The 72,089-nt window shown below is 38.9% G+C and overlaps 2 protein-coding genes across 5 annotated transcripts; both read left to right on the forward strand.

Moving 5' to 3' along the window:
* The first annotated feature begins 745 nt into the window (after positions 1 to 745).
* JOSD2 (Josephin domain containing 2) lies at positions 746 to 7,486 on the forward strand. Its single transcript, XM_039357851.1, has 5 exons — positions 746 to 874; positions 2,499 to 2,684; positions 4,658 to 4,783; positions 5,234 to 5,428; positions 5,755 to 7,486. Exons 2-5 carry the CDS (start codon positions 2,542 to 2,544, stop codon positions 5,855 to 5,857), a joined length of 567 nt encoding a protein of 188 aa, XP_039213785.1. The 5' UTR covers positions 746 to 874; positions 2,499 to 2,541; the 3' UTR covers positions 5,858 to 7,486.
* LOC120314588 (RNA binding protein fox-1 homolog 1-like) lies at positions 5,308 to 50,176 on the forward strand. 4 transcript variants are annotated; one of them, XM_039357850.1, is made up of 12 exons: positions 5,308 to 5,428; positions 28,797 to 29,018; positions 38,435 to 38,578; positions 38,977 to 39,030; positions 40,332 to 40,424; positions 40,718 to 40,778; positions 42,721 to 42,774; positions 43,674 to 43,809; positions 44,326 to 44,365; positions 46,097 to 46,179; positions 47,224 to 47,296; positions 48,729 to 50,176. In XM_039357850.1, exons 2-12 carry the CDS (start codon positions 28,833 to 28,835, stop codon positions 48,771 to 48,773), a joined length of 969 nt encoding a protein of 322 aa, XP_039213784.1. In that variant the 5' UTR covers positions 5,308 to 5,428; positions 28,797 to 28,832; the 3' UTR covers positions 48,774 to 50,176. The 4 variants fall into 4 exon arrangements, with proteins under 4 accessions (XP_039213784.1, XP_039213782.1, XP_039213781.1 ...); XM_039357847.1 differs by lacking the exon at positions 5,308 to 5,428 and adding an exon at positions 9,111 to 13,537; XM_039357849.1 differs by lacking the exon at positions 5,308 to 5,428 and adding an exon at positions 27,899 to 28,046.
* The last annotated feature ends 21,913 nt before the right edge of the window (positions 50,177 to 72,089 follow it).

Here is a 72,089-nt window from a genome sequence, read left to right on the forward strand (position 1 = left end):
AACTTCCTGACAGTGAGAACAATTAATCAGTGGAACAGCTTGCCTCCAGAAGCAGTAAATGCTCCAACACTGGAAGTTTTTAAGAAGAGACTGGACAGCCACTTGTCCGAAATGGTGTAGGGTTTCCTGCCCGAGCAGGGGGTTGGACTAGATGACCTCCAAGGTCCCTTCCAACTTTACTAATATGAACATATGAACGTAATAATAAACATATAATAACAAAAGAGTAATAAAACCTGGCTTTTAGAAGTCCTGGGAGTAGTTTTGCTGTCAATATAGATACTTCACTAAGGGTCTGTGTTCTGCATCTGGTATAGTAATTGCTTATAGTATATATAAGCAATTAATATAATAATATGATACATAATAGTATATAAAGACAATTTAAATCTTGGAATGAACTGCCCTTCTTAAACTTTGTATAGTTGGGTTAACTTACAACAGTTAAAATCCTACACTTTTGCAAAGCAACTGTCCAGAGTGTTTTGAACGAAATATTGTATCAAGATTACAAATCCACTTACTTTCCAGTTACAATATTTCTCATCGGCCGGTTGGGAACTATACTATAATCTTTATCTTAATTATAAGGAACGCCGAATTTCTTGAATTCGCGATCAATACACTCCCTCCCGTGGTCTCTTTCAGGGAAACAATTGCCTCTCCTTTTGTTGCATTCTGGGAAATGTGGTTTCCTACCTTCTTCCGTTTAAACGCGTGAGACCTGCCGGGAATTGTAGTTCTATCGTTACGCCCAGGGCTTGCTGGGAGCAGTAGTTTCTCCATCTCTGCACAGTCAGCCTGGCCTTTAACAGCCGTTTCTGGGGAAGTCATGGTGGGGGGACTCGTTTATTGGACTTTCGCTTTTTCCCGGGTAAGTTGATTTTTTCTGGTAGTGGTTTTCCTACCCCCCCCCCATCCTGGTACGAGTTGGTAATTGGTAATTGCTCATGTTGATGAGTTTCTGTTTCTCCTGTTGGTGGAAAAAATAGGAAACATGCAGCAGGGTATGGAAGTTAAATTTGCATCCGAGGATGATTTTCAGCGCAGTGTTAATCACTCCTGAAGAGCGGTATCTTCGAGCGTGCACAGAATTCAGCTTTGTTATAATAAGGACCTTTGCATCCGTCGCACCAGTTTATGGGACAAAATTTACAGTTTATAGGAATATCTATTTTAGTCTGTCTTTAGCTACCTCATTTTGATTTACGAGTTTGAAAGTTGTAATGACTACTGTACGTTACCTTGTAATAAGTCCAGTACCTGTCATTTTGGCATGATGTGATACTTAGTGTACATTTTAACTCATATACAATGATATCATAAAATGAAATATTAATGTTTTACTGCTGTAATATTGCTTGTCTTGGGAACTTAGCAATGCAGTACCAACAGGAGTTTTTATGTGATGATCAATGCCACAACATTGCTGATATTTAAATATATATAATTTCTTGACTGTTGTGGATAATTATTTCCTTTGTATATGATGCTTCAGAAAATTTTGAGTGAATAATCTTCCAAGGAAGGATTGTTTTGCCATGCCATAGATAGCCTTCCCCATCTGCTGTCCAACAGATTTATTGGATTCAACTTTCTATAATTTTGAGAAAGTGAAATTTATCACATCTGAAATGAAGTTGGCTCAGAAAAGCTGGCTTGCCTTCATATTATTTTGCAATGGATAACTATAGCACACAATTTCTTAACATAAAGATCTGTATGTACATCTCAACAAAGTGGCTGTGTTCATTCTGATCAGTCTAAATTAAGAGAAAACAATTTGATGCTGTCCATTCATTCAGGATTTAAATCCCAAACAATAATATCCAAATACTGTATATGAAGGGCATCATGTTTCTCTCCCTGCCCCTCTCCCTCAGGATGCATTAAGCCACTTGTTTAGCACTGTGGTGATTAAAATAAAGAGACATTTGACTTCTGGGTCTTTTAATACTTTGACTTTTTTGTTTTTTGTTTTCTTTTCAATCCTGTGGTACTTAAGAATTTCCATAATTTGCTTGGGCTTCTGGGAAACATTTAATATTGTGATGTACTCAGGGCATTTGTAATGAACATAAAAGTTAAAGCTTTGGTCAACAATTGGCTGGGATTCCCTAGCATCTGACAAGGGTGGGGCAGCCAGGAGAATCTATTGGATGAGCTGCTATGATCCTAGAGAGAGCTTAGCAGGCATATGAGCTAGAGAAAAAAGAGACAGAGAAAACAAAAAAGCAGAGAGGTTGAGAAGACATTAGGTCTATCTAATGAAAGTGGACTTTGAGAACTAAGGAGGTCTAAACGAAAGGCTTTGAGAACAAGAATTGCTGAGAAACAAACTACACAAAGGGAGGATCTACGAGTGCCTAGAAGGGTCAGAGGGGAAGCTAGTGTTGTTTATGCTGCTGCCAAATATCATCTTGTTGTCTGCTACTGGGATTGTACTGATTGGATGTGTTCTCTATTCCATGCTTTTCTTACTGGTTTTTTTCCTCTAGGGTTGATCTCCTGGGAACGGCCTTTTAGGCCAGTTTGGATGTGATGTCTGGGAATCTAGGCCAAACTGAGACACCTGCAGTTTATCATGAGAGACAGCGCCTGGAACTGTGTGCCGTCCACGCCCTCAACAATGTCCTGCAGGAACGACTCTTTACCCAAGAGATAGCTGATGAAATCTGTAAAAGGTAGGTGGTTTGCCTCTCTTTGGGACTGCTCTTTCCCATATTAGGATATTTACGGGAGCATCTCTACAAGAGTTAATTGCTCTAACTTTCTTATACCAACCTTAAAAACATTACACCTCTGACAAGCATCTGTTTATGGTTCCAGGTAGGAACTAAAATAAGTGAGTCAAAATGAAGAGGGGAAAAAAATCTTAAGGGTTTAAATCTTTGGTGTAAAATTAATTATGTAACATTTATGCAAGTGAGTTGGTATATATATCATCTGTTTTCATGATGTAAATCTAATAGTTGAAAATTTATTCATAAAGATGATTGGAGCTCTGTTCAGTGAGGTGAAGTGTTTAACGTTGCTTCAGCTTCTGAATACCCCAGAATCTTTTTAAGAAAGTAGAGAAGGATGGAATTTGAAATGTTGATTTTATTTTATTTAAATATTTTGTCTATATTCAGTCTTAGAATTCCATCTTTTCCTTAGGAAGAAGGGTGGTGATTTGTTGGTTTTGGTTTCTGTGGAACACTCTGATTGACGAGAGAGGTGGAGTGAAACTGTTTCATGCCCTTTTTCCATTTGAGAATCATGAAGGCTATGAACTCTAAGTTCCATGTGAAATTGTGTTTGCAATGAATTATATATAAGCTTTATCTTAGAGAACTCCCATAAAATATTCTAATGCAGGATCCAAATCTCCTTATGCTCTTCCAAGCCTCCTGGCTTATTTAATGTAAACTCTGCAGGTCTCCTGGTAGTAGGGAATGACTATTGGGCTTGTCAAATCTTCTTCAGTAATGTAAAGTGGCTATTTAGAAATAACAAAAAAAAGGCTCCATCTCTTTTTGCTTTTGTTTGCATTTGCAAGCCACTGAATGGGACACCGCCTTCTTTTGTTTCTTTGGAATCTGACTAATTGTGCTCAGGGCAAAGCAAGTGTGATGAAGAAGGGAGATTTTACCCTGGATAAATATAATAGACTATTCCAGCATCTTCCACATAAGTGGCTGTGAATTCTTTCATGTATTCATTTAAAACTATTAGTAATTGTGGCACATTGTTTAGTACAATTAAGATAATATCTTAGCTCCAGCAATATTTCAATGGAAGCAGGTGTAAGCTACAAGTAGGCCTCTTAAATACTGAATCTGCTGCAGTCTTGGTTGATTTATTGTTCATTTATACAATTTTATTCTGGGGCAAGTAGAAGTCTCTGAGGCTTCCCTAGAGTATCATAAGTCTATGGAAAAGGCAAGGCACCAGCTGTACATAAAGAAGTGTACATCCTTTATTTTCAATATATTTCCAGGAGTAGCTCTCTGGAGTATAGGATTTTGCCAGCTTGAAATAAACAAAAAGTTAATACATGGAATGCATGCTTTAAAAACCCACACATCTTATTTTGGACAGCTGGAGATAAGAAAAGAAAAATAATAGCACAATACTGTCAACGGGCTTGGCATATTATAACTTCAGGAAAAAAAGGTCTTTCCCTTAAGGGAAGGCAAGAAAAGAAAATGGAAGTGAGGTATAGTGGCCTCCCCTCTGTCTTATTTTTGGACTCTCCAGTGTGATGTTCATGGCAACTCAGGAACATTCTCTACTATTCCAGGCAATATGCTGTGATGTATCAGCTCCAGCATCAACTGTATTTCCGAAAATGGCCCTTGGAGTCTCATGTATGCACTCTGAGAAAATAAAGATGACAGGTCTTTGCAACTCAATACTTTTTTTGAGAAAGAGCCTGCTTCTACAGAAAATGAAAAAGCTAAAATAATTTAAGGAATGTAATAGGGTTTCCATGGGATATAAAAAAAAGACATTCCCCAGCAAATGGATCAGCCAAGCTTACTGTGGAAACCATTTTTGAGAGCACCCCTATCATACTCTTAAGTATTCCAAATGCGCCCCTGACACTTAGGGGAGGCCCTTCCTCTTTTTCCAAACCTTCTCTGGTGATGTCTGTCATCTTTTTTTCCCACAGACTGGCTCCCGATGCTAGGTGGAATCCACACCGTAGTTTTTTGGGAACAGGGAACTATGATGTCAATGTCATCATGGCAGCTCTTCAGAGTGTGGGGCTGGAAGCCGTTTGGTGGGATAAACGAAGGTAAGGAAGGTCCTATCCCTTTACTTTTTTAGCTAAGCTACTTTTTCTGAACAGGCAAAAATCAGCCAACTACAAATTTGTCATTGTATTTTTTTTAAGAATAAGCTTCTGTCATTCTCTACTTCTGTGTTCGCCTTCACCTTCTCTTCCTAACTATCTTTACTGATTCATCCCTCAGCTTCATGCCTCATTACTTAAGGCAGCTTGCAATTTAAAAATGACAAAGTTCAATCAAGGCCACATCATGCTGTAGCATTTTGAGGCATGATTGCTAATCTTTTCTATATGGCTGTCTTTGGAACTTCCTTACTGATAGATTGACTAAGTTGGGAGCTGCTTACCATGATGTGAGACCATCCTGTTCTCCTGGCCATTTCAGAATTGTTTTTTCGTCTTCCTCCCACATTATTCTAGTTTCTCTGCCAAGCTCCTTTTTCTCTTTGTGTATAGACCCCTCGAGCAATTGACCCTGGCAGGACTAGTTGGCTTCATCATTAATGTCCCTTCCAATGTGTGCCTGGGTTTCCTATCTCTTCCTGTGAGGCGTCGCCACTGGATTGCTGTGCGTCAGCTTGATGGCATCTATTATAATCTTGACTCCAAACTGAAGGCACCAGCACCAATTGGTGGTGAAGCTGACCTCAGGTAATAATTGCAAGGATGTAGTAGCCTTCTTTTTTGTTTTTATTTCCATATTCTGAATTCTCTAAAGATATCATATCATACATAAATAATACCAAATATCATATAATGAAAACCCAAATGACTTTGGAAGTTAAAGTTGCTAAAAGGAGCAAAACTGACTGATTGCTCTGAATAGCCACATCTCTACTGACTTTTGAACAGCACTCTACAATGCTGTAGAAAGCTGAGGTCCTTGGAGAAGAGTGCTAGGATGGTGAGAATGGTGGTTGGAGACTCACTCAGCAGGACACCCTGCTGGTTCGTAACATGTTATTTTGTCCCCACAGGGTATTTCTCCAGGAAGTGCTTTCCCAGGGTGCTTGTGAGTTGCTGTTGGTTGTGCCCCATGAGGCAGGCGAAGCCAGGCCTTGGCTGAACACTGTGAGGTGATCCCAGGCCTCCCATAAGAAACTGCCTGGTCTAAAGATCTTTTTTCTCTCTGCTGCATTCCTTTGCACCACCTGCTGCATGTGACAAAGGGAAGAAGGCAGCACTCCATTCCTGTGTATACTGCCACTCTGGGTGCCGATGACAGAATCCATCTTCTCTAAGAAATGATCCTGACTTCCCTCTATCTCTGCTTGCTTTTTAAAGGCTTGGCTTCTTCTGGGATGATATGGAATAAAGGACATGGCACCTAATGGTGAAGGGTCCCCACCATAGCCTATTACATGATACCCAGGCCTATATAGGATCTTCCTTGTAGACAAGTAGATCAAAGTTGGAAGTTAGTTTATGCGCAGGGCTTAATAGGATGCCCATTTCTTATTTTCATCCTCAACCTATGATATAAATGCAACAGTAGAACAACAGTAGACCCAGCAGACCTTGATGTTGTGTTTTCAGGATTCTTCTATAAAAGCCATTCCACTAATATATCCAAGAGTTCTTGGGTGAAACAATTTGTTGACCATACCTTAAAGAATTCACATTTAATTTTGGAAAAGGCTGTTCTGGAAAATTGAAGAAGTCAGGAGAGTCATTTGAAGAGCTAGTTGGGAGAATGTGGAGATACTTAAGAACTATTAAAATGTGAGAAAAGAAGGGTAACTTTAGTTTGAGAGACTATGCAGAAAAACTTGCTTTCTATCTCAGGTTTCCTTGTGAAACTATTTGAAGGAAAATGAGAAGTTTAAGAATTCTGGGATAGTTGTGATTGATGTTGAGAAGGCAGAAATTGAGAGGGGGAGAATAATATTTTGCTAGAATTATGGTTTAGAAGAGAGTAATAATTTGGCTACTACATTGTAGCTTCTAAGGTGCTGCTTGCCTTTAATTCCTGGCTAACAGAAATTCAATAGGAAGATTTTCCCAAAAATGATCTCTTAAAATAATGGCTTTCCTAAGTCTCTGTTTCCAGCATCCTTCCTCATTGGATGGTGCTGCTGGAATTGTAGTTCAGCACTATCGGGAAGGTACTAGGAGTACTTGTGCCTATTGAATGTTTAGCTACCATATAATGATTAAAAGACAAGAATCTGGCACAGTGAACAAAGAAGTGATGGTCATCTCCCAGAAAGTGAAAATATTTGCTTCTTTTTCTTCATTTCTTTTATTTCTAAAGGGAAAAAAATCCTCCTTGTGCCAGAGAACAGAGTATATGGTGAATAGTTCAAATATTAATATGGGACAAAACAGTGGTCAGGACATGGGAGGATAATGCACTACCCAGTTCATTATCCAGTTTTATGTGTTTTTATCCTTTTCTAGGCTGCATTGCCTATTTTGTGATGTAGAATAAATATAAACCTTCCTAGTGTTACGTTTTTACCAAAAGAAAAAAATCCTGAAAGAGTAGAAATGAAATGGTGCAATACAAATAAATGTATTCTTGAATTTATAATTTTTTTTTCTGGTAGAATGTGATTTTGGTGTAGGAGAAGATTATACCTCATTTATGTAGAAAGTTGCACTGACCACCAGGAGGCCACTGTCACCACTGTTTCTACAGAAAGTTGATGAGACGATATTAAACGTTAAGTGAGCCCAATAAAATGCTTTGTTTCAGACATATGAAAACAATGGGCAACTGGACTGATTTGAAGGTTGAGGGGAAAGGATGGGAAAAGTTTTTCTCATTTACCATTTCACAAATGAATAAAGCATTTGCATAAATGTCTCATATCACCATAAAGAACTGCTGTTTCAATCATCTCCCTTGACATTCTACAGCATCCTGAATTATCCCCTGGCTGCTGAATCATGTATGCATAAACTGTCAATCACAATTTTCTCTTTAAAAAATATATTGCAGTGTTTCATATTTGGAAAGGATTTATTAATAATCTCTGGGCAACTTGAATAGTCAGAAAATTTATTTATTAAATTTCTACACTGCCGATCTCACCTAAATGATTCTGGATGATTTATGCAGCATAAGAAACCATATAAATACATGAATAAAAACATACATTAAAAAGAGAATTAAAAACAAGTTAAAATTCCAAGTAAAAATAAAAATCAATGTACAAAATTCAAAAGGCTATGAGGTTAACAAAACAGCAGAAGTGTCTTCAAGCCACCATTTCCAAAGTTGCACTGTACTTCTAGACCCCCATAATAATTGGCAAAGCCAGGTCTTAACACTCTTCTTGTGCCATATCCATTATCAGACGTTAGCGATCATGTTGGCGATCCTATTTTTATCAGCAGCCACACGAAAAAGTGCTGCTGAGTTTTGTCCAAACCAGTCCCTTAGATTTTGAAGCCATGATGTTCTTCTGCCTGGACCTCGTTTGCCTTCAACCTTTCCCTGGAGGATTAAATGGAATATGTCATATTTTTCTGGGTGTTGCATTACATGTCCAAAATATTCTGACTTTCATTTTTTAATTGTTTTGATGATTTCCCTTGGCTTTCCCAGGCAGCTTATCACCACCTCATTTCTGATCTTGTCAACCCAGCTTATACATAAATCCACATTTCAAATGCTTCTAGTCTCTTCAGATGGCCTTCTGTCAGAAATCAACTCTCTATTCCATAGAGCAGGATAGAAAAAAAATATAACTTCTGACAAGCCTGATTTTCAATTTTAGCCTTATGTCGTGATTGTAGAAGACCTTTTTCATTTTGAAGAATGCTGTTTGAGCTTTCTCTATCCTTCTGTTTACTTCAATGTTCATGTCCCAGCTTTCATGTAAATTAGAACCAAGGTGTGTGATCCTTTCAACTTTTTCTAATGGTATTACTTCCAAATTTATTGGTGGTAAATTAACGGGTTGTTTGCTGACAACCATGATCTTGGTTTTCAAGGTGTTAAGCTTCACGCCGTATTTTTCAGATATTTCTGTGGACTCTGTTGATGAGGAGCTGAAGGTCTTCATGATTACTGGCAGGCAGAACTGTATCATCAGCATCTCTTAAATTGTTGATCCAAAAACTGTTTATTTTGATGCCAGCATCAATGTTCTCCACTGCCTCATTGAAGATTGACTCAGAGTAGATATTGAACAACAGTGGAGACAGAATACATCCCTGTCTGACCCCTCTTCGTATTTCTGCATCAGCTGAAACTTTTTGACCTAGTTTCACATTTGCTACCTGATGCCAATATAGATTCTTTATGATTTGGATGTCTTTGTCATCTAGTCTCACTTGTTTCAGGATTTCTAATAGTTTGTTATGTCTCAAATGCTTTTTCAAAATCAATGAAGCACATGTAAACACTGTGATTGATATCTCTACAATGCTGTACAAGAACTTGAATGCTGAATAGCGCATCTCGTGTACCAAGATTGTTTCTTCGTTGTGTGTTACCTATGCTCCTCAATTTTGTTGTATATTGTGAGAATTATTTTCAGGAATATTTTCAGGGCATGACTCATTAAGCGTATTGTTCTGTATTTGGTACACTTCTTTGCATTTATTTTGGGATTGTCACAAAGGTTGATTTTAGCCACTCATTTGGTATCTTTCCTCTTTCATATATTCAACTGAAGAGCTGCAGAATTTGTCTTCTAATTATTTTCTGCAATTCATTGTATTTTTCTTTGTTCTTATTTTTATAAGGTCTTCTTTCATCCACGAGATGAAGAATTTCCTCCGTCATCCACTGTTGTTCCTCGTGGTATCCCTCTCTCTGTTTTGAATTTGTTACCTCTACTATTGCATTTTAAATTTATTCCAGTTCACTTCTACATCTTCATCATTCAGGTTGTTGGTTTCTCTTAAATGAATTTCTAGTTCTTTTATCTTACCTCCATGTTTAATGATGAAGTCTCTGTCAATTCTTGATTTAGCAATATTCGGGTTTTTCATCCTTTTTAGTTTTAGGTGGATTTTTAGATTATGATTGGATAGTACATCTGCACCTGGGTATGTTTTTACTGATTTTTACTGAATTTCTAAATCTTTTGTTTATTGTAAAACACTCTTGGGAAACCAGAAGGGGGAGTTACCTCATCTTTGGGGATAAGATGTTCCATAGATTGGGGGTAGCAGCTGAGAAGGGCCTCCTAGAATACACTAGTCAAAACTCTTTGACTGACAGGACATGTAGCATATCCTCTCTGCTTGATCAGGTGGAATGGGTTGATATAATTGGGACAAGAAGTATCCTTATAGCTCCCAAATTAAACACCCTTCCTCCGAAAAAGATGATTTAGGATAAAGCTACCAAGAATTCATTTGTTGCTGCTCTTCGGTAATCAAGAATCCTTGATCATCTTTTACTCATCACAATTAAAGAAATAGGTGAAGTGTTTAAAATATGGACAAGATGTGGCTTTCAAGTTTCAGCAAGAACATTGATTAAATATTTCTACAAATCTCTTCAGAGGCTGGAAGCAAAAAAAAGAGAGGGGGGGGGAAGAGAGAAATGGATTATTTTTTTAAGGGGAGATTATTTTTTGCTTTTCTCCAGAAATCCGTAGAGCCAGTCTGTCATATTTTCCATCCTGAGGGTTTGAGCTACTAACTGATAAGGGCCACTTTACAGGTAAATCCTGGTTTACAAGTTGGCAGTGATTTCTCAGAACAAAAGTACTTGCTCAGCTTTTAGAAAAGGGAGATAAATTCACCAGGGAACCCTAGTGGGGCACATAAATAAGCAGGTAGCATAAGTGGACACATACTATTCGTATTAAATTTTTTGAATTTTTTGCTTTGTTTCTTTAAGTTACAACTTCTTGCTTTAAAGTATAATCTTTGCAATTATTTTTGTTTTTTGTCAGTATTGGCAATTTGGTTACCTACAAGAAACACTATTTTTCAGCCTTTTTTTTTTTTCAAACTGTGGAACCCACTAAGTGCATCCGTTCCCAAGAAATTGGAAAAAAGAATGAGGTGGTGGCACAGAAATGGAGTGGGAGAAATTATTAAAATTATTGTACTGTACTCAGATGCAAAAAAGTCCTAATAATGCCAGGGTGAAAAAACAAATTTCCACATGCAATGCAGCTGTAAGATAATCATGGCAGTTTCCTTGTCAATTCCCAATGTATTCTGAATGTTTTGAAAAATACTATTCTTCTTGCATTAAATAGTAATGTATTCCTAATAGCTTAGCTGTGAGACCATAGCTAGTTCAGCATTGGGACCATGCTAGGTAGAAAATCTAGGTTTATTCCCCACCACCTCCAGATTACATGTCTTAAATTAAGGAGCCCTCCTGTGCTGCTGCGAAATTCCAAAAAGCCTTTGGGCCTGAATCCCTTTAGCTCTACTTATCTTAAGTCAATGCTGACAATTCTTTGGCCAATGATTTGATTTGTAAAGCTTTATATTTTCCTAGTACAACCAGGTGATTGCCAACCTTTAAAATTAAATCTTTAGATCCTGGTGTGGCTTACTGCACAAGGCCCCTGGATAAATAAAAACTCTTACAGATACAATCTAATAACAGAAAAAAGCACAATGGTGAGTGTTGTATTTATTAATTCTAATAAATATGCACATGCACTTGAGATATATTAAAATTTGCACTCTGATCTTTTTGCCTGGTTAATGATAACCTTATTAGTTTGCTAGTTTATAATTAGTTATCGGCGACTGCAATTTTTCTGGGACATCCCTAATTTTACATAATTTGCAACTTAAATTCACAAACCCTTTGGCTTAATTTTAAAAATCCTCCTCAGCAGGTATATTTCTGATAAGAAATACCCAACCATTTTACAGGTTTTGATCATAATGAAGGCTATTCATTACAGCCATAAGTCATGATAGTTATAAATATATTTATAAATATAGATAAAATATAAATAAATTATAGGCAGTTATAAAACCCACATAACCAACCTAATTTTATGGCCTTTTTTGCAGCAGCCCTTAAGCAAACCAATGGTTTGCAGTGGGCCAGTTTTGTTGAAAACTGGATGTAAAAGCCAATTTGGGGGGAAACCATCATAAAACAATCATGTGACCATGAAATGCTGCAAATGGCTATAAATGCAGGCTGATTACTGAGCACCCAAAGTGCAGTCACAAGACTGCGGCATACAGGTGGCTACCAGAACTTTGAATCTGGGTATATAAATGCTCCAGGGAAGTCCACTGTACCTTTGAATGGCCACTAAACAACTGGTCATAATGAAAAGAAAAAAAAAAACCCTAAAGCAAAGGTCTCAGCCACTCTCCTAATTCTGCCTACAATGTGGGTCTTAATTATGCTCAAGAAATTTGGCCTTCAGAACAATGGTTTCTGTTGCTGTTGCTCTTAACAATTACTTAACCAGGTAAAGTTTATCATACATAGATATTTTATTAAATTTGATCCAAAGATCCCATAATATTTTTTTTCTTTTTACTTCTCCAGAATTCTTCCTCGGATGAGGTGAATGTTCACATCTTTGCTTCAAAGCAGTTTTGAACATATGTGGGATTTGCACCTTTAGCATGAAACCACTTTTCCCTTTCTTCTACATTCATGCTTTAATTACAAAAAAAAAAAGCTAATGCAAAATATAAAGTTGCATTCCCATTTATTTCATACATTTGTATCTAGATATTTTTATATTTGTAATATGAGTTTTGTAATAATCATATTAGACTTGAGGAGGAAGCAGGAAGCCTTTATTTGTACCTTCCAACTAGATCAAATATCTGAAGCATAGAAATAGAAAAGATTAGACAGCCTCATCATTAAAAAAATTAGTGGAGGGCAAAATCTATTTCTGTGGTAGTGTTAGCCATTTTGTAAAAACAAACAAACAAACAAAAAATGGTTCGGCTTCTTTTCAATCAGAAGGTTTGCAGTATGAGAGCCAGAAAAAAAATCCAATGACACAAATAATATCCAAACAACAATTGCAGTGTTGAACCAAAAACATGATGCCAGCACTAAAAAAGAAAGATTTTCATCACTGCATCTTAAACAGTGGAAACATGTATATTTATTAAGGAATGGGCTTTAAATAATTTAAAAAGCAGGAAATGTTAGACAGACACATTCAGGAACCGTATTTATTAGGCATGAGAAATACATTTGACCTGTTTTTAAGTTAGCAAGTATAATCCATGGGTGAATTAAAATCAGTTGGGTTTATCAAACCTCTTAAACTACAGTTTTCCAATCAAAATAAATGGGCAAGAATGCATATATAAGTATTTTTGTAAAAATAATATACAAAACTAGAATTGCTTTCAAATGCATGTATTAGGCAATATGATATAATGATTTATCCAAGAAATGATTGATAAATATGTGTTTACATGGAAAAAGATCATGTATCTTCACTGCTCCACCCAGAGTTGCTTTAGATAATGATATGGGCAGCATATAAATTTAATAAATAAATATGTATATAAAATAAGAATATTTAGGACGGTATACAATTCAGTATAATAGCATATGATACTACTAGGATGGTCTAAGTAAAGAGTTTGCGACAGACGCTTGTGTTTTTGACAGCTGTTGGCATCCTTCAATGGCACTGTCCCATCTGCCACTCAACACTCCCTCAGCTGGTGCCAAAGCTGCTTGAACAGAGGCACTTTTGACTCCTTTTGGGACTTAGTAGTAGGGCCCTTCCTTTATTATGTGCCATGTTGTCCCCTCCAGCTGTGGTTCTGCACCCCTACAGCCTGCCTGTCTATCCTCCGGCACCCCAATGCTACTCTGGGCTGGTTCAGGTATGATCATTTGTAATTATGTATACATTTATACATGTGTTTGTGTCTGTTTGTGTGAGATAGAAGAAACGTTTCAGTGTCATTGACAAAGCCCAGCTGTGCCTGTCTTGGTGGTCTTGGGACAGCTGATAAAACTTCCCCCATTGATAAATCTCTTCATTCCTGAGTTATTTTTACAGAATTGCTCAGACAGGGAAAGTCTTCTCCTTATATGGAAAGGGATATTTACAGCTTCTTCAGGAACTAGGAGATCGATCCATTCTGTCCTTTGTACTATGGATTTCCTTTAGTTTGTACATCAGCTGGAACCTGTCCACTGAAAGACCTTAGGAATATAATGGATGGAACTTCTGTTGTACATTTTTTTGCTCTCTACCAGTTTTAAAGTTTAAATTATAATCTTAAAAAGCAAATTTGACTTTGTTGGATAGCATAATAGATTTGATGAGAGGAAAAGTTTACACCTTCAGATTCCACTCTATTTAGGAGTTGGCTTTCTTCTAACTTTTCAGAGATGCCACACCATTCATAATCTTTTAATCAGCCAAAACTGTTAGTGGTTTTGAAATGAAATAGAAACAAATACCACCCTATACTTCAATGTATGGAGGGCTATTCCTGATATTATAAGCATTTTATAATTAATAGAGCACAGCCTATCTTCACTTATGTTACAAGTTTAAATTATGCTCAGCACTGTAGAAGAAAAAAATGGTAGAATGCATGAATAACATGGATGAGCAAAAAAAAAAAAAAAGTCCTAATGATTTTGCAATATAGGTAAAGCATCCTAAAATCCCTTGCAAGTGTGAAATGATGAAAGCTGGGAGATGTGTTGATTTGATGATATCCTGAGGAACAAAGGCATAGTTTTGTTTACTTTTGGACCAACACTAAATACTTACACAATGATTGAATTGACATAATTAGCTTTCAGATTGCCTAAGTATCTTCATCTATTCATTTTCTAGCTTGGGTTGTGCAATAATACTCTGGACTAGGCTAGGCTAAAATTGGATTGGGTCTAACATATTTTAGGAGAGCCAGTTTGATATAGTGGTTAAACCACCAAGCTAGAAACTGGGAGGCCATGAGTTTTAATCCTGCCTTAAGCACAAAGCCAACTGATGAGCTTGGGCCAGTCATTCTGTCTGAACCCTAGGAAGGAGGACATATCTGAAATCTTACCAAGAAAGAAGAGACTAGTCCAGGAAGTTGCAATGAGTCAACACTGACTTAAACGTATTAAAAAATGTTTAAGGAACCCAGTGATTGTCATGGTATAGTGTATGAACCAAGCCATCATATAAAACTCATAATATGATTTATGTTTTTGGATAAAGTATGCCATGTAAACAGAGCAATTGCATTTTGTTAATTTGGACCCTGTGGGATTCATTTTTGTGAGCTAAGTGCACACCAATATATGATAATCAACAACCTATTGAATGATATGCTTTTGAAATAATTTAGAATTCTGACAACCATTTGTTAAAATGTATATCAATTATGCATTAAGGCTGCAGTAATTATTTTATTTTTGCGTGGAAACCCCACATATTTTGTTCTATCTTTATCACGGGGAGACAGTTGTGTCTCACTAAATAATAAGAGGAATCTTAAACACTGCAGAGTCACTGATTAAAATGCAACAAGAAAACATAAGCAACATAATAACAAAAGCAGAACAATAATGTCTGCCAAGAACCAATGTTCATAACAAACCAAGGTAGACCCCAGAGATAATATAAAATGTTTTGTGACCTCAGGCAGAAATTTGAATCTAATAATATAATTAAAATTATAAATGATTTGTTATTTGTGTTGAGAGGATTACATTGTATAGTTCAATTGTGCCTGAACACTTTTACTGCTTAAAAATGTACAGTGCAGAAATAGATAACCTTATGCTCTTCAGCATCCAATTGGTATCAACTAGCATGTCGAATAACAAGGCGCTGTGGATATTATTGTCCAGACATCTTGTAAGCATCAACTTGCTTATTCCTATTTTAAACAGTTGTGAATTATCAGCTTCCTTTGTTTTTGTAATTCAAAAGAGAAGCACCAATGAGATTTTATTTCTGCTTCTTTCATCACAGTATTACTAATAGTATTAACATTAGCGAAAACATCTGACAAAGCAGAATATTTTTGAAAACTTTCCAAAATGGGTCTGCCTTACCTTAGACAGAATAAGGCAGGTATTACCCATGCTCACCTGGTTATTTTCTTAAACTCCTGAACTTTCCTCTGTTGGAAGCACATATGCCATTGTTCTGCAATTTTTAAAAATTGTAGAGGTGTACCTAGTAATGATATCCTAAAAGGCACCCCTCTGCTGAGACATTGCTAATTATTATGTGTGGCATTAGCAATAAATAACCCAACTTATTCATTTGAAAGCGTAGGCTCATTCCTGGGCAAGACTCTGATCTTACAATTACATCTAATGAGCCAACTATGACCATTCCTGAGCTAATTGAATTTGGCAGTTCTCCACACCTTAGAAATATCATAATTTAATGCATTAATGCAATGTGCTATATGTGGAACCATACTTGAAAATTGTTCAGAAACCTCAAATGATGCAATATGAAGAAGCTAAAATGAGGCCATTGGTTACTAATAAGTGCAATTAAATCTGAGTCATATAATGTCCCTATTTAATTCCAGGCACAGTTCAAGATAATCTTTCAACCCTTAAAGGTTAGGGCCTGGTTGTCTGAAGAACTGTGTATCCTTTTATAAATTTACTTGAATATTAAGATCTGCAGGAAAATCCATTGCAGGGATGACCTGTGCTTTTGAACCTTAGCAATCATCAAGAACCTCCTTTCACATGGCTTCTAAACTATGGAATGCTTCTCCTCTAGGCTCTCCTGCTAGCCTCATAAAAATGCCTTACTAACCCATTTTTGAGGGATGGGTCTTCATGATTTTATCTTCAACTTATCCTTGGCCTAGATCTACCTTTAATTTCAAGCTGAAAGGGATATTTTCCTTCTTCTCCCAAAACAAAGCTTCCTGTACAGGCAATTTATTATGCTTTGGGGATAAACTGGGATGTGATGGTCTCAGAATGGAATTTGTTCTAGAATCTAGAAACATTTTCTTCTTATTTGATTGCTTGATGCTGGTGATTTTTTTACTTTCTCTACAAGAAGAGTGAATATCTATCTTTTTTTGTTTTTACAAAATAATATTAAACTGTCAAGAGATTAATAGGCCTGACAGGATTCCTGCTATTTGAGATGTGTGTATGTATGTGCTGGAGAGATCATATAGGAAAGTAGATGGTCTATGCACACACATACACACAAATGTGGAATGGAAAAGGCTCTTGACCAAACATTTTGAGAGTGAAATTGGTTTCCTGAAGGAGATAGAAAAATTCAGAGGCACAATTGCATTGAGAGTTTTCTGGGTCAAACTTCACATTTTTGTATTTTAAATCAATTCTTCCTATTACTCAGACAAATCTTGGAAGTGATGGGCTGTTTGACATGGGTGTATTGATTTTTTGTTTTTCTGAGAAGACTGTCAATCTCCTGGGAGAAGCAGCCACTATAAATAATTAAAAATAAAGTCAAATAATAAAAAGGAATGGTTGAACCCCCCAATGTATTTGGTGGTTGATTTTTCAACCAGTAGGTGACACTGAGTGCAAGAGGACTCTGTATTAAATTATGAAAGTGCAACAAAGTTGTCCCTTATTGTTGAAATGCAGCAAATTTGGGGGAGGGAGCTCAATTTCAATTTATGTTAATATATTTTTGTCCTGAATCAAATATGCATCAATTGTCTTATTTTTATGGGTTTTTTAATCTTTACTGTGATTCCTGGAGTTATTGTTATAACAACACAAAAAAAGCAGGATGTGCATTAAATCAAAAAGCAAATCTACTTGAAATTTGACAACAGTCTTTGCTGTCAAAATGGACCTGCTGCTGCCACCACACTGGTTATAAATTTAAAAGAAGTTATATTTATTTCCAAAACCTCTAAAAAGATAGAGGCAAAGGTAGTTTAAGAGATTGCAAATAGTGTTTGTCCTTGGAACAATGGCAACTTTGAAATGGATACACAGCAGGTGCTGGTCATGGCCTACAGCATGCTTCCTCTATTTGGTGCCCTCCAAATGTATTGCACTTCAATATCACAGTCAGTTTGCTGGTCTACATCTTCTTGTGCTGTCTAGTACAAAGGAAACATTAGGCTTCTTGAAAGGATCTTCATCTTGAAGGAATATATAGGAATATATATTGACAGCTCCCCCCTCCCGGATCAACAACAGATTAACTCTAGCAGGCAACTGCGGCTGGGTGCGCCACGATCCGTAGGGAACGGATCACCGGTGGGATGGAATGGAGACGGAGTGGAGCCCGAGGAACCGAAAGAAAAACGGAATACAACTAAGTCCAACCAAGACGATGAGACCGAGGACGAATCCCCCTCTGAGGATATTACCACGCACACCATGACAACCCGGTCACAGTCGAGTAGAAGAATGCACCCCCCTCGGATACTCTCAACACAAAGTTGCGAGATGAAACAGCGACTGCAATTAAAGGGGAAGAGCACCGTACGGAGTGGGAGCGGAGAATTGGGGATGAACGGCAATGGTGCTCATCGACAATGGATGGAACAACGAGGCACTGACAGCGGAACAACGGCAAGAAACATCGTGACTGTGCGCAAGAGAGAGAGCGTGGAAACGAACAGCAGACCGCTCAGGAGAACCTACGGGAAGAAGGAGGGGAGGAGGAATAGTATGGGTGGGGACTATGAGCCCGTGTTACAATCCCGAGGGATAGGAAAACAAGATCAAAGCAGCCTTGGGGCTTGCAGGGATATTGAAAGCAGTGCAGATAATTGCCCACCCCCGCTCACAAAGGGAAATTGTGTGTGGGATGGTGGAGGGGTTATGAGCAGGGAAGGTAAAAGGATCTGGACCCCCAACCCGGTAACAGCTAACGAAGCAACATATAATCGAACGCAAACCAGCAATGGAACGGGGACAGATGCTGATGTGGGGCGTATGCTTAGGACTCAACCCGATCAGCTGGGGCCTATGACGCGCTCCAGGAGCCGGAAACAGGCATTAAACAACTGTATATAAGACTCCCCCCCGGCGTTTGCCTTTTAACCCTGACGATGTCAAGTGTATTTGACGAAAGCTCGGTGGATTAAATTCTATTTTTGATAGATATTCTCTTGGTGATCATTATTATTTGGACAATATGAATATTCCCAAGAGTCGCATTTTTGTTTTTATTTCTAATTACTATAACAGAGCAGTTTTGCTCATGGCAAGGCGCTGGGAAAAGTCTGCCTGTCGTATCTCGGCTTGCTATCGTAAGCTAGCCTTCCTGCACGCTTGTATGCGCGAAGAACTCCCACCTAAGTCATTGATGAGGAGACCCGCGGTGAATTCTGCTGAATGCCAGCTAGCGGTGAGACAATTTCAACGTCGTACGGTACGGGCACTCATCAATGAGCAACACCGTCGGGTGGGAATCCTGAAGATGGGAGCTGGCTGCCTTCGTGAACAATGTAGCAAGGATTTATCAGAGCAACACTTCCAAATGCTCGACCAGCACATTCAGTTAATGGCGGAGAGAACCAACCAACAGACTGCCACACGCCTCCAACGTAAGATAGACACCTTACGGGGATTAAAGGGTAATGGGTACATGGATAACTTAGTGCATAACTTGTCCTCAAAGGCCCTTACCCGCCCCCAACTTACGCTGCTGCAGCGCGACGCAGGACATAATCTGATGGATGCAAATCTGTTGGATTTCATCGCCGCGTTGGAACCCGCCATACACCACGAGGATATGGGGGAGAATTCTGTGAGCTTAATCAGGCAGCAGGTCACGGGGTTGCTTATGCGTCATAGGCACCACCAAGTGTTAACTAGGGATGAAATAGAGGCCCTGGAGCATCTCAAGAGGGACGCCACCATTGTGATACTCCCCGCTGACAAGGGGAGGGCCACAGTGGTGATGGACAGGGCACTCTATGTGGCCAAAGCACTGCAGTTACTAAGTGACAGGACTGCTTACAGAATTGTTAAGAAAGACCCCATGGTGACCTTGAAAAATAAAATCAACAAGTTACTTGACGGTCTTAAACGATCAAAGAAACTTGACGAAGATACTTTAAGGAGAATACGGCCCAATGACTCGGCGCTCCCAAGGTTTTATGGGCTGCCAAAGATCCATAAGGAGGATATCCCACGTCGCCCCATCGTGTCGTTTAGAGGCACTCCCATTTCGGGGTTGGCGAAGTGGCTTAGTGATCGCATATCCTACCTGGTCGATGGCAGCCCTACTACAGTTAGATCCGCGGAGGAGTTCCTGGAGAGGATCAGGACCCTTAGGGTGGAGGAGGATGAGGTGATGGTCTCTTTTGACGTCACCTCACTCTTCACCTCCATCCCCCAAGACCTGGCCCTGAGAGTCCTAAGGGATAGATTAGAAAAACTAGGAAAAACCGGACACCGGGATTCCCTGCAACCGGGGGATCTAGCGCAACTCATTGAGCTATGCCTTACAACTTACTTCTCCTTTCAAGACAGTATATACGAACAAGTCAAGGGCACACCAATGGGCTCCCCAATATCCAGCGTGGTGGCGGAAGCGGTTCTACAACAATTGGAACACGAGGCCATGACCCGTGAACAGCCCAAGTTTTGGGCACGGTATGTTGACGACACTTTTGCTGTCGTCAAACGATGCCATCTAGCTGGCTTTATGGGAGTATTAAATTCAATATACCCGGACATTAAATTTACGATGGAGGAGGAGATCCGGGGCTCGATAGCCTTCTTGGACGTATTGGTCCAACGTTCCTTAGATGGAACCCTGAACACCAAGGTCTATCGGAAGCCCACCCACACGGATCGAATCCTCCATTTTTATAGCAACCATCCGGCCTCCCATAAGGCCAGCTGCATTAAGACCTTGTTTAAACGGGTGCAATCACACTGTAGCACCATGGAGTCTAAGGCAGAAGAAAGAAAACATCTGTTCCGCATATGCCGGATGAATGGGTACCCCCCAAGGTTTATTAAGCGACACAGTATGGCATCAGGACCTCGAAATGGACAACAAAGAGAGGAACCCCGGACACGAACCGTACGAGTGTCGCTACCGTACATCAGCAATGTGTCAGAAGCCACTGCCAGGCTCCTGGCACCCCACAACATACAGGTAGCTCACAAACCTACCCAGACCCTACGGGCTAAAGTGATGCGCCCCAAGGACCAGCTCCCTACCGCCGAGAGGTCAGCCGTAGTTTATAGAATCAATTGCACAGACTGCCAGAGTAATTATATAGGCGAGACCTCGAAAAGACTTAAGACTCGTTTACACGAGCATAAGCTGGCTATTAGACGAGGCGAGCAACATTCGCAGATCTGGGCCCATGTAGCAGAATACGATCATCGCTTCGATTTTGAGAACGCCCAAATCTTGGCCAATGATACGACAAAAAGAGGTCGCCTATTGAAAGAGGCATGGTTCTCAGGAACGGAATCCATTAATCGGCGTGTAGACTTGTGTGCAGCGCACCAAGCTCTAAAAATATGGAGTGCCGGTAATTGTACTAATGTGGGGAGGGGACCCAATCAAAAAACTTATAATCAAAAGAACATCGCCCGGCCCCCCTCCCTACGCAATTACAGCAATGGAGTCTCCATTGACAGCTCCCCCCTCCCGGATCAACAACAGATTAACTCTAGCAGGCAACTGCGGCTGGGTGCGCCACGATCCGTAGGGAACGGATCACCGGTGGGATGGAATGGAGACGGAGTGGAGCCCGAGGAACCGAAAGAAAAACGGAATACAACTAAGTCCAACCAAGACGATGAGACCGAGGACGAATCCCCCTCTGAGGATATTACCACGCACACCATGACAACCCGATCACAGTCGAGTAGAAGAATGCACCCCCCTCGGATACTCTCAACACAAAGTTGCGAGATGAAACAGCGACTGCAATTAAAGGGGAAGAGCACCGTACGGAGTGGGAGCGGAGAATTGGGGATGAACGGCAATGGTGCTCATCGACAATGGATGGAACAACGAGGCACTGACAGCGGAACAACGGCAAGAAACATCGTGACTGTGCGCAAGAGAGAGAGCGTGGAAACGAACAGCAGACCGCTCAGGAGAACCTACGGGAAGAAGGAGGGGAGGAGGAATAGTATGGGTGGGGACTATGAGCCCGTGTTACAATCCCGAGGGATAGGAAAACAAGATCAAAGCAGCCTTGGGGCTTGCAGGGATATTGAAAGCAGTGCAGATAATTGCCCACCCCCGCTCACAAAGGGAAATTGTGTGTGGGATGGTGGAGGGGTTATGAGCAGGGAAGGTAAAAGGATCTGGACCCCCAACCCGGTAACAGCTAACGAAGCAACATATAATCGAACGCAAACCAGCAATGGAACGGGGACAGATGCTGATGTGGGGCGTATGCTTAGGACTCAACCCGATCAGCTGGGGCCTATGACGCGCTCCAGGAGCCGGAAACAGGCATTAAACAACTGTATATAAGACTCCCCCCCGGCGTTTGCCTTTTAACCCTGACGATGTCAAGTGTATTTGACGAAAGCTCGGTGGATTAAATTCTATTTTTGATAGATATTCTCTTGGTGATCATTATTATTTGGACAATATGAATATTCCCAAGAGTCGCATTTTTGTTTTTATTTCTAATATATATATATATATATATATATATATATATATATATATATATATATATATATATATATATAAAATAGGATATTACCAGTGTCACACCTGTGTGCCTGAAAGCATGCTGAAAAGCTTGAGTCTTAATATTAACATCATTCAAAACAAAGCAAACACTGAGCATTAACAGTGAATAAATATTATTTTTTTTAAGTTTTGCAAGATATTGGAAAATCTCTTCCTAGAAAAAGAGGAACTAAATTAGTCTCATATAAAGCATCCTGCTATGCAAAGAAAAGACATCAAAAGAGTATTTTCCCAGTCCATAATGGTGCAACAATAGATTTTATGATATAATATTATTCCAAACATTAGAGCTTTGTGAAGTGGGATTGCATAGTGCTTATGACTGGTATTCTGCAAAAGATTCCAAAAGAGAAGTCCACTTAACAAGTCTTATTCCAGTTTCCTGCCAAAGGCCCCTCATCAAACTTTCCCCCAAACCTCCAGAAGATTCCTTGATATAGGTTCTATTTACAAATGTGTTGCCTTCCCCAACCCCTGCCCTTTTGAGCAGTGAGTGACAAGAAAGTGCCATAGTCAAATAGAGCTATTTATAAGTGCTGAAAGTGGAGCCAACTATGATAAGAAAAAGTGTTGGAGGGCTGGTTTTCAAACTACCTGGTGATACTGTTTGCAAGAGAGAGATTTTGTCTTGATGGGGTGAGAGAAAGTACATCAGTCTCTGAACAAGTGATGGCTGGCAAATGTCATCCATATCTATATTCTCCCTTTGTTTCCCCATGGGATGGATAAAGATATTTTTAGAAAACAGGTGGTACAAAGTACCCCTCCTATCACACTAAGCTTCTCTTCAGCTTCTGTCTGTGTGAGAGTTTCTTGATTACACATAAACACACACATATTTAATTATAAGCAGATCACATTTCTAACTCCAAAATGAAGGTGGATTTAGACAGAAGACTTTAGTGAAACTATTTTTGTGGGTCAGATACCTGGTATGTGGGCAGTAGTCTTCCAAAACACAATTCCTGCTCAAATAAGTACACAGCAACCGGTATGACATAGTATCTATTTTGTTTATAATATGGTTTACAGTTTGTAACTCTGGCAAAGAAACAAACACTTGTTTTGGACAACCGACAGCTCTGCAGTTGGCTACTACCAGCTGCTAAGCATTTGCTTTTTAATCCAATAGACCGTCGATCATCATCATTTCAAACCATCTTTCATTTATTCCTGAGGACTTAAGATAATTTTTCTCTTTTAATAAATCAAAACCTCCTTAATCACTATTTCTTTGAAGAAAGCAGAGTTTTCCATGATCCTGCTGTCCCTACTTGACATTTTGTCCAAGCTGCAGTCAATTTCACAACTAGAGCTTATAAAATCATCTTACAAAAAAAGAATTCTCTCAAATCTTGAAGCCATGATTTTATCTGTCAATTTAAGTAGAAGAATCTTCCTGTAGCAGTGATCTGCTTCTAATGTTGCACAATATGTAGAAGGCTTAATTACACAAAAGTCCCCATCGTGAAAGCATCTAGGGAACACAGTTTTGAGGGATAATAGCATGCAGACAGGTTTGGATATGTACTGTGTGTGCTGTGCTTGAAACAATTGTCACACTGACAGAGTAAAACACTCATGTAGATCACTCAACACAGCTGTTTCTAGAGTTTATGGACTGAGTTTCCATATGCTCATTCAGACACAAGAGAAATGGAAATGAAAAATACTTACATTGCTCTTCCATTTTTTTCCACAGTAAGACTACGATTTAGTGAGCATTCTCTGGAGATTTGCAATGTGCTGCTAATATTTAAAAATCTCCCTAAAGCAAATGAGACTGAAGCTTAAAAAAGAAAAGAAAAGCGATACCACAGTTGATCTTTTGCTGAAACTTACTTTCAGCTTCAACTATTCATCACTTGTAAATTAAAAATATTGATTATATTGAATATTAATCAGTTGCTTTGACAAAAGCTTTGTACATCTCTTGGCCAGTTTGAATTTTATGTCAGAATGTCTGTTTCATAGCATTTGTTACTTTCTGTAGATTTAAAAATATTATTACATATTAACAGAGAGTAAAACTGAAGTCATCTCTTTCTCAAGCAGGGACATCTGCAGGGAAGGTTAAGAAAAGACAAGATGGCAGTTGCAAATATGCAATGCAAGCTCCACCTTCTTTTGTGATAAACATATCTTGATTTTGCTTACTCACCCACTGTCGACATCCCTTATCATAAGTTATGGATTTTCTGAGACACTCTTTTGCACTAGTTACATTCCTATTCTGCTCAGTATGGCATTAGGTAAATGAAATTGTAAAGTATTTGTCCAGGTTAGAAAACTAACAAAGTTGTGCTTGCAAATTGGTATGTTTTCATATTACGCTTTTTTTTTGAGTGGAGAGGAATATATTAGTTTTAACTCTTATTCATGTGGAATAGAAAACTGCGAGTGAATGTAAATTCTGGCTAACGTAGGTCAAAGGACAAATGTGGAAACAAAGTAAGCTCTTGTGCTTCTGCAGTTACAGAAATAGATGAAGACTGATGTGGGGGGTGGAAAGTGGGTACTTCTAAGAGAGATATTATAAAGTGGTCCCACTAAGCAGGCATGTGAGTCATTTACTAGAAACTTACTGGTTTACTACTCTAAAACAACTTTCAGCTTATCTTGTTTCATTGCAAGTATTTTTCTAAAAAGTAAAATAAAATAAAAGCATCAAGGCAGGGGCAGAAAATCAAAGCAAGATGGTCAAATCATCTCTGTGTCCAAACCCTTCCCATTTTGTATGTGCATATTTATTTATTTTATTTTATTTTTAAAATTTATAAGCCGCCCCACTCCCGAAGGACTCTGGGCGGCTAACAATAAAAAACACATAAAACATAACAAACAACAATACAAAAACAATCATCCAGGGGTAAGGTTTTATAAACCCCAGGCCTGCCGGAAAAGCCAGGTCTTAAGTAGCTTACGGAAGACCAACAGGGTGGGAGCGGTCCTAATCTCCGGGGGGAGCTGATTCCAAAGCATGGGCGCCATCACAGAGAAGGCCCTCCTCCGCGGCCCCGCCAAATGGCACTGCTTGGCCGACGGGGCCCGAAGGAGGCCCAGCCTGTGGGATCTAACCGGACGTAGGGAACTATGAGGTAGTAGGCGGTCTCGCAAATAGCCTGGCCCTGAGCCATATAGGGCTTTAAAGGTAATGCCCATTTCTTTTTGTTTTGGTCCACTTTGAACAGTACGGAATAAAATCTGTATATAACACTGGACTATTTCTGTAAAACAATTCTTTGATCCTATGAAATTACCATGTTCAAAAAAATAGCAATATCTATTTATATGTTATAGTACCAAAACAAAAATGCATTTTCTTTCAAACAGTATCAATTAATGATTGAGCTCATACATTATTTAAACTAAAGTTTGCCTATGATTTGTTCACTTAGTGACAATTGGCTAGATTTGCAGTGTCATACATGGTGCTAAGTCATAAATACTGACATAAACCTTAATGTCTGGTTTCACACATTACAGTAAATTATATGACTTCATTACAAGTTTACACTTTGAGGCCTCTGTCTTTGATTCTGGAGGCCAAGTTAATAGGTATTTAATTACCTATGAAACAAGTAAAAATGGATCCTATTTACAGAGAAGGGGTTTTTGGGGTGAGTGTGGGGGAAGATGAATGAGTATCATCTGAGTTACTGTTCTATTAGTCTGAGTTTTATCTACTGTTTTATTGTTGTATGCTGTGTAGAATCTGTTGTTTACAGCAGTATATTAAATGAATGAATAAGTAAATATTGATAAAGTTTACACAACTTGCTAAAACATCAATTGTGCTTTGCTGAACATAGTGACAGAGCTCACAAATAACTCTTTCTGCATCTGTTTAATAAAATCTGATTTGATCTTATTTTTGTAAACTTGTACATGTAACCATATGTGTTTGTACTCATCGTTGTATTGTCTGGTTCTTCAGGGAACAGGTGAGATTTCACAAATGGAATAAATCTTTGAAGGGGTAAGAGAACAAAAACTATTACCCATAAGTCCTATTCTCATAATGCATTTAAGTAAGTTAGGGAGGGGAAGTGGAGGTTAGTAACTTGTAAAATAAATAACAGAAAAAATAAATCAATTCAAGTCAATTAAATATGATGAGGTTAAATTTAACCCCAAATAAAGAATGTAAAGATTTGTGCAAAATTAAAATCTTTATTCCTGCCACTTATTTTTCTTATAAGAAGACATTTCCTCTTAGCATTCAATTATGTCAACCCAGGACACATTTACCAGTTATAAAAAACAACTAGACTTTTAATTTCTTCATATTTTTCTGATATCTTCTTGTATCTATCATTCCAATCTGTTTCTATTTTTGACAAAAAATCTGTAGGAATTAGACACTGAAAAATCATATTCAATATGGTACAGCAATTTTTAATTACTTTTTTCATCAGTCCTCTTCAAGCATCAGTTTTTTTAGAAGAGGGGTAAAATCCACTTGGTAGCCACAGCCTGAAATTTAGGCTGTATGTGGTTGCATGTATTAATGGCAGTGTGAGTTCTTGAAATTGTTGGAGCACTGATCAAGGTGAACCTCAGCATCAACATGTAGTTAAAATACTGGATGCTTCGTGAGATGACCATATGATACTGAAAACAAATGGAATTTTAATGGTCAAAGTGCTACAATCTGCACCCTTACTTAAAATTATTCATGTAAGCCGTGAGTATACAAGCTATTTCTCTCTACAGGTAATCCTCAACTTATGACCAAATGAATAACAACCATTCAAAGTTAAAACGGATTTTTGAAAAACTACTTATGATTCAGTTTCAAAGTTGTGATATCATTATCACTCTGCGATCACATAACATCCAGAAACTGAATGTCACATAATCTCAGAGTGCTGCAAACAACCATAAATAAGGGCCAATTGATGAGCACCAAAAAAATGAAATTTTTTTGAGGCTCATCAACTGGCCCTTATTTATGGTTGGTTGCAGCACCACGAAGTCATGTGACATTGGTTCTGAAAAAAACACAATGGGTTTGCTTAAAGCCCACAGTGTTTATTTAACAACAATACCAAAATGATCCAAAAGTTGGATCTGATCATAGGGTGACCCATTTTACTGTAATTGCCAGATTCAGTTATGTTGGGATCTGCTGACCAAAACATCCAGCAATTAATGGATTAATTATTCTGGCCTTGAAAAGATGTCTTGAGCAAAACAATTTCACCTCCTTTTGTTTGAGGCATCAATTCAAATCCTAAAAATATCTCCCAGTTTTGCATTTTCCCAAATCTGGCTCCTATAAATCCCCACGCCTGTCTTTGGACAGGTGGGACAGGTGCTGAGCCACCGCAGGGCAAATTGCAAATTCCAAGAAAAATCTGCAGCTGTCGGCGGCCGCCTTAATCAGATCTGTTAAAAAAAAAAAAAATCCATTCCCCCCCCCCGCCGCTTTTTTTCAAACAGCTGAAAGACAAAGAGCCGGCACAGCAGCTCCAAAGAAGAGCAGAGAGAGCGTGGGCGGGAGAACTGATAAGACAGCAGCCAATCCGAGAACCCGTGCGCACCGAGGTTCATGCTCATTGGCTGAGAGAAAGACACGAGGGATGCCTTTATAGTTGTGGGGCATAGGCTGAGGAAGGGACGTCTGGATGGGTGGGGGTTTTACTCCAAGCATCCTTTTCTGCGTGGCAGCGATTCGCAGCAGAGGTGGCAAGGGATGGGGCCTGTTGGTGTAGGTGGGTGAAATACTAAAAACTTTTCAGAATTTTCCCTCTGCCCTCCTCCTAGGTTTTGGAAGCTGGGACCCTTGGTTTTTCTCATGGGGGAGGGAATAGAAGGGGAAGCAATTGGTCGCATGGGTTGCAAAACTAAGGAGAGAGGAGAGTGCATTAGCTAGGATCCTTCTGCTCTGTTTCTCAGGCGCCCTAGTAATACGACCAGATGCTTGTTATCATCAGAATTAGAATGAATTTAAGGCTTTTTTCATTATTGAGGGTAGGGACATTTTATTTCACTTGCCATTTTTATAGCTAGTCAGGATTTGAAGTGCGCATGCTGGCTTAGTAGTTTGTATGCATTGTTTGGATATATTCTCTGGGTGTATACACATATACATTCACAGACATTGGAGTTCTCTACTGTGCTTCATGATTATATATGTTGTGTGGCTATTGTAATGGGTTAACCTTATCTCTTCAGCTCTATAACAAAAGTTGTAGGAGAGGACAGAATTGGTTTTGAAAGAATTTGAGATTCTCTCTCTCCCTCTCTCTCCCTCTTCCTCCCCTCTCTCACACACAGTGTCAGATGTGTATACAAAAAGTTTCCAGGACAGTTTGAGTACAGAGGGAAGAGCCTTAGTGGATATGAGGATTTTTATATTTTATTCTCAAGAGTCTGCTTCAGAAAATGGTTCCTTTGCTTCTCTTGACTCGCAGGTTGTGGCAGTAGTTAATTTCATTTTCTTTTGATTTTTATTCCTCCAGGGTAGTCCAGATGCTGCAGTACCACCTACTGATGCCATGACACAGACATTTCCAGCTCAGTACCCACCGCCGCCACCCCAGGCCCGGCTCCCTCCACAATACCATCTCCACAGCACCCCATCTGAGTACCCATCTCCAACTGCCCTGGATCACAGCCTGCGCATCTTCCCTGAGCAGGGCACAACTGCATCAGACCCTCTGCCATTGCCTCCACCTCCTGCCGTAAGTGGAGGGTTGGTTATCTAGCTCTTATGAAGGAAATGCCAAGAGAAGGGCAACCAGTGGGGTAGTTGAGGAAGTCAGCAATAGGTCCTAGCCTGCATAATTACTATGATCATTTCTTAGGTATTCTTCAAGAACAGGTTCTGGCATTCTCTGACAGAGAAAACAAGACAAACTATAAAGGGTATTAGTTGGCCTGCATTTCATTTCCATCACATCCTCTTCCTGCATCTCTGTATTTGAACCCTGATTTGTTGTATTTTCCTGTTATCTATTTGTTAACTATCCAGCTATCAAAATTCTCTGCTGTTTCGTGGAAGGGATAGCATCATTCACAGTGGCATGTTTGATGGCTGGGTTTTCTGAAAGGTAAGGGTCATTAAAGGAGTGGATTAAAGTAGAGCTTTCCCATACTCAAGGTTTGGTATACAAGGTTTTGCTGAACTCATAGCTTCCTGGAATGCTTGGGGCTTCCTTAGATCCCCCAGCCGTTTGGATTTCCAAGTTTGAATGAAAGCCTTAGTATGTCTGAAGCAATAGAGAAGAGCATCTCTGACCATAGTAAAAGCTCAACCCCAAGCAGCTCCCCTCATTTCTAGAGGGGGGGGGGAGAGGGGGGACTGGAGATGAACAGAATTGTCAAAAAATATATCTTCAGAGCCAGGAAAGATTTGCACTTTTCAATTTGTAGAATACATATAGAATAACCATTACATATCTGTGAGGTTCTGTTGCATGTAAATGTTGCTGAGTCTTTCTGCAGTAGTATAGTTATAGTAGGTGGTCAAGCCATCCTTTAGATTTAACACATTTCAGTCAATAAGGAAGTTTTATGGCCAATTTCTCTGGGATCATGCACATTTCCTTTTCCTTTCCTTCATATCTGCCAATTCTAGGGAATTGCTCTTTTCCCAAGGATTGATTTATTAGTTTTGAACCCATTCTTTCGATCAGGAGTTCAAGGTGGCATGCATAACAGCCCTCCTACTTTTCACACCACAATAATCCTGGGGTGTGTGTGAGACAGGGACAGACACATAGCCCTAAAGTAACCCACTATACTCTCTTAGCTGAGGGTAGGCAAAAACCTGGGTCCCTATGTTCCTTAACATCTTCATTGCATATTCATTTGCTATCTTAGTGATTTCCTTGGACCCAGAAGGACCCATCTTCCTCTGTACCCCTTCCATTCAAGCAAACTTTCTCTTCTCTTATCCTAATCCAAGTTTCTTAGAAAACAAAATTTATATCAATACATCTACATTAACCTAAAACAGGATAAATTATTCAGGGCCTTGAATTTACCATATATCAGGACTTTCAAGAAATTTTGGAACGCTGAAAACATGTCTCTTATTAAACATCTGTAAATGGTGATTTACTTTCTGTAGAATATCTAGTACTTATTCATTCTCCACGCATGCTTGTGAAGTCTAAGATGCAAAGCCACAAGATGTAATACAATATATGGAACAACTTTACTGAGTTCTTGAACCAGCAGTTCCTAATATAACTTAAACCTTCACTTTTTTCTTTTTATAATTCTTTTGTATGATTTTTTTACTGACGCTTTTTTAAAAAGATAAACATAATATGAAGTAAAGGAAAAAGAAAAAAGCCAAGAAAAAGCAAAAAGTGCATGAAAAGAAAAAAGTTGAAAAATAGAAGGAAAAAAAATACAAAGAAATGGCTTCTGATATTCTTCACCATAGTTAGTAGTACAATTATATTTTAACTTTTCAAGTTATATCACAATATTCTTTCTATAATCTATGCTGTCTAATCATCAGCCATGAACCACAAATTCAATTTTTTTTTATTTTTACACCAAAAGTCTATAAGAGGCTTCCAGTCAGTCCCTATCCTTCCAAATCCACTTCTGGATTTTTTAAAAAACTGAACTCAACAGTATTCATTGCGTCTCTACTCCTTTCCAAAGCAACCTGCAAGGGCTTCACTTGTTATTGTTTGCTCTCGTTCAGGGCTGCCTTGTACTTAGGCTCAACCAAACCTTTGTATTTTGTTTTAGTGCAGTTTAGCTCTTTCCTTGAATATTTCCAAAGAAAAACTGGAAGGGATCACTAGCTTAAAGCCAGAAGTAAAGTTGGTTTCTTTGGGACTGAGAAGGAGGTATTATTTAAAATAATACATACAAATGAAGGCTAATACCTCCTTCAGTCTGTCAACTATTTGCTATCTAGACCCCATCATCCTACCCTACACCACTTCCTTTCTAATGTTTTTGTTATTTGTGGAATTGTGATCATAGGAACTTTAGATTTCTTATCATATCCATTCCTCCTAAGCCATGGTTGAAGAGAGTACAGAATTCCATAATGTACCAGTTTTCTTCAACCTTGCAGCGCAGGAATGCTTCTCTGTACTCAAACAGGAACATTGATTCATTGCCCTCCACCTTCATGCATACCAGAATTATAGAAAGAAGAGAGAAAGTATCAAATTTGGTAGAGTATGGGGAGCTGCAGTGTGAATGCCCCTAATGTATGTCTGCTTAATCATGAAGTCAGATATTTCTGTCTTGACAGAGTCTTTTTCCATCAACATTGCTGACAGGTACAGAATTTACCTGAGACATTTTGCTATCTGTATCAATACTCTTATTTTTTTTTCCCCCTGGAAGGGCTCAAGCAGTTAAATCCCAGCAGGAAGTTCCACAATTGAGTCTGTTTGCTTTTTGACTGTGATAGTAGAGGAATTACTTCCAGCAGTTTTCAGAATATATTTGTTCTCTGTAAATAAGCTGCAAGACTCTTTTGTTCTCTAGAGAAGCATTATGCTTTGATGTTGATGCATGATAAAATCTAGCCTGCAGCATGATAAAATCTAGCTGGACTCTCTTATATTTCTCTGACATACCTACCACTTGGTTGCTGGCAATTTTCAGTGCTGAATCCCACATGTCTTCTTAAAATATATAGAATACAGTACTGAAAATTTTGCATCCATAGCTGATCCCTTAAGGGTAATTAGATAATCTGTTGTAATTAATAGGCAGGACAAACCAATCCAGATTCTGCTAGAGAGACAAGCTCAGGGAAGCAACCTAGTACTTTCTAGATATTTGGACTATAACTCCAAGCAGTCCAAGCAACACAGCAGACTGTGGATATTATAGTCTATCTGAACAGTAACAGATTTACTCCCTCAATCTGCCGGCCAATTGGCAACCCAACTACTTTGAAATCCTCCAGTATTTTGACTGGGGGCCACATCTTGAGTTTTGTGAGCACTACATCTGCTGGATAGCTTCCTCATAGCAAGACTGCTGTGGGCCATATGGCCTTTCATAAACCAAAACATTAGAGGAGACAGAGGGGCAGATCCCTGTCATTACAATAAGAGTTACATGGTGGTTCTTAATGCACTATCTACTTGTATTTTTTAATGGCTATTAATACACAGAACATACCTATACAAATGTATGGTTCTTTATAAAGTACTAAAGGTAATAGTATTAATTTAAACAGAGCTTTGAAAACAGGAATTCTTTCCTGGTTGCTTGAGGTAAGCCTAATTTATTGTTTGTGACCAGAGAAATGTCCATTGATGGACAATTTGATGTTTGGTTAATTTTGATTTTTTGCTTTATTGCCTCTATCCTGAGAGAAAAAGGTATTTTTAATCAGAGGAATAAAACTGAGGGCTGTGTACAGTGCCAGAAACTCTTGTGTGTGGCCTCAGCAAATACCATCAAATTGAAAGTGGAAGAAGCAGGGAATAACTAAATACACAACTGGAGAGTAAGCATATTGATTGCTTACTTAATTAAATATTAGAAAAGAAATAAATATAGTAAACTCTTGGTCCTGTTACTGGGGGGCAGGGTATTGACCAGTAAGGCCAAATAAGATCTTTGGCCTGGAAAAAATTAAACAGCTTGAGGTATAAAGATCAGGTAATTATCTTTCAAACAGGTAGAATAGAAAGGTTTCAAATCCAAAGCCTTGGGTGCTAAACTCCAGAGGATCCAATGATTTCTCATTTGGGTGTACCATAAAATCTCTCCTTAGTTTTCCACCTCGCAAGGCCACAGAATCCTCCCTCCTCCCTAATCCAGCAACAGAGGCAGTGGATTTGGTGACCATATTGGGTAATGACGCCTTTCTCCAGCCAACAGCTGCGCCCGTATCAGATTCCCTGCTCTATCTCTTTCACCTCCCCCCCCCCCAGATCTTTCACCATCTTCACCAGAAGCTGTTTATCTCCGGGTAGACAAGTAGCACATAGCCAATAGCCTCATTTCAAGGACACCACGTCCTTTGATGAATTGTAAGCAGAGATGTCCAGAGATTGTTTCATGCCCAAGACAAGAAATCCAAACAATATTTGTTTCCCTCTCCCACGTGACAAAATAATAAATAAATGAACAAAAAGCTTTTTCAAAAACATCCCAGTATCTATCTCTTGAAGCAAGGATAGACCTACAAGATAAGATAGACCAGAGTCATCTTGTAGGAGAGATAGGCAGCATAAGAATTTAATAAATAAATTTAATAAATTAATTACCATGAAGCCAAATGCAGAATTGACTTGAGCAGATGTGAGGTGTTTACAATAGGATGGAAATTAGACTGACATTTGTATTGTTTTTGCCATCATTTTGTGGCCAGCGAGAGATTGTGGGGTTTTCAGTCACAAATGCCAAATCATTTTTCAAAGTTTAGGTTTTTTGCATCCCGACAATTGGGTAGAGAGCATCATTTTACTCAGACAATTAAAAATCTTGATTTGTCCTGAAGCCAGTTGCCTTAGGGCAGGCCCAAAGCTTCTAAGAGGACCTTTCTTTGCTACTCAAATCTCTTTCATAGACTCTAATTTACTCTCTGCCCTTCTAGCTTAATATCCAAACTAATTGGGTTGCCAACTGCCCAGAGGAAAAACAAGAAGAAACGTGGAGGAGGGGATTCAAATCACTTCTCTTTTTCTTATGCATCTAACAGTAGTACATAAGTTGCAGAAACCAGCTTTTTTCATACCCATATAATCACCAGCTAATTCCTATAATTCACATTGTTTTTAAAGACAACTGAAGGGACTTTTTCAAAAGTTGGCAAACCTGCTTGCCAATTCAGCACCTGGCTCTTGTACACCCATGCAATTTCTGATTTTTGTTTTCTTTTCAGTAAATAAATGTCAAAATATCTCAAGGGAGAGTGAGCTTTGCTCATGCTTGGCCATATACTTGCATCTCCCCTTTTTACTTTCACCTCCTAACTTCTGCAAGCTGATGTTGCTGGGTTTAGACTCTGTGTGACCCCCCCCCCCAGCCTCACCTCAGATACTACTGAATCATGGCTGTGTTTTGGGTGGAAATTTAAAACCGGTATTTTATTAAAGATGTACTTATTATAGATAAGTATTTACACTGTCCAATTTTCCCCCCACCATTTTGAGTGTCAATTATGTCTAGAATGCTTAATATAAGTGCTTCATTTATGGTGAATGTGTTGGCTGAAATAGTAACAGTCCTGTCTGTTTTTTCTCCCTTTGTATAAGTTTTGTAGCTTTTTTTTTCATAGCAGATCTTATGTTTTAGTTACTGATACATCCTTTATGCACTTTTCTTGATGGACCAAATAGAGGGTGTTGTTGTAACTCATCTCTGTGTTTTCTTTTTTCTTTTTCCCTCATGGAACATGAGAGCTGCTCCTAGCTTTGTAGCAAAGCTGTCTTTGCAATGACTCCTTGTGTCTTTCCTGGACTAGGGCCTTTTCCGAGGTGCTAATGGCAACGTGTGCGGACCTCCTGCTGAGCTCAGGTTTTCTTCCAGGCATCTTGGACTCCATCACATTTCTCTGGCTCTAGTCTCATTAATACATGAATAGTTAACCTACTCACTGCGCAACTGCACCTGCCTGTCTTCTCAGCCTGACACTTGAACTCCCCCCCCCCCATCCCACCATTCCCTCTGCATTTTATCCTCCCAACAAATGTTGGGCCCTATTGGAAAGAATTTAATCCCTGTTGAACTTGTCTTTATAAGCAGGACTGTGTAACTTGGGGGAATCCATCTGGCTACTGGGAGGTGGTTGTGACAATGGGAACTAAGGTTTTGTGTTGCCCTTGGGATGAGTAGAGGAATGTGGGCACAGGAGAGGATTTGGTGGACTGAGGGGGATGGCTATTGCTTGGGGGGTTGTCTGCATTTGGGAGTGGCTAGAATTGTGTATCCATGTGCTTTAATACTACACACAGGTGTGTACTAAGACAAGCAGAATCATTGTCCTGTTCCCTAGTCTGTAAGCATGTTCACAGAGGGTGTGTACATTGGATATCACTCTGGTTAGGATTCAGAAATAAAAGGGAGAACCATAGAAGAGGAAGTTTGATCTGCGCCTGATTCCCTCCGAGTTCATTAGGGAAACTGAGTTCACCCAATCTCTGGGCAAGAAAAAGCAGCTCATGAGACATGTTTCTGAATGGAAATTCAGGAGAGAAAGGTTGGAGAAGACTGACTTCATTGCCATACTTCAGCTCCAAGCTACTACCTCCCACAGCTGCTTTTCATCTTTAAAAGGTGGGAAACATTATTCTTATCTGCTGTGCAATTCCTGGTTTGATACATATTGCTACACACTAAATATACTCTTCCAGACAAAATATAAAAAGATGCTTCAGATTCCAACTCAGATCGAGCCCTTCTGTTTTTGGAAAAATAAATGCCAGCCTTCAGAATTTAAAAATTTAGAAAATGTTGAGAAGGAAGATGCTATATTTTTCCAGCTTAAGGGCATAATCAAATGCAGGTTAAAAATTCATAACACATATTAAATTAGTTCAACTGAATAATATATGTTCCAGATAGTTTGACTTAAAATAGACCTGTTTTTTATAGACAGTAGATGATAGAGCAGCAAACCTATTTCTGGATTGTATCATTTTAGATAGCAGGAAGGGCTCATATAACCAAATGCTCAGCTCCTTATGAAATAATTCCTACATATAGATGTTATGGAAAAATCTTTCCTTTTGCTATATGCTAGTGTTTTTCTCTGGAAATGTACTGCAGACACAGTTTTCTCAGTGTATTTGGCTGTTCAAAAGAATTAAAGTACTTCAGACTAGGGGCTAAATTAATTTGTATAGGGTAGATGGCACTGCAAGCATGTAGATAAGCACTCAGTGATGTATCCTTCTACTAGGAATCTCTGCACTTTTTACCATATACATGCCATGTACAGTATCTCTTTCCATTCATACACAGTTAGTCTTGTTTTGTGATTAATCTCTCATGCTGTAGCCATTGCTACCTGATCATATGACTACTGCTTTAAATAAACTGGTCCAGTTTGTGCATTATGTTTTGCTCAAAGGGGAACTTGCTTGCTCCTATAACTTTAGCCATCATAATATGTGAAAAATAGTTTACCCATTTAGCATGATGTGAATCCAGCCAATTGTGTTTACCTAGATTTGTGTTTGAAGTTGTAACAACCCCACAAATCCTTTTTTGACATGCCTGTTATTTTTTCTGGTAGGTGCATCCATAGGTGATCATGCATGCCATTTATAGGCCAGGCCCTCTCAAGGCTAATCTGTGGCAGGAATTTTGAAGACAAGTTCAACGTCCTTCCCACCCCTAGCCAGATTAATTGCTCTTCTGGCTCTTCTATTCTTCCCCCAATCCTTCAGCACTTCTGACATTGCAAGACAGAGGCTGTGCACATTTGGTCTGTTCTCAGAATGCTGCATCGTGGAAGTTGCATTGTGGAATAAGAAGGGCCACCTGCATGGAGAAGAAAGAGTTGTGGGTCTGGGTTGGTTCTTTGCCACCAGGCCCTCAGATCTTCTCCACAACTTTGTCATAAATTACATCCACTCAGCCAGTCTTGCTTCTCTCCACTAACGGTTTTCTGTATGCTGCCATGTGTCTGTCCTGTTCGCTAACCCAAGACAGAATGTTTGCTGGTGCATTGAAATATGTTCTCGGTGAATTCTTTTTTTGGATGTGTGGGTGGTGAAGCTTGGAAAGAAAAAAAAACCACAATTCCCTTTAAAGGGAAATAATGGACTTTATATGGAAATTGGGATTTGCAAGACATGGGGAAGAACTCTGGATTTCTCAGATCTCAAAGCCATTACTGTTAGATAAAATTAATGCGCAGTCATATATTTAGAGGAGGAAACTCTTAGTATGACCCCATTGATGAAGTTAGCAATTCTATGGGTGGTTTTCAAAGGGCAAAAAATAGGCCTGAGAACCTAAAGTGATGGGAGTTGGTAATTGTTTGTTCCTTTAATGCAGTTCCTCCCAACTAGGGGAGGGGAACAACATTATTATGCTCAACTAGCATCACTTACGCCTGTAGGAACTAGAGGTTTGATAAAATGCTCCCTCATGTTAGGAGATACCCATGCACACAAAATATTGGCCCATCTGAATACATAATTAGGCTAGAAATCTTGCCTCAGATGGGCTACGTTTCTTCATTTGTTAATTACTTGAGAAAATAGTCAAAAACCTAGGATCTTCCACTTGGATTCTTAATGATATCATCCTAGGAATTCTTCTTTGCAGTTTTATATATATGTAATTATTTACATTTATCTGTAGCTTCTTAGTGAATACTGTGGTATTTGAAAATTAGTGGAGATAATAGGAAACAATAGAGACAATAGGAAAAAGGAACCAGAAGTCAGTTCTGATATTTCTTCTCTTATATCATAAACCAAATGCAATCAATAGTCTAGAAATCATAGAAAGGATTAGGCATTTTATTATCTGAGCTAAGCCCACTGAAGAATACCTCATTGCATTGGCAGAAGGACTCATGCATTTGCTCAAAGCAATCTTTTGTCCAATTGGTATCTTCCAAGAGAATTGGGACGTTAGATCCTGAAATCTCCAGTCATGTGGCTGGAGAAAATGTCGAGGATTCTTTCCTAAAACCCCAGAAGAGTCATTCTACATGAGAAAGACACTTCTAGTTCAATAGGTCCTTAGCTTAAAAACAGTTTTCAAGATTCAACATGTAGGATGATGATCACCAAGTTTTATAGAGGAGGGAAGGGGGCTGCTGCCACCCTATGTAACGTAACCATTTTGGTTTCTCCTATATAATAAAAATGAGATGTGTGGCATATACATTAAATAAATAAATAAATGCCAATACATTTATCATGGAGATACTGCTATATAAGTCTTCCTTTTTCCTCATGGCATCTATGTTTCTTTCCATGAACTGTAGTCATCACATTACAAAGTTCAGCATCTTCCCTTGTGACTGCCTCGAACTTGAATTGAATTCAGCCTCTTCTCAGACATGTTCAGCCGCCTTTTCTCACCCGTGGCTGAATTATAAAATTTGGAAGATCCCTCTCTTGGTGAATATGGTGAGAGTTGGCCCAGGGATGTGTGTGATCCTGCTTTCTTCCCCTCCCACCCTTTTCCATAGCAACCCGAAGAAGTCCCTGCACCTGAGCTATCTCCAGAGACAGAGGATGCAGAAAGTGAGGAGAATAAAGCCCAGCCAAAGCGCTTACATGTGTCCAACATTCCCTTCCGCTTCCGTGACCCTGACCTGCGGCAGATGTTTGGAGTAAGTCAGTTCTACCCCATCCCTAAAGAGGCTCACCTGACGTCAAATGCTGGGTTCGTTAATCTGTTCATTTATGTTGGTTTCTTTAGTTAAAAAAAAAACCCAGATCTTGAAATCGGGAAGCACCAACTCATCTGAAGAACATTGGTTTGGGGGTAGAGTGAAAAATAAGCATATATTTTCAACAAATACTGACATATAATTTGGGCCCTATATATGAATTAATCTCAGCCAAAGAACATTGGTTTTGGGGTAGAAAAACAAACCAAATAATCAAGCATATTCTTTCAACAAATGCCGATATATAATTTGGGCCCTCTATGTGACATAGTCTCTTGATAAAAACTGGGCTGTGCATTGTCATTCTGACAATGGTTGATTTTCTTCCTATTTTCCAGCAATTTGGAAAAATCCTCGACGTGGAAATCATCTTTAATGAGCGTGGCTCAAAGGTACTGCATGGAGAAGGGCTTCCAAAGGAAGGCTGTGGATTGTCTGTTCTCAGAGGAAAAGAAGTTCAGGATTTGCTGATGGCGCTTGGCAAATCCATCGTGTTTGGCAAGCAATGCCACCTCATTGCAAGGTCGCATTAATTTTAGGAATCCTACTAGTGCAGCCAGAACTTTTGCAAGTTATTCAGAGTTGCCAGAACCACAAGAGGGGAAGCAAATAAATTGGATGGATGGATGGATGAATAAAATTGCCTTGACACATTTATCCACCTTAGTTTGGAGACAACATGAAATGCAGACTTTGTAAATGGCAAAATTTCTTTAAAAATACCTGAATATCAGGTATAGTATTTCCCTATACCAATCTTTCTGTTGTGATGGTTTGATCACATAGAGATGGCAAAACAAAAATATAGTGGAAAAGTGAATGGGTCATCAGAAAGAGAATAAACAGAAAGTAATGGTTGTATAAATTGATAAGCTCTTCTCAGAGAAATAGGTGAGAAGCTTAATAAATAAAAGGTAATATATGAAATAACTTATAGTAGACTTGAAGGAAGCAAGTAATGATTCCAGGAACACAAAGGGGGGGGGGGTAAGAGTGATTAATAACAACATGCCTTTGATTTCTTTGGCTTAGTATTTCTAATTCCAATGCTCCAAGGTTGCTGAAGTCAAAAAGGTCTCAGGATTGGCAACAAGATCAATAGGGAGAATTACTAGGGTTGAAATGCGTTGGATTTGAAACAAAATGATGCTTTAGAGTGCCAAGAGAGATTCTGCCAGTCAATCAATCAATCAAACAAACAAACTTTATTTGGTCCTAAGCTAGCTGGTAAAACACTAAATTCACAATTAATTAAGATAAAAAGGGAAATGAATTGTTCTACAATATCTAAAAAAGGTTAGAATAAATATGATGTACTGTGCAATTCTTGGCTGTGGTCAAAGAAATAAAATCAGGTTAATCTGATAATCATTAAACATAAATCAGAATATTTAGTGAAGAATGGAAATAATAATTCCTGGTGAGCACCTATGTAGAGAACGCATTACAGAATAATGTTTTTAAACATTTCAGTTATTCCTCCACCACATAGACACAGTCTCTGTTTAAAGGAGAAAGATCACGTCTGCAACTTTTTGAAGCAGCCACATCTTTTTCCAGGATCACAGGGAAACTACAGAAGACTCATTTTTATAATTTAATCTGAAAATTTCATAGCCTTCTGATTGTTTTTGCAATGTAAGTCAGTCTTTCCAGTTTGCTCCACAATGACACAGATCTTCTGTTCTCTTAGGGTTTTGGGTTTGTCACCTTTGAAAACAGCCAAGATGCTGACCAGGCACGAGAAAAGCTGAATAGCAGTATTGTTGAAGGGAGGAAAATTGAGGTGAGAGTTTAATCTATGTATCATACAAACATGTATCAGCATACTAATTTTTGCTCAACATGGTATTTTCTACTTTGCTGAAGGTTCCCCTTCCAAGATTTAATGTTACACTTAACAGTCAGGGAAGCAGGATATGCTGTATGCAAGAAATACTGAAGAGATTTATTCATGAATTCAACTAAAGTCTTGCAAAGACTTCTTCAAAGACAAAGTATAATAATAGTCTGCCTTTCTTACTGTAACTACATCTTGTTGCACTTTGATCTGACTTCCTGCTTTTTTCTCCCATGCAGGTCAACAATGCCACTGCCCGTTTAGTCACCAAGAAACCCCCAGTGGCACCTCTGGTGAATGGTATGCAATAAATGCAATATGCTTGCTTCTAAATGCCATCTTTAAAACAAATAGTCCAGAGTTTTCTCACTAGAGTATGACAGCCAAGGCCAATGCCTGCTTTTATTCAAGGCAGCTCTTTCATTTTTCTGACTTCATGGCATCTTTGGGTGACCCCTCTAGCAGGGCAAGTAAGTGCTTGGGGCTAAGGCAAGTCTCTGCGATTCGCCCACTATCTTCCCCCAGACTCCAGATTTCTATTTTAATCTCCAGAGCCCCCAACTTTGGAATGGCTATGGTTTTTCTGCCTTTTTTTTCATTTGGGGTACTTAGGGGCTTTAAGAAATTAATTGATGTCATAAACTTTCAGAAGCTTAACCTCAAAAACCCTCCAGCTCTATCCCCAAATCACTAATTCTGATTTGGAGGAGGTTAATGAGTCAAAAGCATCCTTAATCATTTGCCAGGCTAAACGCATCCATTCACCACTACCACCCAAAATCCTTGCAAAAACATACTGAAAATTTTGGCCCTATCCAAACCAAGAATGTTATGATGTCATTGGCCATGTCTCTCTGGGCCTAGGAAGGATGTGATAACGATGATATATTTCTAATGACAAGAAAGCTGCCAATTCTGACTGACACAGTGCTCTTTGACTTTTTTATTTGCTCCTGTGATACACAACATACTTTACTGGACTGGTATAGATCTGTCAGCTTGATTAAATTTTTGTGGCTTAATATGTTATGCAAATGCAACCAGTTTGGGTTTTTTTCTCACTTTTGCTTGGTCCAAATGCTTCAAAAAGTCTCATTGTGCAAGAATAATGTGTAAACTCAGGAAATGATCTTGTTCAATAACCAGGTTAAGAATGTTGGACAAACCCACTTTATATCTTCCAGTTAGTTTTTGTTACAATGGGGCTGCCAGGATGAACTGGCCATTGGCCAGTTCTTCAGAAGAGCTTTGGCAAGGTATAAAAAGGCCTTTATGCTGAAGTGCAGACAGTAGGAATGGTTCTGCCTGAAAGACTTAGGCTTCAATTGTCTGGAACTTGCTGCAGAGTCTGAGGGGATAAAACACATTCGATGTCACACTCCAAGATCTGAGACAGACCTTCATCTATTGAAAAGGAAAATCCAGCCCTATCCTGTTTTGCCCTACCCCAACTTTTCCTGATAATTAGAAACTTTGTTACTGAGGATACTAAAATGCACGCTAGGAGAAGTTATTGATAGTAGTCTTCTCTACCCTTGACATCAACATAATATATTGGCCTTCTATATCCAGAATTCCGGGCAATGGCCACACTGTCTGGGAGGTGAAATCTATGCATCTGGAAAGTGCCCAGACTAAAAAAGGTTGATTTAGACCAGGAGTAGTCAACCTTGGCTCTTTTATAACTCGTGGACTTCAACTCCTAGAATTCCTGAGCCAGCATAGCTGGCTCAGGAATTCTGGGAGTTGAAGTCCACGAATCATAAAAGAGCCAAGGTTGACTACCCCTGATTTAGACCCTAAGCCCTGCTATATGCCTTAGATATTGCACTTTCAACTGTAGAAGGTTTATACATACCAGCAGGAAATTGTATATAAAGTTAGCAGAATAAACAAATAATAAACAGGGAAGTTTGTATTGGGCTGGGAATATTTAAGACCTTCAGGCATGCAGATTCCACAAAGGCATAATTTCAGCCCTTGCATTCTGTGGCTGGCATGGATTTGCAATAGTTTCCAGGGCTGGAGTACTCCAACTAACGAGACAGAATTACTTCAACCAGCTGTCCCCATCTTTCTAAAACATACACATGTGCAAATGACTTGGCATGTCCAGTCAAAGTTGTGCAGGTTCTGGTAAGCTGGGAGAGTGGCCAGATATGCAGACTGATTGGCAAGGCAAGAAGAAATAAGATAGGTATATTGATCATCTGATCTTCTCTTTGCTTGGATGTCCTTACAGGATGGAAGATCAATCCTGTAGTTGGCGCTGTCTATGCTCCTGATCTGTACACAGGTTAGTGTGTTACGTGTCAAATTGTAGGAAGCGAAATTGGCATAAAACAAATGCATGTACACATACACACAGACTTTTGAATGCATACTAGTTAGGAATATATGCTGTGTGAATGGCAGACATATATTCGGGTAGTCCTCAGCTTAATCTATAGTCATCCTATAATTGCCTCATCGTTCGATCTTTTTTGCCACATCATTAAACAAATCTGGCTTCCCCCAATGACTTTGCTTGTTTGAAGGTGGCAGGGAAGGTTGCAAATGGTCATCACGTGACCCCAGGGGTGCTGCAATCCTCGTAAGTACATGCCAGTTAGCAAGCACATGTATCACAATCTTGTGACCACAAGGGCTTGTGTGTGTGCATATGCAAGAGAAAAAAGTATGTAACTGTTAGATATAGATAGACAGACAGACAGACAGACAGATATAGATATATACTGTAGATACATAGATATATTAAAAAAAGGAAAGTACATTTTTTTCTAAAAAAAAAAGGAAGAAACTGCCAAGATTTGATCAAATGCTGGTATTTTCTTTATTACCGCATTTAAAAAAAAAATTGAAATGTTGACAGAAAACATACTGGCAGCAGTCTTTTGTTGCAAATCAGATATAGATGTATCCTCCCAGCATGTTGTAAGAGGAGATCACCCCACTCAAATTTTTGGGATGATTAGGCCTATTTTTTTTTTTTTTTACCCCAAGTTGAAACATTAAGCACACTTAATTTTGGTTGCTTTCTTAGAATCATCCTTTCTAAGCTGCTCTGCCTCTTCCACTGGTAAAACTTTGGAGCAGAAAACAATCCCTTTCTTTGTCCTGATTAGTTCTATTTCTGTTCCAAGTCTGCCTCTCATGTAATGGAACGTTTCTGTCTTTATTGCTCCTCTAACTCAGTGGCAAGCATTCCTTACCCCGTGATGGCACCTGCTGCTCTGGCTTATCGTGGGACTCTGCGTGGGCGTGGCCGAGCAACTATCTATAATCCCATTCGGGCAGCACCGGCCCCCACTCCAGTTCCAGCCTATGGCAGGTGAGCATTGACAGAGAGGAACTTGTGGTGGAATTTTGTTCTCTAGTAAACTCAAGTCAGTATGCAAATAAATGAAGTCTTCAGAAATGACTCGGACTAGAAGACTCCCAACGTGCCTTCTAGCCCTATAATTCTACGTTATGACTCATTTACTGAAGTGCAGTGAATAGATAAAAAACATAGTATATTCTTGCTTTTTTCTTCATTTTTCTCAATAACTATCTGGCTGCAACAGAAGCCTGATTCAGCTATTCTTGGGGTGGACATAGGAACATCAAAACTGATTCAACTACTATGAAGACTTGTAGTCTGTCATGCCAGATACACAGTTCTTCTTTCTGGTTGTTAAATGGTCAGGGAAGGGCACTGTGCACATGGCCAAGGTTATGTTTTGCTCCTCATATCTTATATAACTTAATTAAAAGCAGCTTCTTAAAGACGGATAACTTGTATTTGAAAGGGGTGGGTCTGGAAAGATATTTCCTGTTGCATACTGATATTTCTTTTTTCACCCAGTGTGCTGTATCCAGATGGTCTATACAGTTCTGACCTCTATGTAAGTCCTCCTCTGGGTATTTCTGGAAATTAGAATCCAAGGGTCCTGAATGGGTGCCCAGCACCAACAGTCCCAAAGCAGAAAAGGAGTGGTAGGACTCATGATCCTTTTGCAGGGATAAGATTGCTGATCTTTGTGGGCACTGAGTCAAAAAGGATTTTGCGCGTGCCAACATCATGCGTATTCTTCACTTTCCGGTTTAGGCTTCAGTGCAAAAGTTAAAATGGATAAAAAGAAGGCATGACATAATGTTTCTTGCACTCATGGCATTGAGTAGGCATTGGAAGACTAAGACTAAGAAAGTAGCTAATCACTTTAATGCTCTTTTCCCTGTTAGTGGTTCTTTTTTCTGGCATATTACAAAATAAAAGACAGAAATCTGTATGAAATGCACATATATACCAAAGTTCAACAAACTTCAAACCAACTAGACCCTACACCTTTTAAATGGACTCTGAAGCTCAGTATTAAGAGGCCACAATTGCATGAATGTTCATACCAGAGCTTAAGAAACCAATCAAACCAACATTGCAGTCATAGTCTTTACATTTATATAATCTCAGCAGCAGTAGCAATATGTGTGTGATGCACATAGCTTTGTATTATCTATTGCAAAATAAATCGACAGCACAGGCAGTCTATCCTTCTAGCCACATTACTGCTTTATTCTTTTTTAAAGCAACAGATGGCTAGGTCTGAGCTATGCAGCAGTGATTCCTTTTCACTACCACATTATTCAGTCTAATCTAAATCAGTAGCAACAATAACATGAATGATCCTTATCCCTCTGCTGGCATTTGTTTCCCAAAAAAACAACCCAGTCCCAAAGCACAGAACAATTTTCTGGATGAGGTACTCAGAATTGTTGGAACGCTCAAGCAAAGCTCTACAACATAGCTAATTTTTATTTTGAACTTGATCTAAAACTGAACAGAACTCTTGAAACACTCAGTTTTGTTTTGTGCTTAGAACCCCTGTTTTGAGAATAGAACTTTTTGTTTTGAAACATTATGCGTATTCCTGCTGCATCATAAGCAGCCCAGTCCCATTTTAATTAATCTGTTGATTAAGCCAAGTCTAGATAGGTGAGTAGGCCAGACTACAACTAGTTTCTGATTTAAGATTAAGATAGCAATTGAGCCTGGAATTACAGTTGTAAGTCATGCCAGCTGTTAAGCAGGTCACCATATCTTTAAAACTCTTTTACAACTGACTTTATGATCTTTAAATGAATCACTGTGGTTGTAAATGAACACTGCTGTTGTTAAGTGAACTCCGCAGTTGTTATGCGAATCAATTATCTGCAATGGTTATTTTTTGCCAGAATCCAGAAGTAAACACCAGTTTCCACCAAAAAAAAAAAAAGTTGCAAATCGGAGTCACATGTCTGTGGAACACTGCAAATGGCCGTAAATGCAGGCCAGTTGCCAAGTACACAAAATTCAGTTGCTTATCACCAGAGAGTGAACGACTGTTGAAACTATATAACTGAAAATATAGGTAAAGATGGGAAAAAGTTATGTGAAAAAGAAAAAAAATCTCTTCAAGGCACAATCAGATAGGCAGAAAGACTGCTCAAAGTTCTCTTAAACAGGCCATTTCAGGAGCAGGAAAAAAGATAAAGTCCTGCTTTTCCCTAAGAAATTGGTGTGTGGGGGGAGGGAGGGGGTATGGCAGGATGTTTATAGACTGTTGGAATAATTTTTATTTTAGCTGCTGTTTGAATTTTAGGGTTATCCTACAGCATACAGAGTGGCCCAGACACCAGCAGCTGCAGCTGCAGCAGCCACAGCAGCAGCAGCATACAGTGATGGGTATGTAGAGGCTTGGATTAACTGAGTCTGGGTTTTTTTTTCTGTTTGTTTGTTTGTTTTAAATCTATTGCAGGGGAAAGGATTCTTAAAGGGTACAGTAATTATTAGCACTGTCCTTTCCGCAGGCAACATCGCAAAATTGCCAAGCTGCTAATTGATGAGTAAAATCTTTTCCCTTGTTTTTAATGTCCTTCTTTTCCTAGAGAAAGAAGTTGATTACCCCAGTGAGGAAGCCTGTTGGGCAATATCTGGTTCATGAGTCTAAGATCATCATCATCATTATCATCCCCCAGTGAGGCACTACCTTGACGTGGTTGTGGGGCTTGTGTACTCTAAGGAAGAATAGAGCTATGCCAGAGGTTCAACCATACTGGACAGGTCTCATCAGAGGAGTGTCTCTCCCATAAAAAATATGGTGAGACGTAAATTACAGAATGCCATACCGGCTCGGATGTCGCCCGGGTTAACAAGGTCCGCGCTAGATATTGGAGTTCCTGGATATCTGGTGAAAAATGGGTTACATGACTCAGGACTGTTGGCTGAGCAACCAGGGCCAGCAGCTGCAGAACTACTGGAAGAAAAGGTGTTTACCCGTCGCAGATACACAGTGATGGAAAACAAAGAAATAATGATCTGTTACTACAGATCAAGTCCAACAAGAAAGACTAGCAAAAGCAAGCAAGGGTAGTACCAATAGTAATAGGCTCCTTGGGTGCAATCCCAAAACAACTGGAGCACCACTTGAACACCATTGGCATTGACAAATTTGCTATTAGTCAATTGCAAAAGGCGGTCTTACTAGGAACTGCTTCCATCCTGCGACGATATCTGTAATACCATCAAACATCCACATCTGCCTATCCCAGGTCCTGGGTAAGGACTCAATAAGTAGACAAAATGCCAAATCCAGTCTGAACATCTAGCTGACTGTGCGATGATCCATGATGATGATGATGATGATGATGGAAGGGACCTTGGAGGTCAAATAGTCCAACCCCTGCTCCCCCCTCCCCATCTTGACTGCTGATGTTTTCTCTGATGCAGGTATGGACGGGTCTACACTACTGCTGAGCCTTACCACCACACAGTAACCCCTGCCTATGGAGTTGGTGCCATGGTGAGTCACTTCATGAATGAGCCAGGCATGCTACATCTTGAAAAGGTAGCTGGGAAGGATCAGTTGTCATGCTGTCCAATCATCTACTGTAAGCCAAGAACATCTGTACAACACAGACTGTAGTGATAGAAACACCGAGCAAATGAACAGCATCTCTCTTTGGTTGGAGAAAAAAAACATTTGCACTGTGCTTCCCGAATCAATTAAATGGCAAAAAAGAAGGAAAACTAACAGAAAAAATGGTTTAGGAAAATACATAATCATGCAACCCTTGTCAACCCTTCCCACATGGATCTGAAGACTACAGATTCATGTGGGAAGAATAAAACTTTTGAAATATAAACTTATAGATCTTTTTTCCATGAAATATAAAACACACAGATGTAAGATTCTTTATCCATCTCCCGCAGGCTTTTCAAAGCCACAACTCTTAGTGTGTGTTTTTATGAATGGGAATTGGGGCAATTTTTGAAATTTTAAAATCTTAATACAGATTCATTTAAAGTCCATTTGAAATTACAATGATGCTGAAAAAAGTCATTTATGATTGGTTGTTGCACATAATAACCATCGCAGCACCCCTTTTGGTGATGTGATCAAAATTCAGGAGTTTGGTAACTGGCATGTATTAATAACAACAATTTCAACATCCTGGGGTTGCAACCTTCCTAGCCAGCTTCTGGCAGATAAACTCAGTGGGGAAGCTGGATTTGGCTAACAACTGTGTAATTCTCTAATCAAGTGCAGTGACTCTCTTAATAATCATGACAATAAAGGTTGTAAAATCAGGTGAAACTCATAGAGAACCACCTTGCTTAGTGATAGAAATTCTGGTTCTAATTGTGGCAAGAACCTCCCTGTATCAAATGAGGCACAATTGTATTACTGCACAGTGGCCAGCAGATGGCAGTGTTCACTTACTCATTGAGAATGTTTCTGTTTCGTCAATGCTAGCCCACATTGCTCAGGTAGTAGGATTCAGATTTTGGTTCTTGATTTGCCTGTTGAATTATCTTTACAGGGAAAAAATTTTTAGTTCTTTTAGAATGGAATCTTTCACATCTCCCTTGTAGGGAAATGCAGAAGTGAAACTTTTTTAGTCTTGGTTCCTGTGACAGTAATGATGAAATAGTCTGAAGTTATGCGTTACATTGATGAAGTAAAAGAGGGCATTAACAGGCAGCAGGAAAGTAAAATAGAGAGGATATTAATTTTTCCCTCAAAATGGGCGTTTCCTTTCATTAGATCTATTCAGTTCAGGGAGGGTGGGCAGTTGTGGGCCTGTGTCCTCTTTTATCAATTTGGTTTTGCCTCTTCCTTCTCCTTAAAATTCCAGTGCTATTGGCTGTGACTGAGTTACAGGTAGAAAAGAGTCCTTCCTGAGAAGGAAGGCAATTCTCACTTCTCCTGCTTGTTTCTCTCTTTCTGACAGGCCAGTTTATACCGAGGAGGTTGCAATCGCTTCACTCCGTACTGAAGGACCAAGCACTGGGGCTGAGCAACCAGGAGGTGGCCCGGATGATGGGATCCCCTGCTGAGAACCTTGTCTCTCTGTGTGTGGGTGTGTATGAGTCTGTGTATGAAGGAGAGAATTAGACCATTGATGTGTCTATCTCCCACCCAGCTATACAATACCCTGGGGACTGTTCAGGATTTTTCCTTGAGCCCATAAGAATTTTTAGCATTATTCACAATTCAGGCCTCTTCTGTATCTTCTGGTTGGGTAGAGACCAGCAGGTGGGCAGCACACAAAATCAAAATGCAGATCAAATGGCAGATACACAACCGTAGCCAAGTGATGGGTCTTGAGACCCATAGGTATCCTATTTCAGTTAGACTGTGGGGAAGCAAGTTTGGGACTTGGTAACTCCATTTTATTTCTTGAATATCCAAAAATTCTCCAACCATTTAATTGGCTTCCAGTCTCTGCACTGGAGCTGGTGCATTTTAAATCTGGATTGAGGCTCTTATAATTGTTACAGCCTCAGATAAGGAACTCTGAGATGGAAGCACCAGTTTCACCTCATCAAATATTCAAACACTGTAAAATAATTGATTTCCAAAACAATAGATTTACACAGTTTCCCCAGGAAACTTGGGAACTATTATTGGAAATTGCTGAAAATAGTCAGTCCAAACCCTCTCATATTACACTTCCCACAGTTCCTGAGCGAGAAGGCAGAGTAGTTTTCCAGCTGATCTCTGAAGGTGACATGGAACAAGAGTGAAAAATAAGCCACTCTCTTGAGATCGTTGGGTTCCAGCTCCAGTCATTTCTGGCCATCAACTGGGAATTATCTGGAAAAGCCCCTCTGGAGGGTCATATGGTCCCTGCTGCTGCCATGTCACTTAGATTCTTTTATAGTTCTCTGCGCTCTCCCCTCATTGCCTATACTTTTCCTTCACCTTGACTGCTCTTTTATATTGTTCTCCTTCATGCTAGCTCTTGTCTATCTTTTTGTGTGTGTGTGTGTGCTTTCTTGTATTTCCAATCTGCTTTGGGTATCAGCTCAGTAGCGGAAACAAGGCTCTTATTTTCTGTAAAAATGAAAATCAAGTTTTTGCTTACAAATGTTCCCTATTTTTATTCAGTTATGAATAATATCATTTCAGATATTCTTCCCCCCCCCCCCCACACACAGTGGCCAGGATGTAGAAGAAACAGTTCTGTTTGCAGGAATAACACATAGCTTTACTTCCCTCAAGAGAACACAGCCTTATCCAAGAGGCAACTACTAAACCAGGAGTAGGCAACTTTGGCTCTTTTATGACTCATGGACTTCAACTCCCAGAATTCTGGGAATGCTTTTTTCATAGTTCTTCAATGCTTCTCCTGTGCAGAATCTTTTTTTTTTTTTTTTTTTTGTCTGAATTGAAGAGCAAACTCTCTCTATTTTCAACTGACTGGGCTGGCAAAAAGAAGCATCCTTCATTCGTATTAAGGGCACAGGCTTGCTTAATGGGAGCTGAGCCAGCTGTGTGGCTTTGCCTTCAAATATTTTGTCATTATTTTGGTATGTCCAGCATGCATTAGCTGGAGCACACATCTGCTTAAAATTAGTCTGGCCCTTTTGCAGCAGTACAGTATATGGAAAAGCATGCATACGTACAATATATGCATTGTACTTGATGACAATGCATATATTGTACATATGCATCAAGTTTTCAACATTTTTTGGAAATGATAACAATACAAACTTTTGCACTGCAATCTGTGCACTTAAAAAGACATTTCTAATATATTTTGGTATGAACTGTGCCTCACACTCCTCTCTTAACCATTCTTATTTTAATCTTCTAATTTTACTGGGACTGATCTCATAAATATAGAACAATGAATGGGGAAGAGTTATTATTTTTTATAATAAAATGTGAATGTTTTAGCTGGAATACAAATAAATACTTTATTCGTGGATATACAGGAAAGATCAACAGATTAGTAATATCGGAAACGTGAAAGTCACTGATTGGGAAGTTTACATCCACTGACATATATGTTGATATGGATATATTCACATGCGTGGTGTTATTGAAACATTTCTTTCTTTAAAGAAATATATTTAATCATCATTTTCTCCTAAAGCAGTGGTTCTCAACCTTTCTAATGCCGCGACCCCATAATACTGTTCCCCATGTTGTGGTGACCCCCAACCACTTATACATCACCGGGTGCCAGGGGCGTGGCCAAAGAAAAGGGGAAAAAATGGCGGTCAGCCTTGTTTGGCGACCCCCGTGAAATGGTCGTTCGACCCCAAATGGGGTCCCGACCCACGGGTTGAGAACCACTGTCCTAAAGGCTGTTATCCCAAAGCAGAATCTATTTCTGTTTCTGGCAATTTTGCTTCACTGTATTTCTGAATTTATGTTGCGGTGCCTCTCAAGCTCACAATGCAATATCTCAGGGAAAAACTTCTCTATATAGATGCTTGTCCTCCTTTCTGCTGTTTCCACATTACTGTAATAAAATTCTGATTCTGGCTAATTTCTGTTACTCTGCCTCTTCTTTCTTTCTTTTCCTCCATCTCTTTTTCTATTGCTGTATCCTTGCTCTTTCCCTTATTAAGAATGATGCTCTCTTGGCTTCCATCAGGGAGGTGGGGAGGGGATGATGGCATGATAGGGGGCTTCCTGAAATGGGTAGGCCAAGATTGGAAATAGGCATTAATTTAGGGATATGTGGATGAAAACAGAGAAAAGGTTAATTTTATTTTTAAAGCTGCCAAACAGTTTAGGTAATGTGATAGAAGAACAAAATAAACATGTAACCTGTGAGAAGCAATGCGTTTCTCAAAGTGTCTCCTAAAAGCTTTGCCTGCCCCTGTTTAAAAAGATTTGGCCGCTAACACAGGCTTTTCTACTGCCCTTTGAAGACAGGAAATCCAATATAGTAATAAAATAGGGTGAATCTTTGCCATTTTTAGAATGGTCTCTCATGAAGCCATTATGTAGTGCTGGGTTTTTTGTTTTGCTGCATCTGTATGTTTGCCTTGAGCACCCCAAGACTTTGAATGTTGTCTTTTGGTGAATTACATTTCTAGTCTCTGTAGCTGTGAAGTATGAACTTAGTGGGAAATTTTGCCTGAAATCTAATAAGCATAAAAATAAGAGGAAATGACCTAATTATTAATCAGATTCATATTCTGGCCAACCACTCTGGGTACCTCACAACAAATAAAATAAGGAAAATACAATAGTAACCAGTTTGAGAATTATGTGTATTTACACACAAAGACACACAGAGAGAGAGAGAGAGAGGGAGGGAGAGAGATATTAAAAGAATCAAAGTTGGGTTTTTTCTACTTGACCCAGTTCACTATCCCCCAAAGTGAATGGAGTGTATTCATGACTTTGATCTGAAGTGCTATAAATGTGATATGAAGTGCTGTTGTTTCTGATTCCACAGCCTACTTTCCCCCTCCTAACATGCTGCTTTTCCTAAACTAATATTTTGTCTCACCCTATTTAAAAATGCCTTTTCTTAGTACTATCGCAGGCTAAACTAAGATTTCTTGTCTTACTAGAATTTATTTCATCTCAATGCTGTTGAAAAGCTGGTCTTTCTCTTAGAACCCCTGCCTATGTTTCTAAAAAATTATTTCTCCAGCACAGTCACCCCTATTAAAGAAACGGAGCTCCAAACAGTAGGCCTTTTGCATCTTGAGTTAACTGACTGCAACAAAAATCTATTGCAGTTTATCTTACTGGTATAGCTATTAAAGATGCAGGAGCCCTTCCTTCTTTTGTATCTGGCTAACTTAGTACAGACTAGCTACAGCTGCAGGAGACCACTTCAGAACACTTGCCTGCATTTCAAGTAAAAATTAAATCCCAAACCAAATAAGCCAAATAAACCATAGGAATGAGAAACCAAATAAACCATAGGAATTTTTTTTCCTCTTGTGCTCATTTTGAATTTGGAGGGCATTCTTGATACCTGTTCTCCCATGTGTAGGCTGAAATGAGCATAGGAGCACATAGTCCTTTCTGTCCTCAGGAGTTTTCCCTCACATTGCTACACATGCAGATCAGCATTGCAAATAAAGGTATTACTGGAACATAAATGCCACAAACCTCTGACATTTATTTTTGCATAAATGAGCAATGGGTAGATATTTCAAAAAGGGACTCCTTACATTTAGAAATACATTTTTGTTGCGACATAGCTGTCCAAAAGAATAAATTTCTATTTCCTTTTGCAATCTGGTTCTGTTCCAGTGTTACAGTTTGAACTCCTTTGCATGCCTTTGCTTTCCATTAAGTTTTGCTCACCCTGAGGCCACATCACCTCATTCTTTGCTTTCCTCCACAGCTTTGTTCCTCTAATGGTTTACTCTCATACTTTTTTCCTCTCTTTCGTCTCTTACTATTTTCTTATAGCTTTGTCTCTTTCCTTGTTTTCATGCTTTCTATTTGTGTGCATAGATTCCCACCACTTTTTTGCTTCTTTTCTTTTTCCAGCTGAGGTTTAAATTAGACAAGGCACAGGATAGACATGGATGGTTGGCTATAAGAAGTGGCCTAACCTTTCTCTCCCTTTTTTTGCTGCAAACTGTCTGTTGTCCCCAACTCAGGAGGGGATTTTCCTTCCCCTGAAGAATGAAAGCCCATCTGAAAAGGAGAGATTTCTCACCAAATCAGCTTTTGAATGGGAACAACATTTTTTGCAGTTTCTTCCTCAGATCATTTCTTTTACTAGTCTGTTTGGCTCACAGCCTTCCCAGGTAAAGTTTTTAAAAAAGGGATAGAAAGATATGTGTGACTGTGACTGGCTTCTTCCATCACATTTTGAGATCAAAAAGGAAATCATATTGGCAGCAGCATTTTTTTCCCTTCTCACATTTTATCTATTGCTTATAATCCCCAGTCAAGGGTTCATAAAGTTCCCATGTTAACCCATCAGATTAAACCACAGTCTGCTTAGCAACAGTTTATTTAACTAACTACAATTGGCTCAGTTCATACAACATATGGACAAACAAAGCTTCATTTATAATGTGTTTTGCACAATAACGAAGATCAGGCCAAACAAATTCTGCTGTGGTTCTGTGCTACTTCTGGTTTGATCCTCAGCTTCTTGGAGTTTAGCTTCACTCTTTCTCCTCTCTGTGTGTTCTTTGACTGTTTGCCCCAGTGCAGATTCTTTCTAGTTTGGCTCTTTGCTTTCTTCTTCTTTGCTTTACTTTTGCTCTTTTCTTCTTGTGCATGTGTACTTTTTTGCTTGCTCACTGACTTTTCCTTCTACAGCTTCATTTCTGCATGCATTTTTGGGTGAATTATTAGGTTTGGTACATAAAATATACCTAATTATAACTATATTAACTGCTGTATGAAAGAATGAGACTACCTTCTGTTCATCTTGGGACCCTGTTGCTAAACCTGGAACTCTCCGCATTCATAATTTGCGATAGGGTTTGAGTGGGATTGGGAGTTGTAATCCAACCAAAACGAGCTATAAATTCTCCAGTCCATTTTAGAGCTAAGCAACTTTGAATACTTCCTTTCTTGCCTAAATGCTTCCAGTCTTGGAGCAGGTTCTTCCTGTCGCTCATAAGAATAATCAGTAACTAAAAATGAAGGCAAGAAGTCATTTTGCATTGCACCAGATTTAAATTACCCTGGAAATGTACTTGTAACATGTTTTTCGTTCTCTTTCTAGATTTGCTATATGCTATCCAGCCTGCTTCTCACTGAACTCTTCTTTCTTCTTCAGCTTCACCTTATTTCCTTTTTTTTTTTCTTTTGCATTCTTGCCTTTTCTCTTTGTTTCCTCTCTAATATTCAGGAATCTCCTCTTTTTCTTGATCACATGTTTGCTTTTCTTGTTCCTCTTATTTAGCAAAAGCCCAGTGTAGAATGCTCTTTCTTATATTATTCATTAAATTTATATGCCACAGATTTTGCTTCCCAAAGAGACTCTGGGCACTTTCTGAACTGTAGGAAGTACCTATGGCTCTGGTTTTGATCGAATGAGATCTATGTAGATTTCGGTTAGCATTCTGTATGCTAGTCTAGTTTTTAGCTTCACCAGTGGAGGAAGATGGTGGTGGAAATCCAGATATATGTTTGATGCTTTATCCTCATTATTATTTTTTTGCATCTATGTGTGGGGTTTTTTTGGGCAGTGACATGCATGTATGCCTTCAGGGGACCCGCTTTACCTGCATTGGCCAGATCCTACCATCCTTAAGCCACGTACCTTGATGGTATCTTCTTCTTGCCCCATTTTACAGCTTTTGACAGAACAAGACAGAACTAGCAAGCTGTCTTATTGATTTGAGTATTTATAATTTAATGTTAGGGATCTGATATGCTTGCGTAAGAAATAGCAGCACTTATACAGTTTAAAACTGAAGACATGCAGAGATTACAAAACAAGATATTTCCTGCCTGAATGCTTATAATCTAATATTGTTTCTCACATAAGAAGAAAAGGTAGTGGGAGAAAACATATTTAAGGATCCCCCCTCCGCAAAAATCTCAAACCATATAAATCTCAGTGGAATTAAGAGAAACTTAGCTACGGCTATGTATGTTCCAGTGGAACTGCTCTATAGCAATTATGCTTGTAGAAGCTGTGGCTTTGTCTTCATCTCTTCCCCTTGTCATCTCCATGACTGAGAGAGGCATAAGTAATGCATAATTGTACCAGTGTCCAAGTTCTATTCCCACCCCCACCCACCTTTTGGCACCCCATCAAGTGCAGCCTCAAATTGTGGGAAATCTGTCATGTTGTTACTTTGGAAGGAAGCCAGATGGTTGGCATGAGCAGTAAGAAAGACAACAGGCAGAATAGAGACAGAAAGAACCAGTTTTATGCCAAGATACCTTTCTGCTGCTTCACAGGTTGAGGGATAGCATTACAACTCAACAATGGGGAAAGACCTACTCCCAATTCAGCAGAAAACAGTTTAAGCCAGTCTCACTCATAGCCTGGGGACAAGATGGAGGCAGCATCCTGGGGATCTGGTATATACAGAGGCATGTTTGGTAACTGACTCACTGATCTTTATTTTCTCACTCTTGCTTAGGCTGAATCATCATTTCTCACACCCTCTAGTTTCTTGGCTGGCCTGCTCCATTGAATGATTGCTATCTTTTTGCAATTTTCTTCTTGTGCTTCTTTTTCTCTAAATCAGACATTTTGCATTATCTAAACATGTACTTATCCATGTAACTGTAAAGAGAGAGAGGAAGCAAATTTGTTATCATGAAGATAGAGCAAAAAATAAATAATTCCCCATCTTATCTTCATATTCTTCTGTAGAACTCTTCCATTGCCTCTGGTTCAGTTCCCATATTAAAGTAAGCCAGCTTTGAGAAGTCTTCAAAGAGCAGAGGATGTGGGAAGAGAAAGCAAAGCAAGATGAATATCATACTTGCTTCTCCTTTGCGTTCTGTTTAATAGGAAGCAGAGACCATCATTCCTCACTAATGAGAAGGTGGATTGAGCAAAGAAGTTTCCATCTTGTCAGGTTGTAGTTGCTATGCTGGGCTTGCCTGCCTCACATTTTTGTGTGCTTTTTTACTTCTCTTTTTCTGAGTTGTGCTTGTTCTCAGTTTCTTTTTTTCCTCTGTGTAGTTTGAGGATCTACCAGTCTATCAGTGCTCCAACAGATAAAATAAATAGCCAAAAGACACAATCATGGAGCCTGCCTGCCTGCCTGCCTTCCTTCCTTCCTTCCTTCCTTCCTTCCTTCCTTCCTTCCTTCCTTCCTTCCTTCCTTCCTTCCTCCCTCCCTCCCTCCCTCCCTCCCTCCCTCCCTCCCTCCCTCCCTCCCTCCCTCCCTCCCTGAGAAGGAAGAACATTGTTTTCTGATTGGACAGTACAAGGCAAAATATGGCCCATCTTTTGTGAAATAGCAATAACAAATTTCACGGAAGTCAACATTGAGTAATCATTAGGAGAAGATCTCCAGATCCCTCTTAGACCCCCTTCCTCATCCTTGTTTTTCTACTTCCTTAATCTTTATTAGGAAAAACAATAGCACTGTGTGTGTGTACTCTTACATGTGTCCCCTGCCTCTCTTCCCCTTGAAAGATCCCCTTGTAGTTAACAGCAAGGCAATGGTTGTGCTTTGCAGTACAGCTCACATTTTTAGAAGCCATTCTCCCCTTTGCTAACTGAGAACAACTGGAATTGTAGTCCCAACACATGTTAAAGATATTACATTTGGTAGCCCAATAAATACTACACTTCCCATTTTTACCTACTTCTTTTTCATAATCATTTTCTATTCACATAATTTTGTCCCTTTACCTCTGCAACACTATGTATGTACTTTCTTCTTTTGCACACTTGTCTCGCTTGCTTCTTCTTTCTTATCTCCTTAAAGCCTTTCCACCATTTGCTTATCATGGATTCTCTAAGGATGTTCTAATCAATTATGTCACTTAATTGAGAAGCAGCTGCAAGCGGATATTTTCTGCTCTGTTGCTATGCAGCCTTTGTTCTATTATCAAGCTACTAGTGCTGAATCAGGACTGAAGTATTTTTGTTAATATGCAGAAAATTATTTGCATTTAAGATGTTCCTATATGTAGAATCTATATACAGCCCATGTATTTTCTTCCCTTGCCTGCCTTTTCTTCTCTCCACCCTCCCTGTACCCTGTACTTAATTCTGCACTGATTCCCCCCCCCAAGACTTTTTCATGCATAAAGTAGTTATCTGCTTTAAATTATCTCCTTAATAAAACCAGCACTGTCTGGAATCTATATTTTCAAAAATCTTTTGATCATTTTCTTTCAGTAACTGCATTCATACATTTATATTGAACAGCTGTGATTGGTTTTTAATATTGTGTGATTCTGTGCTTTTCCCTTTTTTATTCTAGCTTTATTTGGCCAACCATCTGCACTCTGTTTTTTTCACTCTATTCACTTATTTTCCATTTTTTTCAAGGGTTGTCCTCAACTTTTTCCTGCAATGTAGAAACTATTTTTAGAATTGGTACTATCTTTTTTTTCTCTTTTGCTTCCTCTCTTTTATTTCCTTTTTCTTGTTCTCTTGTTTCCATTTCTTTCATTATCTCCCTTATTAAGGCAACAATGGGGGAGAGGAACCAGTGATGAGGATACTATTGATTTGAATTAAATTTTGATTAGGAGTGGAGAATAGGATTAGCATCAACTTAATAGTGAATCTGAATTTAATCAATAAAAACAACTTATTCTCTGTTAACTCTTCTGTTTCCATTTTCTGCTTTTCTCTAATGTGTCCTAAGCCATTTCTCCTTCTCTAACCCAATACCTTCTCTTTGCTTTTGCTCAATTTCCTTTCCTTTTCTTTCCTCTCCTTTTTCTTTTTTTCTTTCTCCTCCTTTCTCCTTTCTTATCTTTCTTTCTTTTCTTTTTCTCCCCACCTTTACATACTAATGAAATAAGAATTGAATGGCCTTGTTGAGTGGCCAAATCCTTATGGACTTTCTAATTTACCCATTTTGCTTACTCCAATTCCTGGCTTTTGCTATAAAACTTCTATCTCTTGCTTATTCACTTTCTTCTGCTCTGTTCATGCATATTTCTCATTCTTATTTCTCATTATATTTCTTTTCCTTTGCATTGACTCTTCATGCTTACCTGTTTTGTTTGTGCCTTCATAGAGACTGTGTTTTCCCCTCTCTACCCTCCTTCTCTTTGTCCTCTGTCTCTCTTCTCTCTGTTGATTCCATTCCATTTCTCAATCTTTCTACACCCATGTATCTTTTTGGCTTTATTCATCCCAGAGCCATGCAATGAAATCATTTTGGTTTGTGGGCTTTACAGACATAGAGGCCATTATATAATATGCATTATTTTAATTTCTGCAGCATATAAAAGGCTAACTACTCAGCCTTTGAGGACACCTTACCTATAGTGCTATCTTGATGGTGATCCTGTTCCAATGGCCAAGGGCTCTAAAGATATAATTGGTGTATTCATAACAATCTTACCAGTTGAGCTTTTGTGTGACCTCAGGCTAGTTGAGCTTTTGTATGACTAGGGCTAGGAGCCATTGAGCACAGTCTACTTCAAGTATTTGGATGCTAATGTTAATCCTTTTATTTTCTCTTTTTTTCCTGCTTCCATGTCCTCTTTCATTCCTTCCCATTAAGATATCTGTATTGCAGTATTGCCATGTTTTCTCCAATTTACACTTTTTCAATCAATCTGGTGATGTTAGACTTTTTTTTAGCAATCATGAAATAATAAGCAACAGGGGTTTTGTGCAATAAGCTACAGTCTGATACTCTTCCGTACAGTAAAACTCTGATCTAGATGAGAGAAAATAGTCAGATGGGTCTGTTTTTGGTGTGCATTGATAATATTTGTCAATACAGGATAGTATTTATGGAGGTGCCCATTTTATTTCTTCTGTCCCCACCTTAAATTTAACAAGGCAGGAACATCTGAGATTTACTGTACCTACAGATTATAACATTTATTAATATTGTAGTGGTATTCTCATTGTTGTCTGTGTACATGGGCTACTTTCTCTATTAGATAAATTGCTTTTCAGCAGAAATTGGTCAGAATAGGACATTTATTGGCTAGCTGCTTTATCAGTCACAAAGCCTTGTCTCTCCCATTTTTTTTAAACAAACAAAAATAAGAAAATACCTAAGAGTATAATCACATAAACAATATGTGTGTATATATGTATGTAAGAGCTAACAAAAGACTTGCACATTTTAAATTAGGAAAAGCAAAGCTCACTCATACTGTCACCATATTTGCATTCACATATTTGTTTATATACAGGCGAAGACTATAATCACCATGTGAAATGTATAAATAGATAAACATTTGCAAACATTATTTTAAAAAAGCTTATGTACATAGTAACTCAGCTGTTCTTGCCAAACAATATCTAATCATTACATTACAGGAATACACAGGTACACTGCAAATTTGCATTGTGAATCCCATGGTATGCATGAGAGAACAAGTGGATATTAATTATTTATTTCAGATTTTGTGTTGCTATATCACTATGTTTCCGAGAGAAAACATTTTAAGGATTGGAAATCACAAGAATAAACATCACAGTGTATTCAGCATATAAAGCAGGTCCCAGAGTCACTGTCCTATTTTTTATTTACAATGCTAATTATTGTTTGACATTTTCAAATAATGTGTGTCTTGTAATTTCTAATAAAATGGAATTTCATTTCATTAATGTTTGCTTTTTTCCCCATCTCAGAGTAATATCATGCTTATTCTAATTCTCCAGGAAATATAATTTCACTTATTTCAGAGGGCTCCATTTCCTTGGAATGACATGGCACAAGAAGAGTATTTATAATAATTGTATTTGTGAACAAGTAAACTAATTGTAAGCATTAAGTTCAAAGCCATTATTATTCCAAAGGACACCTGCTAGAAATTTAATCTTATCAAAAAACAAACAAATAAACCAGGATTCCCAATGCTTTTGGGTGACTCAGACTCAACTTTTTGATATTGTATGCTTCTGAATTTGTTTTAGGACTGATCCTACATTATTAAATGTTTGCAGAAGTTAAGTTTATAACTCGAGTCTGATTTATTTGAAACTGTGCAAAACATCGGTTTTCCTTTTGATCACTGAAGTTTTGTGATGTGGGTGGTTTGTTTTCTCCTTGATGGAAATGTATGTTTTGCCCCGCTTCCTAAGTTCAAACTGACCAATATTCTCCCCTTTGCTACTAGAGATTCATTATTTTATACTTGCAATTTATTTCTTCGTGCATTAATAGTTTATAATTTCTCTTCCTCACTCCCCTTCCTGTTCTGATTTCCAAATCTAAATAAAATCATGATCACAGTTATTGAGGGAAATGCTTGTTTGCAAATTGGGCAAAATGCTATCACTTCATGTTCATACCTCATAGGGATTTTTAAACACAACACAGGACTGGCTGATGATCTTGGTTAGCTTTTTTAAAAATTTAATCTTCCCTTGCATAGCATCTTCTTATAGCAACTTCTGCGGTTATTTTTCATTTTTTATATATACAAACAAAAACACACACAAGAGTTCTGAAAAATATGGATCAGAATATGTGAGCAGTATCAATTTATTTCCTTGTGAGGTAGAGGAAGAGATTATTTTTTGTTATTTTGTGGTTGCTTGGGACAAGGTAGTGACTGGATGACATTCTCTGCACTCTCCTTTAGAAGGAAAGCAGGAGAAGGCAGAGTTGCTCGTAGGGTCCCTTAGATACAGGTATCCAGAAGGAAGAGGACCATGGGGCAAATTCAAACTGCATTGTAAGGGTTTTGTGTTGCACTCATTGGGAGGGGAGGAAAGGTGAAAAACTTCTCTTGGCATGAACTTTTTTCCTCTAAAGCTAAATTCCCCCAAAGGGGAATTTAATAATCAGTAATCCCCTCTGTTAAGATCTATGGTAACTATTTTTTATGGATGAGTGTTGCTTAGTAGGCACAGCAAAAACATAGTGCATTATTTGCTATAGTTATGTTTGAGTACGTCAGATACTTCATAAAATATAGAAGAATTAAGATTTGCTAAAAACATCTATCCAGTTACGGCTGTTTGCCTCTGTTGTACCAGTTGAAATAATCCTTTCTTCAGGCCTGCACATTTGTTCTAGTTAGTAGGAGATGGAACCTGCAATTGCTGAATAGGTACAGAAAAGCAGCCAAGAAAAATAAGGAATTATTGAAAAATAATAATGGAGTTAGAAAGGTCTTGAGGAGTCATAAGGGGTCAAGGCTGAAGTATGAAAAATTATTATTAATTTCATTAAATCGTATGGCCCTTTAAAATATACTGAACCATCTCTGTTAACATTAACAGCAGCAAGGATTCAATGTATTTTTATTGAAAAATATTTTGGATTCTGTTTTTTGAAGACCGACTTATTCTTTTATATTCATATTCTAAATTGTGGGAATATGCCTGATGTCTAGAATAATTTCACAAATTCAATATAGTATTTAATTCAAATTGGAAAAAATTCTTGGGCTATTCTCTTATTCATGGTATTGTGCCACACTGAAAATTTTTAGAGTTCAAATCTTTAATGTATAATTTAAACTATTGCCCTCAATAGATTTTTTTAATAGCTTGAGTTTTGAATTATTGAATGACTTGTGTTTTTAGCTTAAACGGGGACACAGAATTTAATTTAATGGATGTGAAATATATGGGCTTCTAATGATGGAGTAAAATATATGACAGTTCATATTGGTTGCTTACCAAACGTATTTATTTATACCTGTTTATTGTATTTGTGTAATATTTTTGTTATATTCTTTCAGAATTGTGTAATGATAAAATGTGAGGGCATCAGCTTCTGCGCAATAATTCTAGTGCCTTTCATTTAAAAAAAATAAATTATATTTTATTCAAACATGTTGAAAACTCATTTTTCCATGAGATTTTTAGACATGAACTTTCCTTCTCCTTTTTAAGGCACTATTCATTAAAACAAATATGGTATATATTTGCCACACATCACTGCACAGTCAGCCACAAATCTCTGGTAGAAAATTGTAAAATGGTTTAGTATAACTCTTCTAAATGTGGAATTATATTTGGCCAGATCTTTTAAAAAATCATCTTGACAGCAAATATCAAGCCTAGAGGATGTTGAAAGGTCTTTAGCATATTGTTGCTATAAACTTTAGGCCATTTTCCAGGAAAATCTGCAGTATTAGGCATTAAGCCACTTCACACTGTTTTTCTTGCTGAGAACTCCCTTGCTTTTGAGTCTTTGGGCATCAGCTCAGTATTATGAACAGAGAAAGGTTCAATGTCTCATCTAAAAAGCATCCTCTCCTCTTATGCATCTTAAAATCAAAAGACTTTATGACAGGTGCTAATAGAAGGATCAAAGGAAAATGTTGATTCTCTCAATTTGTGCTTCTTTGCTTTCTCTCTTCAGTATTAGGTTTCTTTTATATCACTAACTCAGCCAGCTGCATGAGGATGATGCAGGAGACTGCACTCTCAGTTGTCCCACTGGTTGGTTATACTGGCAGATTATAGGCAAAAGTGATGCATTGTCATGTGCCATAGGCACATAGAGTTAGAGTGTAAAAGTTTGTGCAACAGTGAGGTGGGTATCCTCTATCACCTACAAACCCATATATGCTCTCCAGTGTAGCTGGTGATAACATTTCAACATGCTCACTTAATAATTTATAAATTCAGACCATATGCACTTTACTTGCTCTGTATTTGCTCTGATATGCAGTGGAAGCCCACTCTTCTCAGCCTCAGACAATCCTGGCTGAAAAACAGGTGGATATTTATGATGGACATTTCCATTCTGCTGGATTGCAAAACCAATTCTAGGTCTTCCCTTCCTGCAATAGTCAGTAGACACTGAGACTGGGATCTACTCTTGGCAGAGATTTGGATTCAGTGAAGCACCATAGGAGAAACTGGAGCCAAATAAGAGAATAAGAATGCCCAGTCATAAGGAAAATAGAATGGTCTCCATAGCAGTCGTATTGCAGAACCACCTCTCAGTCTCCTTGTCAGTCATTCAATTCTTACCCTGAAGAAAATCTCCATAGACAGACAGACTCAAGAGTAACTTTTAAAATTACATACTACAATTTCATGAAACGTATCTTACATATGTAGACCATAGCATGTATCTTTCTCATACAGGTTGTAATAATTCTGTCACCACCCACAAATTAAAAATTAAATTGGAGAGAAGGGCCAAAGTGCTCAAACCCCTCCCCCAATTCATGTTCTGCACTTCAACTGGTGGCCATTTTGGGAAAAAAGACACTTCATCAGCTCTTCCACTTTATTAGTTGCTCTTTATTGTTCAGATTGGGTCTCAATAATATAATGTAACATTTGGAGCCAAAGATGGAGCTGAGTAAACCAGCACTGGAGGCCAAGATGGAGAAGATCTCCACAGTGACTGTGTATTTTCCTTTAGTGTTTAAATAGACTGGAACAAATGATACCCAAACACTACAGAACATCAACATGCTGAAGGTAAAAAATTTGGCCTCATTAAAACTGTCAGGTAGTTTCCTAGCTAAAAAGGCTACAACAAAGCTGATTGTAGCTAGAAAGCCTATGTAACCTAACACACAATAAAACATGGTGGCTGATCCTTCATTACATTCAAGTATTATTTCTCCAAAAATCGAATGCATGTCTAGATTTGGAAAGGGAGGGGAGATTCCCAACCATAAGACACAAAGGCCTATTTGGAAAAGAGAACAATAAATCACAATGGAAATGGCCAGTCTCTTCCCCATCCATTTCCTCATTCTAGATCCTGGTTTGGTGGCCATGAAAGCAAGAATCACAGTGATGGTTTTGGCCAAGATGCAAGAAACAGTTATGGTGAAAATAGATCCAAAAGCCACTTGTCGGAGGAAACAGGTCACTTTTCTGGGTGGGCTGAGGAAAAGGAAGGAGCAGAGAAAGCAGAGTAGGAGGGAGAAGAGGAGAGCATAGGTGAGATCCTGGTTGTTAGCACGGACAATTGGTGTGTCCTGATGCTTAATGAAGACGATCAGGACCTGGACTGTGAGCAGAGAAAATAAAACAGCAAAAAAAGCTAAGCTTATCCCCAGAGGTTCTTTCAACGAGAGATAGTTGATTGTCTTCGGAATACAATGAAATTTATTCTTGTTTGGATAGTGATCTTCTGGACACATGATACATACAGGTGAAACTCGAAAAATTAGAATATCGTGCAAAAGTTCATTTATTTCAGTAATGCAACTTAAAAGGTGAACCTAATATATGAGATAGACTCATTACATGCAAAGCTAGATAGTTCAAGCCGTGATGTGTCATAAGTGAGATGATTATGGCTTACAGCTCATGAAAACCCCAAATCCACAATCTCAAAAAATTAGAATATTATGAAAAGGTTCAATATTCTAGGCTTAAAGTGTCCCACTCTAATCAGCTAACACCTGCAAAGGGTTCCTGAGCCTTTAAATGGCCTCTCAGTCTGGTTCAGTAGGAATCACAATCATGGGAAAGACTGCTGACCTGACAGTTGTGCAGAAAACCATCATTGACACCCTCCATAAGGAGGGAAACCCTCAAAAGGTAATTGCAAAAGAAGTTGGAGGTTCCCAAAGTGCTGTATCAAAGCACATTAATAAAAAGTTATGTGAAAGTGAAAAGTGTGGAAGAAAAAGGTGCACAAGCAGCAGGGATGACCGCAGCCTGGAGAGGATTGTCAGGAAAAGGCCATTCAAAAGTGTTGGGGACTTTCACAAGGAGTGGACTGAAGCTGGAGTCAGTGCATTAAGAGCCACCACATACAGACAGATCCTGGACATGGGCTTCAAATGTCGTATTCCTCTTGTCAAGCTCCTGAACAACAAACAATGTCAGAAGTGTCTTACCTGGGCTAAATAAAAACAGAACTGGTCTGTTGCTCAGTAGTCCAAAGTCCTCTTTTCTGATGAGAGCAACTTTTGCATCTTATTTGGGAACCAAGGACCCAGAGTCTGGAAGAAGAATGGAGAGGCACAAAAGCACCAAAACCTGTTCAATGACCGTGGGATTACTGTGCTTGATTGGCCAGCAAACTCGCCTGACCTGAACCCCATAGAGAATCTATGGGGCATTGCCAAGAGAAAGATGAGAGACGTGAGACCGAACAATGCAGAAGAGCTGAAGGCCGCTATTGAAGCATCCTGGTCTTCCATAACACCTCAGCAGTGCCACAGGCTGATAGCTTCCATGCCACGCCGCATTGAGGCAGTAATTGCTGCAAAGGGGCCCAAACCAAGTACTGAGTATGCATGCTTATACTTTTCAGAGGTCCGATATTGTTCTATGTACAATCCTTGTTTTATTGATTGCATGTAATATTCTAATTTTCTGAGATTGTGGATTTGGGGTTTTCATGAGCTGTAAGCCATAATCATCTCACTTATGACACATCACGGCTTGAACTATCTTGCTTTGCATGTAATGAGTCTATCTCTTATATTAGGTTCACCTTTTAAGTTGCATTACTGAAATAAATGAACTTTTGCACGATATTCTAATTTTTCGAGTTTCACTGTATATCCATGTCTAGAAAGAAGAGGTGCAAAGCGAAGTAGACTAAGCTGATTTACAATGTATCTATGGAATCATCTACACACCCTGGTTTTGCAGCAGAAAATTGGCACAACGCCATTCAGCTTCTCCTTCCACTCATTGAGAAAGGACACACTCACAAACATCTTTTCTTGCTGCATATTTAAAGCAATGTCTCCTAGTAAAAAAAAAGACTGGACTTCATTTCAAGGGACATTTTGTTTCAAACCATCTTCCTTCTTAGTCACTGCTTGCAATACTGTATGGCTATTTTGTATTTGGCTGTGAGCTACAGTATATGGTCACTTCTGAAATGATCACTGCTAGTGTAGTTGTGGTGGGTTTTCCTTTTTTGTTTTTAATTCAGTTGGGGAACCAATGAATTATGAGTCTTTCAGTTGATCTCACTTCTCCTGCTTCTATACCAGTGGTTCTCAACTTTTTTAATGCCACGACCCCCAACCAGTCATAAGTCGGGGACTACTCAACCAGTCGTAAGTCGAGGACTACTCAACTGGTGCAGCACCATTTGCAGAATGGGACTTTTGGCGGGCTCAGCAGGGCAGAGACAGCCTGGACAATTCCTATTGGCTTTTGAAAGCCAACAGAATTAGACTCTATTCAAGAGAGTCTATTCTATTGGCTTTCAAAAGCTAATAGAATAAAAGGGAGTAGCACAGCTAAGGAAAAGGGGAAAAAATGGCATACTGCGTTGTTTGGCGACCCCCGTGAAATGGTCGTTCGACCTCAAATGGGGTCCCAACCCACAGATTGAGAACCACTGTTCTATACGATTGAGAGTAAAAACAGTTGCCTCTCTCTCAGGTACCCTTAATAATTGTAAATTATTTTAGAATGTAAGTAATCCTTTGTGAGCGTAATCACTGTTGTTTTAGCAGTTGTTGTATATGCTTGCTAGTTTTCCTATTAATAAAAGGACATTTATCATCTGAGAGGATCTGGTTGTAGACACTGAATTCCAATGAGATGAAGAAAAATGCTCTTGGTCCAGCAAATATTACATTGTGGAGGTTAGCTTATGGAAAGAGTCTAACCAGGGAGACCACAATTCTTCAAAGAACAACTATAGAAAGGAAAGAGATCAATACTTTCTTTCTTGGCAGGCCAGGAGGGGTTCAGAATTAGGGAAATGCACCAATTGGAATAAACATTCTCTGGGCGGTACACAACTTGTTATCCTGGCCAAAGAACTGGCTTGTGCATGAGAGGCTAGCAGCTTAAGGATGCATTGTAGCCAAGCCCTTCTGAGCTGTCCCTTACCCTTCTCAGTGGAAACTTTGCCCAGAGGACATGGAGAACAATCATAGCAGGAGAATTTTGCCCCTTCCTTCTTCTTTTTGCTAGAACCAGGAAGGCAGTTTGGGTTACACACAGAAATAGGTGGGACCTGTCCATTTGAAGAAAACATGGACATAAATCATAACTAAATAACACAAATAATCTCACATTTCTCACAATAAATGCATGGTTCTACTGTTCCCATTGTCAGATTTTATAAACTATTAATATCCTTAGAGCAGGGGTGGTAAACTTCCAGCCTGTGGGCCAGATGCGTCATGCAGAAACCACACCTACCCCATTGCTGGCAACGGAAAAAAAGTTGTGATACGTCTCGACTCATCACATGATGTTGCGAGTTTGACACCCTTGCCTTAGGCCATCAATACTTCTGTGAAATATAAATAAATTTATGGAATAATTCTTTTGTTTGAAAATCTCAAATGTTGAACATAACATTTCTTAAAATTATTGTCATTGTTTCTATATTATTATTATTATTATTAATAATAATAATAATACAGAAACAATGACAATAATGAAGGAAAACATTTTAAGAAATGTTATGTTCAACTTAATAATAATAATAATAATAATAATAATAATAATAATAATAATAATAAAAAGTTGGACTTCATCTAGTCCAATCCCGGGCTCAGACAGGAAACTCTATACCATTTCAGACAAATGGCTGGTTGTTCCACTGATTAATTGTTCTGACTGTCAGGAAATTTCTCCTTAGTTCTAGGTTGCTTCTCTCTTTGGTTAGTTTCCATCCATTGCTTCTTGTCTTGCCTTCAGGTGCTTTGGAGAAAAGCTTGACTCCCTTTTCTTTATGGCAACCTCTGAGATATTGGTACACTGCTATCATATTACCCCTTGTCCTTCTCTTCATTAAACTAAACATACTCAATTCCAGAAACTGTTCCTTATATGTTTTAACCTCCAGTCCCATAATCACTTTTGTTGCTCTTCTCTGTATTCTTTCTAGAGTCTCAACATTTTTTTACATTGTGGTGACCAAAACTGGATGCAGTATTCCAAGTGTGGCCTTACCAAAGCATTGTAAAGTGGAATTAACACTTTACGTGATCTTGATTCTATCTCTCTTTTATTGCAACTGTTAGAAGTAAAGTCTTCATCCTGGTTCATCCAAGCCGGGAATAAATAAGCAAACATGGCGACTGCTTTGGGAAGAAGGTTACAGTTTATTGCAGAAAGATGGTTCTTCAGGAAAGTGCAGAGGAGAGAGAAGGGCAGAGAGATTGAGCACACGGGCAGTAGGTTTTATACCCCCCCTAGCCATTTGTTTGGAAGTTTCCTGTTCCTGTGGCATGAATCTTGAGGCTGTTTCTGAGTGTTTGTCTAGGCCTTGATATCTGTGGTTTAATTCTATTATCATATCCTGCTTCCCAGGTGATGGGGCTGACTCCTAGAGTTTGGGTGGGGTATGCAGATCTTCTCTTTTGTCTTCTTGATTGCTCTGGCTTCAACTTTCTGATGGTTTTACATCTGCATTTGTATAGGGCTAAAGTCTTGCTTGGGGCAGAGAGATGGATTTGGGGCCAGGTTTGGTTTTAAAAAGTCCTTTTGAGGAAAAATATATTTTTCTGCCCTTTTTAAGATTTCTTCTCTGAGCTAACTTTCATCAATCCCCGCTTTGTGCCTTAAGTGTGAATTTATGACACACTTATTGGCACAACATTAAAATTGATCTGGTCAGGGAGACTTGGTAGGCACGCTTTTAAACTGTTAAGCAAAATAATAATAATAATAAGACATTAATGAAGGCAGCAGAAAAATATCCCTTTAGTGGCTCCCAAAAGGGGAGCTTGCACCCATAAAGTTCTAAAAGTCAGGGCAAAATTTTGTTAGGTGGAAAAGAAATTTATAGTGTCCAATATTCTGTGCCAATGATTTTCAAATGTTGGATATCACCTTTAGCTTCCAGTCAGGTTTGCATACCTCCCAAAATTCTTCACAGCCATGGTTTTCCTTAGTACATGGTTGCCCATTTTCAGGGATTGTTTCCTGCCTTAGCTCTTAGTTCAGTGCATCCAGGTTTGTAATGTCCAATATGCCAGGCTATTAAATTTTTCTTTAAATTGCACATACTGAGCTCTAGGAATCCCAATCTGGGCTCACCAGTGCAAGATATTCAGGGCTGAAGTTTGGGATTTTTCCTGTTGCTTCCTTAGTCAGGGCATATGAATTGCAAATCACCTGAGGGGGCCTAGTTCCCTCCCCCTTGTTATCTGTTGGAAGTTGGTCCCACAAAGCTTTGATGCAATAGAGCGAAAATCAGCCTGAGGAACTTTACTAAAGGTAGGTGGAGGGGATAGACTCTGAATGGTGTGAATGGTGTATGTGTGTATATGCAGCTATTTCTACAAAACAGGCAATACAAACATTCTGGAAAAGTTTTCTCTCCCACCAGATAGAAGTCCAAGTGTTCAGTACTTGTTCTGCCACATATTCCCAAGTGCCATCTCTCCACTAATACATTCAACTGGCTTGTTACAATACAAATGGGGCAAGAAATAAAAGTTTACAATGAGTTTCCACCCTCCCCCCATAGTCTAATTCTCTCTTCTGAGGCTTCACATGGCACCACCTTCCTTCTGCAGCTCTCACAGGCATCTGGGGAATGGTAGGACTTGGGAAGATTTTCCACTTAGATTGCATGGTGGCTTTTTAGTGGATGGCTGGAATCAAAACTCAATTCCATGGCTCAAATGGATGGAGGCAGCATCTGGGTCTGTGTGTTCTGCTTCCAAAGGCTTGGGAGAGGGTTTCAGGGCTGAAAGATACAAGAACAAGGTCTCCCCCGCCCTTTCTGGGTGGACTCTACCAGGAGAGGCAGACAAAAGGTATGGAGAACAAAGGACAGGAAAAGAATTGGAAGGGAGGGTAGCTTGCAGACAGTTTGAAAAGGGCATTAATACTGCAGTTATTAAACACAGACAAATGGGGAACAACAAAATGAAATGTTTCACCTTTGAACTTGACCATTTGCAACATATTAAGGACAAGAACTTGCAACTTGGAAGGAAAAAAAATGCTAGGCAGCTTGAGAATGCTGAAAACTCCAAATAATTTTAAAAGCCTAATATTTTAATATGTGCAACTTGCCAAGGGTAGGAGAACATTTATTCTAAAATAGACCACATCATTTTAGAGATTGAGAAATGCTTATATATTTGGGATAAGAAAAGTTTCATAGTAGTTTCACCAGTAAGTTTTAGGATATGAAAAGTAACTTAGGAAAATTATTTCCCCACACAAGCAGACTTGAGCTTCAAAAGGCTCTTGTAGATAGACACACATTTTTCAGGAAAAAGATAGATAAAACACATACAGTAAATGCAAGTGAAACTTTTCCAACAGATAAATTTAAAGCAATCCCTCCTAGTAACTTAAGGCTGTTCTTGAGCATACACAGAGACAGAGAAAAACAAACAAACAAACAAACAAACAAACACAATTCTTTTTCTTCACTCTGTTTGTTGGCCAGACAAACAGAGTGAGGTATTTCCTTTTTGTGGCTTATTTTAAGCAGAATTTCTAGCAGAATTTAAAATTCTTTTTCCTTTGGATTTGAAACAGTTAACAGTCACATTTACCTCTCATGCACAGACTTTGACAAACATATATACACAAAGACAAGAGAACAGAAGTCTTAGTTTTACACATCCTACTCATTCCCACCATAAATTTCAGATAACTCAAGTTAGGGAAGGCACATATTTTAAACATACCACGTGGTTGCATAGAGAAGAGAGAGAGAGAGAGAGAGAGATCACTATTTCTTATTTTCCCTTTTAAGTACCTTTATTTAGCCAAATTGGTTTCCCAGCAAGGCCCTAAGCAAAGTCTATTTTTTTCTATACACTACACAGTCAAAGTCTCCTTGTGAGACTTCTTCCTAACACAGTCGAAGTCTCCTTGTGAGACTTCTTTCCTAACAGTCGAAGTCTCCTTGTGAGACTTCTTTCCAAACACAGTCGAAGTCTCCTTGTGAGACTTCTTTCCTAACACAGTCGAAGTCTCCTTGCGAGACTTCTTTCCAAACTTTGCTTTGCTTACAGGGCCTTACCAGCTAGTTGCCCAAATCCAATTCTTTCATTCACTCATTTCATTTCATTTTCACACAGTCTCTCCCTTTTCCCTAACAAAAGGTTCTGTGCTCTGGCCAACCCCCATGCTGTCCAGGTTCTGCCAATCAAACAGATCCTTTCTGCGGCTAGGAAAGACCAGAAGGAGCAAAATCCAACTGTGATTGGGAAAAAAAGATCTTCTCACTCACACAAACAGAAATACACACATTTTCTTTGTTCCCCTGGGCTTTTAACTTAAAATGTAGAGGTACTCACCTTCACCTTCTTTCCAAAGCAGCCCTTGAGCTCAAACTCTCAAAACTCCCTTTACTACCCTAGCTCCACATGGGCAAGGCCTGGGAAACCCATCCACAGACACAAGGGGGTCTGCTGCCGGCAAGATGGGGCTTACCAGTCTCAGTCCATTGGAGAGGTTAGCTTGGAGTCCCATCTCGGGGTGCCAAATTGTTAGAAGTAAAGTCTTCATCCTGGTTCATCCAAGCCGGGAATAAATAAGCAAACATGGCGACTGCTTTGGGAAGAAGGTTACAGTTTATTGCAGAAAGATGGTTCTTCAGGAAAGTGCAGAGGAGAGAGAAGGGCAGAGAGATTGAGCACATGGGCAGTAGGTTTTATACCCCCCTAGCCATTTGTTTGGAAGTTTCCTGTTCCTGTAGCATGAATCTTGAGGCTGTTTCTGAGTGTTTGTCTAGGCCTTAATATCTGTGGTTTAATTCTATTATCATATCCTGCTTCCCAGGTGATGGGGCTGATTCCTAGAGTTTGGGTGGGGTATGCAGATCTTCTCTTTTGTCTTCTTGATTGCTCTGGCTTCAACTTTCTGATGGTTTTACATCTGCATTTGTATAGGGCTAAAGTCTTGCTT

The sequence above is a fragment of the Crotalus tigris genome, unplaced genomic scaffold (genome assembly GCF_016545835.1).
Source record: "Crotalus tigris isolate CLP2741 ecotype Arizona unplaced genomic scaffold, ASM1654583v1 scf7180000018954.1357295, whole genome shotgun sequence".
Classification (NCBI taxonomy): domain Eukaryota; kingdom Metazoa; phylum Chordata; class Lepidosauria; order Squamata; family Viperidae; genus Crotalus; species Crotalus tigris.

Coding starts and splice junctions, on each gene's coding strand:
- JOSD2 (XM_039357851.1), top strand. CDS start 2,542: ATGTCTGGGAATCTAGGCCAAACTGAGACACCTGCAGTTTATCATGAG. Junction 2,685..4,657: donor GCTGATGAAATCTGTAAAAG/GTAGGTGGTTTG, acceptor TTTTTCCCACAG/ACTGGCTCCCGATGCTAGGT. Junction 4,784..5,233: donor GTTTGGTGGGATAAACGAAG/GTAAGGAAGGTC, acceptor CTTTGTGTATAG/ACCCCTCGAGCAATTGACCC.
- LOC120314588 (XM_039357847.1), top strand. CDS start 13,451: ATGTTGTCCCCTCCAGCTGTGGTTCTGCACCCCTACAGCCTGCCTGTC. Junction 38,579..38,976: donor ACCTGCGGCAGATGTTTGGA/GTAAGTCAGTTC, acceptor CCTATTTTCCAG/CAATTTGGAAAAATCCTCGA. Junction 47,297..48,728: donor CCTATGGAGTTGGTGCCATG/GTGAGTCACTTC, acceptor TCTTTCTGACAG/GCCAGTTTATACCGAGGAGG.